At 39.6% G+C, this 72,089-nt stretch overlaps 2 protein-coding genes across 3 annotated transcripts; one reads left to right on the forward strand and one right to left on the reverse strand.

The window, feature by feature from the left end:
- The first annotated feature begins 12,026 nt into the window (after positions 1 to 12,026).
- Positions 12,027 to 52,900, forward strand: slc6a14 (solute carrier family 6 member 14). Of its 2 annotated transcripts, none has more exons than XM_034903263.2 (14): positions 12,027 to 12,172; positions 13,409 to 13,583; positions 15,057 to 15,188; positions 16,336 to 16,497; positions 20,182 to 20,320; positions 20,472 to 20,604; positions 21,269 to 21,409; positions 27,083 to 27,311; positions 33,069 to 33,194; positions 33,373 to 33,488; positions 35,722 to 35,821; positions 36,207 to 36,316; positions 42,629 to 42,796; positions 52,332 to 52,900. In XM_034903263.2, the coding sequence occupies exons 1-14, from the start codon at positions 12,098 to 12,100 to the stop codon at positions 52,485 to 52,487; spliced, it is 1,962 nt and encodes a 653-aa protein (XP_034759154.2). In that variant the 5' UTR covers positions 12,027 to 12,097; the 3' UTR covers positions 52,488 to 52,900. The 2 variants fall into 2 exon arrangements, with proteins under 2 accessions (XP_034759154.2, XP_058844982.1); XM_058988999.1 differs by having other exon boundaries at positions 13,415 to 13,583.
- A 2,706-nt stretch (positions 52,901 to 55,606) lies between these two features.
- On the reverse strand, positions 55,607 to 60,097 carry LOC117412500 (type-2 angiotensin II receptor-like). The gene is made up of 2 exons (XM_034903262.2): positions 60,064 to 60,097; positions 55,607 to 57,165 (listed from the first exon to the last, which is right to left on the reverse strand). Exon 2 carries the CDS (start codon positions 57,112 to 57,114, stop codon positions 56,008 to 56,010), a length of 1,107 nt encoding a protein of 368 aa, XP_034759153.2. The 5' UTR covers positions 57,115 to 57,165; positions 60,064 to 60,097; the 3' UTR covers positions 55,607 to 56,007.
- Positions 60,098 to 72,089: the final 11,992 nt, after the last annotated feature.

Here is a 72,089-nt window from a genome sequence, read left to right on the forward strand (position 1 = left end):
ATGCCAAGGGCAAAACTCTTCTCAGGTTTTGAGAGGTATTTTGTAATTATATAGTTGAGGGCTGTAGATTGTTCACTAATTAACTGAATATCCATATTGCCTTCCCAAGCTAGCAAAATGGCTGGATTATAGTAATTGGTTCTGACCTCTGTACTACTCCGTGGTAGATCATAGAGTCTGTCATGAGGTTTGAGTGCTTTCCGGACAGCAATGGCCTCCGCCACATCTTGGATTACCACCACGGTTTGTTCTTTTCTGGGAAATCCAAATTGACAAACTATCACCACCTTGTTTTTGATTTTCTTGGATCTTAGACAGTACTTGTTGCATTTATGTTGCTCCCATTTCAAGACCCGGTCTCTGAGTACAGGTGCTATCAGGTCATTTGGAATGGTACAGGCGACATGTTGATTAATGTACTGTGCAATTGTGAGGTGGGGGAAACTCCAATAAGTGGTGCATCTTCCACTCAAAGAAGCATGTGGAAGTGCTGCATTCCACAACCCTGGTACTCTCTGTGCCAAAATTTATGTGTAACTTTCCACAGAGGGCCATTTGGGGATGTGATAAAATTCAAGATTGCAAGAAACTTGTTGTGCATGAACCAAGATGCACTGACAGGATCTCATGTGACAAGTTCACTGATGGGCATGTTTGCAAACCCTGGTCCATTCACCTCCTTTATGTATTGTCCCAGGTCAGTCCAGGTCCTCTGTCAATCTGGCAAAGATTGACCTGATGCTGCAGGTGAAAGATATATTACTGATTCAGCCTAAATTGTGTGTGGCATGACTGAAGACAAGCTTTGACAAGCTCTGTTGGATTCAAATGGGGCATCCGTTCAGCATTCATTCCATGAATTCCGTGAGTGTACAAGTCTGGGAAACACAGTAGGTCTAGTTTTTTCTCCCAGTCTTCCAGAGCGTCATGCTGTATGTGAAGCATTTGGTAAAGATCAGTAGCTATACATTTCTTTCTTTCACTGTGTATGGGATGTATTGTGTAATTGTGGTAAATGACAGCCTCTTCATCCGGTTGAACCTTACATAGCAAAGGTTCTTTGGGGTGAGGTTGTTCTTTGGTTGTTTCTCCCACAGTGATTTTATCTTCATCTTCTTCTTCATTGTCAGAATGACATTGAAATGCGTTCAAGTTGTGATTAGTAAGCAAGTTGACAGTTTTATGGTAAGATGATGTCTTTGTAGAAAGGATTGATTATAAGCATTATAAACTTTATTGACATCCACATTGTCTTCTCAAACAGTTTTGGACTTTGTTGGTACACTGCATACCATATGTGGAGTTCCAAGTCATCTGTCAAGGCTTGAGGCAGTTTGCTCAGTGTTTCCTGAAGATCTGTCTGTTTGTGAATAAATGACATGTCATGTTCCTGTTATTGAGTTTGTTTGTGTAGGTGTTGGTCCCAATAATGTTGTTCCTGCTGCTATTGGGCTCTGGCCTGTCACTCATTGCAATGCTGATTCTGCTGGTTTGTGTGACGGTATTCCTCAATGTACTATGTTCGGTCTGGAGATGTTACTTTGACAGTTGTGTGACGGTATTCCTCAATGTGCTGTGTTCGGTCTGGAGATGTTACTTTGACAGTTGTGTGACGGTATTCCTCAATGGGTGGATTTTGTTCTGAATATTTTACATTGACAGTTGCATGATAATAACTCTCAACGGGCTGTGGTTGTCCAGGAGATACTATATGGACAGTTGCATGATAGTAACTCTCAACATGCTGTGATTGGTCTGGAGATTGCTGAAATTGTGGTTGTGTCTGTGTCTCTGGTTTCTGATGTGTTATTGTAGTTGTTGTGAGTGGGCTGAATATTTGTTGATCCTTATCCTGTCCTATCCTGTTCATATAGTATTTATGTTGTTGTTTGTTGTTTTGTGGTGAAAGGCATGATGGTTCCAGTGTTTAAGGCTAGCTATAAGCCCCCTGTATGAAATAAATTGTAATTATTAATATTATTGTATGAGTATCCATAAGCATAATGTGATATAAACAAACATGGGGTCAGATGCATTTATATTTAAATGCAAATGACTGCATGTATTTGAAATTCTGAATTTACTCAATGCAAATGCAATACATTTACTACCAAACTAAATACAAATGCAAATATGTGACAAATGCTAAATGCATTTCAAATACTTTCCCATACAACATATGTTAATTGACTGATTTATTATCATGAATTTGGCAGAGGCCTTTATCCAAGGTGACGTACAAGGAGAACAGTTTATATAATAGCAACATAAACACAGTAATCACGTAGTTAGTAACAGGTATGTACCAATATAGGAAGCAAGTTACATAAAACAGTGCTTCCCAATCTTGGTCCTGAGGACCCAGAGTTTGCTGGTTTTTGTTCAAACTGACCTCTGAATGACTTAATTTAACCCTCAGTTGAACGAATAATTTGTCTAATCAGAGTATTTGAATTATTTTAGCTCTTAAATGGCTGGCTGCACAGGCCTCAATTAGCACTAATCTAGGACTACCTAATGTTAACTTAGGTAAGGTATTCCAAGATTTGTGTTGATCAGGGTTTGTGAAAGCAACCAAAAAAGTTGCATATTTCAAGTTATGTCTAACATTGCATTAAGTAACTAGTTCAATTGGGGGATCAATTTAATAATTGCGAACTCAGTTGGAACACAAACAGCAGACACAGTGAGTCCCCAGGACCAGGTTTGTGAAAAACTGACATAAATGACATCTTACGTTTAATAAAGTTCTGAAGTTCTCAAAAGTGTCATTTATTTTGCAGCTTTCAGGTTGATCAACTTTACCAGCAATACTTGAAAAGACTCTCTACTTTATTATGAGCATTATTATTAAAAAGTATTTAAATGCATTTGAAATTGAAATATATTTGAAGCTTTCCCATGATTTTAAATTCAAATGCAAATTCTTGTATTTAAAAATATACAAATAATACAAATAAATATCAGCGAAATGCAAATAGTTCAGCAGATTAGATTTAAATTATTATTATTTATTTCTTAGCAGACACCCTTATCCATGCCAAATTACAACTGTGATGTTATTTTTTACATACAATTAACAATTTAGACCGTTTTTTTGTTACTAGACCAATCTAGGTAAAGCAGCAGTGTGTCTCCCACCTGGGATTGAACTCAAGAACCTCCAGTCAGGAGCACAGTGCTCTAACCACTACTCCACAGATGCTGCAAGTGAAGAAACACTAGTGTCTCGTTGTATAACATTTTTTTTTTTTTTTTACATGAAACTTGTACTTTTTATATAGGTATACAAATGTCAATTGCTCTGGATAAAAGCATCAGCCAAATCAATTAATATGACACATTTTTCTGGCTTGCTATTTATTAGTTTATTTTTACATTTATAATATAAACATGTATTAATTTCTACATTTATTTATTTATTTATTTAAAAAATATTTATTTCTAAATATATGTATTCCTCTATGCATTTATTTAAATCATTTATTTATGTCTACCTAATCAATCAATTTATCAGAAATCAAAGATTTAGACAAAGAAGCTACATGCCACTCTTGTGTACAATTCCATTCTATGGTATCTACCAAACAAACAGGGAACTTGATATTTTCAAACAGGAAACAGAACATTTCTAGAATCGAGCAGAACCTTCAGGTTTTCAGCGAAAGCTGGTCAGGCGTGGATGTAAGCTTAAAAAATAAATGCATTTCAACAGCAGTGCAGCGGACTAAGGACACATGCTCTTCAAGGACCTCATGTTGCAAGTTCAAACAAGGGTAATTTTATTTTTTTGTGCGATATTTTTAAAACAAATAAATTGTTTAATATAAATTGTGTGGAGATCAAACTGCTTGCGTTCCCTGGTTTATTTTGACGTTGACCAACATGTGGAATCACATGATTGGTAGATGTCCAATTAGTTAGCTTTTCTGTTTGAAAAGTCTGCACACTATTAACAATTAAAAAGTAAGAAATGGAAGAAGAAGAAGAAGAAGAAGAAGAAGAAGAAGAAGAATTTTACCTTAGTTTGACAACTTATATCTCATTGTGTATGAGAGGTATTTATGTTTTTTTCACATTTGATGTAAGAGAGTTTCAGACTTTTGGTAGTGGTACAGATGGTAATTCTAAGTGATTTAGTTTTGCTGCTGCAACATGGTGAAAACAGCAAAACTCTTGGAGCTGTATAGAGAGTCTCGGCAGTTTCTGACAAGTTTTTCTAATCTATCAATTGAGAATCCAAGCGTACAACTTTTATCTTCCAAAATAGATAGCTCTTTTACTTAGCAAACAGAGTGAACAGCAACACTCACCAGCCCGCGGGGCTGATCTTAGCTGACAGTCAGAGCGGACCAGGAGAACGCCCCCCACTGCTCCACGCCTGCCAATGGAGTGCCAGCAGGACATGCCCCCACTCACAGCAGCAGCAGTGACAATGGGGTGTCAGCATGACACGCCCCCAACTCACAGCAGCAGCACCGACAATGGGGCGCCAGCAGGACATGCCCCCGACTCACAGAAGCAGTGACAATGGGACGCCAGCAGGACATGCCCCCGACTCGCAGAAGTAGCAGCAGTGACAATGGGGCGCCGGCAGGACACGTCCCCACTCACAGCAGCAGCAGTGACAATGGCAAGCAGGTGACAAGCAAGGGAAAGGGAGCAGCGGCTCCACCAGCCTCCGTGATAATATATATATATATATATAAAAATGTTTGTTCGGATATTCTGATATTTGTCCCAGCACTAATATATATATATATAAATTTATTTCCAAAAAAAATGAAGTGTCACAATTATTGGCACCCTTGTTTTCTGTACTTTGTGCACCCTCCCCTTGCAAGGATAACGGCACTGAGTCTTTTTCTATAATGTTTAATGAGATTGGAGAACACATTGGGAGGGATCTTAGACCATTCCTCCATATGGAATCTTTCCAGATCCTTGATATCCTTCAGTCTGCACTTATGGACTGCCCTCTTCAATTGAAACCGCAGGTTTTCAATGGGGTTCAAGTCCGGAGACTGAGATGGCCATTGCAAAATGTTGATTTTGTGGTCAATTAACCATTTCTTTGTGGATTTTGATGTGTGCTTGGGGTCATTGTCTTGCTGGAAGATCCACTTGCGGCCAAGTTTCAGCCTCCTGGCAGAGGCAACCAGGTTTTTGGCTAAAATGTCCTGGTACTGGGTAGAGTTCATGATGCCGTTGACCTTAACAAGGGCCCCAGGTCCAGTGGAAGCAAAATAGCCCCATAACATCAAAGATCCACCACCATATTTTACAGTAGGTATGAGGCTCTTTTCTGCACACGCATCCTTCTTTCGACGCCAAACCCACCGCTGGTGTGTGTGGCCAAAGAGCTCTATTTTTGTCTCATCTGACCATAGCACCCGGTTCCAATCGAAGTGCCAATGCCCTTTAGCAAACTCCAGGCGCTTACGTTTGTTGGTTGCTCTCAATAAAGGCTTTTTTTCTGGCAACCTTTCCAAATAGCCTATTGGCATGGAGGTGGCGTCTAATTGTAGATTTGGAGACTTGGTGACCCCAAGATGCAACCAAGTTCTGTAATTCTCCAACTGTGGCCCTTGGATTTCCCATTGCCTACTGAACCATCTGCCTCACTCTGCGTGGGGGCAAGATACACTTGCGTCCTCTACCAGGCAAGTTTACCACCGTTCCAGTGGTTTTGAACTTCTTAATTATAGCCCTAATAGTGGTAAGTGGTATATTTAGCTATTGTTTTGTACCCACTGCCTGATTTATGAAGGTCAACAACCATTTGTCTCTTTTCATTTGTGAGTTCTTTGCCTTTCCCCATGGTGATGGATGACAAATGGATTTCATATGTGTGTTACCAAATTTTATACCCCAGTGAAACAGGAAGCCATGGAAGGCTACAATACAGTTCCTTAAAGAAGTAGAATGTTAGTGCAGATTTAATTTTGTTTTATTTTATTTATATGAATCTTTAGGGGTGCCAATAATTCTGACACTTATCTTTTTGAGAAAAAATGGTATTACTTGTTAACAAAAACATTTTCTCTGATTGTATTAGAATAAAAGAATATGGTTTTCCCATATATTTGAGCATAAAATATAGCTCATTATCTGTGTTGTTTATTTTATACAGCCTTTTTTGCTCATCTTTATCAAGGGTGCCACTAATTTTGGAGGTGACTGTATATCTATCTATCTATCTATATATATATATATATATCTATATATATATCTATATATATCTATATATAGATATATATATATATATATTGTAATAGAGCAGGGAGGGGGTTAATATCCTCCCCACATAAAACATGTGTGTATGCACATTTTGTTTAATAGTTTTATTAGTAATTTAGGTATTTGAAGGAAGCAGCCAGTCTGTTCAGGGCTGCTGGTGTGTATAGAAGCCCGCTTGATAGTGTACTCAGTGTAAAAAGAAAAAGGTAGTGTAAAAACCTTTCTGATCTGTGTTAAACCTGTGTGGTTTGTTTTCTTTGTGCGTTTTGTTTATTTGGCAGGTAAACGGCTTGGCCATCCTGCAAGATAGTTTAGGTTCCTGTGTTGTAGTTATTGCTCGAGTAGAGCTAGGTGTTTGTTTTCATTTTTTTTTTTTTTTTTTTGGTTATTAAAAATAGCTCATCAGCGCTTAAAAAGCTATTTCTGTGTCCTGGGTCATAATTTAAATGGGCAAACGAATGACCGTGAGTGCCGGCCGGCTCACAATATATATAAATATATATATAAAACCTCATAAATGCCACAGCACCAGTGTATTCTCAGCAGGCAGCAGTTCTATATTGCTCTCTATTATTCCAATATCCTGGGGAACAATGTTCTTTTCAGAAAAGGTATCCACTCTCCTTTCTGGCCTGGACCAGGAGCTGGGTAGCGTAGTTGGCGAGGAAGGGTCGGATTCTTCGGATGTTGCTCAGGAAGAATTGGCAAGTGCATGCCAGAGTGGAGATGTGCTGGGAATAAGAGAGGCAGGGGTCCAGGGTGACTCCAAGGTTCTTAGCTGAGGAAGAGGGAGAGAGTGTGGTAGATTCCAGAGGAACAGAGATAGAGAGATCAGAGGAGGGGGAGGAGGAGGGAAAGAAAAGGAGGTCAGATTTAGAGAGGTTGAGTTTGAGGTGATGCGAGTGCATCCAGGAGGAAATAGCAGACAGACCGGTAGAGATACGGGAGGAGATGGTGGAGTCAGAGGTGGGGAAGGAGAGGAAAATCTGAGTATCATCAGCATAGAAATGGTATGAGAAACCATAGGATGCGATGAGGGGGCCCAGGGAGCGGGTGTAGAGAGAGAACAGGAGAGGACCCAAGACTGACCCTTGGGGGACTCCAGTTAAGAGAGGGTGAGGTGTGGAGGTTGCTCCACGCCAGGTTACCTGGTAAGTGCGGTTGGAGAGGTAGGAGGAGAACCAGCCCAGAGCAGTGCCAGTAGAATAGAGAGGATAGTAGAATAGAGTGATCGACAGTGTCAAAGTCAGCAGAGAGGTCGAGGAGAATTAGGACAGAGGAGAGAGAGGCAGCTCAGGCAGAGTTTAGTAAGTTAGTGACAGACAGGAGGGCGGTTTCAGTGGAGTGAGCAGAGCGGAAGCGAGATTGGAGAGGGTCAAGCATATATATATATTATATATATATATATAGATATATATATGGTATATTCACAGTCTACTGTATACTGAGCTGGACATAGGGGATAGGGGAGGATTGAAAGATTAAGGGAGGATTGAAAGATTAGGGGATAGGGTAAGATTGTAGATTAGGGGATATGGGAGGATTGTAGATTAGGGGATATCTGAAGTGGGAAATATTTTCTGGTATAATGGTGTGTGACACACCGCCTTGAGCTTGCCACATGCAGGACCGTCTTCACTTGTCTTCTTGTGTAAAAGGAATAGCACTCCACAAAAACAGGTAGGTTTTAACAGGGCAGGCCTATATGTTTATTTCAAACACAAAACAAAAATAAACAAAACCAAAACCTAACTCCTTCCAGGAGTTCTAATTTAAACTTTTCAAATTTTAGCTATCATCAGACAGCTGAACTGTTTACCGGTCACCAAAACACATACTTATTCAAGTATTACAGTACCTTTCAGGTTTTCAGGTCCTCCCCTCCCAGGCTTCCTTCAGACACAGACCAAACATGTTGCCCTGCTTTAACACACCTGCCTCAATTATTAGCAGATGTCATTAATTAAATTAATAAAACAATTAACCAATTATATATGTGCGAAACAGCCATAAAACCCACATTTTCACATGTTTTTGGCAGGGACAGGAATTAACCCCATCCCTGCCAACCACCACTAAAACACATAACCCCACATTATTTACAAGCAGGGCTCTTGCTCTGCTACAGGTGCTGGTTTGTTATTTACAGATGGGCTCTCTGTTACTGGATGTGCTGTTGTTGTTGCTCCCTTGTCTTTCTTTCTTGCAGAGTTTTGGTCTGGGGTTGACTGACGCAACTTTTGATGGAATGACTTGGGTTTTGTGGCAGAAGAATGTAGTCAGTGTATGAAAACACACTATTTCATTATGTCATGTGACTATAGATTTAAATTTGAACATGACTGCAGTTTAGTTAATCCAAAGGGCTGAGGTAATAATACACCTGCAATTACCACCTATATTACACCTAAGCAACACATCTATGTTATATTCAGGAAAGTACACTCAGTCATCCTGAACCCAGTGTGTTTCCCACCCAGAGTAACAAAAGGAACTGACTAAAAATCACAAACAAACAAACTGACCTGATAAAGTACCATGCAGAAACAGCATGCTCCAGAACTGCAACTGCGAGCTCCAAATGAGAAACACAGATCAGCAAGCTAATAAGCAATACACAGTACTTCAATAAGAACATAAGAAAGTTTACAAACGAGAGGAGGCCATTCAGCCCATCTTGCTTGTTTGGTTGTTAGTAGCTTATTGATCCCAGAATCTCGTCAAGCAGCTTCTTGAAGGATCCCAGGGTGTCAGCTTCAACAAAATTACTGGGGAGTTGGTTCCAGACCCTCACAATTTCTCTGTGTAAAAAAGTGCCACCTATTTTCTGTTCTGAATGCCCCTTTATTTAATCTCCATTTGTGACCCCTGGTCCTTGTTTCTTTTTTCAGGTCAAAAAAGTCCCCTGGGTCGACATTGTCAATACCTTTTAGGATTTTGAATGCTTGAATCAGATCACCACGTAGTCTTCTTTGTTCAAAACTGAATAGATTCAAGTCTTTTAGCCTGTCTGCATACGACATGCCTTTTAAACCCGGGATAATTCTGGTCGCTCTTCTTTGCACTCTTTCTAGAGCAGCAATATGCTTTTTGTAACAAGGTGACCAGAACTGAACACAATATTCTAGGTGAGGTCTTACTAATGCATTGTAAAGTTTTAACATTACTTCCCTTGATTTAAATTCAACACTTCTCACAATATATCTAAGCATCTTGTTGACCTTTTTTATACCTTCCCCACATTGTCTAGATGAAGACATTTCCGAGTCAACATACACTCCTAGGTCTTTTTCATAGATTCTTTCTTCAATTTCAGTATCCCCCATATGATATTTATAATGTACATTTTTATTGCCTGCGTGCAGTACCTTACACTTTTCTCTATTAAATGTAATTTGTCATGTGTCTGCCCAGTTCTGAATGCTGTCTAGATCATTTTGAATGACCTTTGCTGCTGCAACAGTGTTTGCCACTCCTCCTATTTTTGTGTCGTCTGCAAATTTAACAAGTTTGCTTACTATACAAGAATCTAAATCATTAATGTAGATTAGGAATAGCAGATGACCTAATACTGATCCCTGTGGTCCAGCACTGGTTACCTCGCTCCATTTTGAGGTTTCTCCTCTAATCAGTACTTTCTGTTTTCTACATGTTAACCACTCCCTAATCCATGTGCATAATGTGTTTAACAGCGAACGGACATGGTTCACAGAATACAAGATCTGTCACTTCTGTGCATAAAAAACCCATGAATAAACACTATTCAGTATGATGTTGTTGCACACGTAATTCTCAAACTAATCTTAGTTATGTTCATTGGTTTGTACACACTCAGGTTTAGCAATCCCAAGCACACCTGTGGAATTTACTTATTCAGTAATCAGAATATCACCTGACAACTTCAACTATTCATTAATTACAATGATCAAATCCAGGTGCAGAATGTATGACTTATTAGTTTTAGTTAAGGACAGTCAAAGAAACCTAAGATAGCAGAGAACAGGGGGAACCTGTTAGAGATTCTTCAATAAGACGGGCAGTTTCTTTATTTGAGAAGAACCAGAAAAGAGATTCACAGTTGTTAAAGCTGTTAGTTCTGAGTGATTAGCCAATTCACAAAAGTAAGTTTAGGAAAGAAAAGAAAAGAGAAAGTGTTGCAATACCAGAAATGAAAGAAAGAGGAAAGAATGAAAGAGGAAAGCAGATCAGGTAGGGAAGCTCTTTTGATAAAGCAGATATAAAAGAAAGAGGAAAGAATGAAAGAGGAAAGCAGATCAGGTAGGGAAGCTCTTTTGATAAAGCAGATATAAAAGAAAGAGGAAAGAATGAAAGAGGAAAGCAGATCAGGTAGGGAAGCTCTTTTGATAAAGCAGATATAAAAGAAAGAGGAAAGAATGAAAGAGGAAAGCAGATCAGGTAGGGAAGCTCTTTTAATAAAGCAGATATAAAAGAAAGAGGAAAGAATGAAAGAGGAAAGCAGATCAGGTAGGGAAGCTCTTTTGATAAAGCAGATATAAAAGAAAGAGGAAAGAATGAAAGAGGAAAGCAGATCAGGTAGGGAAGCTCTTAGAAAGGTGGAAAGAATGAAAGGAAAGCAGATCAGGTAGGGAAGCTCTTTTAGAAAGGTGGAGAGAATGAAAGGAAAGCAGATCAGGTAGGGAAGCTCTTTTAGAAAGGTGGAGAGAATGAAAGGAAAGCAGATCAGGTAGGGAAGCTCTTTTAGAAAGGTGGAGAGAATGAAAGAGGAAAGCAGATCAGGTAGGGAAGCTCTTTTAGAAAGGTGGAGAGAATGAAAGGAAAGCAGATCAGGTAGGGAAGCTCTTTTAGAAAGGTGGAGAGAATGAAAGGAAAGCAGATCAGGTAGGGAAGCTCTTTTAGAAAGGTGGAGAGAATGAAAGGAAAGCAGATCAGGTAGGGAAGCTCTTTTAGAAAGGTGGAGAGAATGAAAGGAAAGCAGATCAGGTAGGGAAGCTCTTTTAGAAAGGTGGAGAGAATGAAAGAGGAAAGCAGATCAGGTAGGGAAGCTCTTTTAGAAAGGTGGAGAGAATGAAAGGAAAGCAGATCAGGTAGGGAAGCTCTTTTAGAAAGGTGGAGAGAATGAAAGGAAAGCAGATCAGGTAGGGAAGCTCTTTTAGAAAGGTGGAGAGAATGAAAGAGGAAAGCAGATCAGGTATTAAAGTATTAAACCCTTACCTGAAAAACAGTAAATGCTAAATTGTAGAATATTTCATTTTGTATGTCCACCGTTTAAAGGCATTCTATTTCTATCATCAGTGAATTATCAAACAAAATAAAAAACATAAATGTCAAAATAACAAGAGACACATGAAATGTCCCCTTCTTGTACCAGACACAGCGATCTTTAGCAGAAATATTTCTGGTCTGTGATGCAGCTGGTGTCTTTTTTATTGAAGACATAAATAAATCATGCAGCTCTATGCAGTGTGTTCAATCATTTACTGGAAGCAAATTACTGAATGGCAATGTGTACACAGGTATGACATGGTAACTGCCTGTCTAGTCAATGGATTTCATAAAAGTAAATTCAGTTACCAGCCCTTTTACATTCCTTGAGTAAAAAATACACTTAAAATATACTTGTTTTCATTCCAGGTTTTGGGTTAGAAACATCTTTGTCCAATGTGACCTGTTGCATACTTTGAGGCATCTGATAAGTGATGTCATTTTGCACACTTTTCACAGTACAAACAATCTGTTCCATTAAGTAGTCCTGAAGTGGGTGGTTACCTGCATAAAAGGGGAGACAAGTGGCAGACTCACAGGACTGTCTGTGCCGAGCTCAGAAAGCCTCAGTGCACCTGTGTCTGCCACACTTCCACCTGAGCGCTGAAGAAGAATGGAGGAAAATATATGTTCTGCTCTAAAGAATCTGCATTTAGGAAAGCCTGCAGTAAATGGTGAGAATGAAAAGGTAAGCGGTTTTTCTTTGTTTAAAAGGGTTTAAGTATTTTTCTCCAGTTGTAACTTTTCAAAACAGTTTTTTTTAAGTAATCCAAATAGGTTTATAGTATAGTGCATAATTATACAGTAAGTGTAGTGAAGCACAGGTAGTCACAGAACAGTAAACTAAAGCACGAGTGATCACAGTACAGTAAACTAAAGCACAGTACCAATCCAGATTAGCAATTTTAAATGACAAAAGGCTTGGTATAGCATGGACAATATATGGCAAGCTGCACATTTACACTGTGATGTTCACATAATGATGTACAATGAGATCAGTATACATTTAAAACCATTGGTAAGCATTACAGGCAATGGCCTGTTTAATAGAATGCAGGCAGCGATTCCTCTTTGTATAAAAGTGGATCATTCACCAGGCATGGGAACAGAATTCTACAGGTAGATGTATACCGAGAGAGAGAGAATGTATTTCACCAAACAATTATACACACTTTGTTATGAAAGACAAAAATATAAAATGCAACATTTGTGACTAAGCCCAGAATTACATTTTTATTACGGCGCTGCTATTTTTATGAAGACCACGTGGAATTGTTTTTGCTAGTACTGCCAAAAAAACTTTCCGTCATTATCATCAACAAAGTTGTTGTTGTTCTGTTATGCAGTACTTTTGAAAAGATAGAGGTTCCAGAAATGAAACTGAGTGATAGGGTTGGGCCATTGATTGGAGCAGTTACATACCTGTTTAAAAATCACAGTGTTTAAATTAAAAGCACAAAGGAAAAGTCCAAACAAGTCCATTGCTGGTTTTACAATGTGAGGGACCTTGCTCCATCACACTGGTACTGGATCAGGCTGTGAAGGTAAGAGAGAGGCGACTGTACAGACAAGGCCAACAACCATCATAATGCCTGCTATGGTTTGCCATGTTTTTTTTTTAAATATGCTTCACCATACCTCTCTGGGCTTTACAGTTATTACATATGTTTAACCATCTTTTACTATGCTTTGTCACACATTGCTATGATTTTACTATTAATATGGGACTCTTTTATAAGAATTAAACAATGTCTTACTGACATTTTTAAATCTGTAATTTACAGGTTAATTGACCTTTTCATTGTTTTGCTTTTTTATTCTGATTGATCCATGGTCATCTACCTTCTGTGGTAGTACCCTTTAATTCAGCTTGCTGATTGGTGGATGAGAGTTGTGAGGTTTCTAATATATGAATCTGTGTAAGGACCAGGATGAAGCGTCTGAGGCTCCTTGGGACCCCCATATTGGAGTGAACGATGAGAACGCTGACAGAGGGAACTGGGCCAGTAAAACAGACTACTTGCTGTCCATGATTGGCTACGCGGTGGGTCTGGGAAACGTGTGGAGATTCCCATACCTGGCTTACAAGAACGGAGGAGGTATTAACACTGTCCTTAACCTGTGCTTTTCATTTAGAGCAAGTCACTAAACATGTGACATAATGTACCAGTTTATCATTGGCGTCCACGTTCATTTAAGTCTAATGTAACTTAAGTCTTGTAGGAGGAAGTACAGTCTCGGTAAGGTATAAGGTGAAATTAATAGGACTAGGATCTAAGTACTGTTGTTCAAATCCTGAATGAAGGACAGCGTCTCTAATAGTGACTCTGAATCAAATGCATTTTTTTTTTTTGGTAAATAGAAGTAAAATAACAGGTTTGGTCCTGATGGCAAACGTATACTGTATATACATTTATATATAAAATATGTACTGATCTGCCACTGTTTAGACCAATTAGACCACTGTGTCAAGTAGTTAAATGTTCTGACTAGGGCCTTCATCAGTGTAATGATTCAGACTGTATGTGGTAGAATTGTTCTTACAATTAGTAAGCGCTGGTCCACCAATGCTGGGTCATACTTGCACCTACAGTAATTCTCAAAGCATGGGGTTTGTATATTTGACTTGAAAAGTTAACAGACCTTCATCTTTTACAGCATTTTAATGTTTTAAAGTTCAATGATGACTTTTAGCAGCAGGGGCTACATTTTTACTTGGTCTTACTGCTTTCTCAAAAGCAGGTGCGCAGCATTTTCACCGAGGATACATGGATATGTCCTCTAAACTACCTTTACAAATACCTGGCAATCGAAACAAAAACTCTTCTCTTTCAGGATTGTTTTACACAGACCTAGCGGTACGCAAGCCTGTAGGCAGTGACCCAAGGCTGCAAGTACATGCTGCTGCATAATACAGTCTTTGAGAGAACACCTGCAGCTAGGTCACAGTGGCACAGGAACGGGTCATCACTCCTTTAATGCTTTTTAACTTTTTGCAAACACAATGGCCTGTTCATTTGATAAATGTAGTGGAAGGATATCCACTTTCACAGTTCACACTTGCATGTCATATGCAGCTGAAATAAGTAACTAATGTATGCCCCTTACTGTATTTTAAACACAGGATGTGATGATATGTGTTACTCATTAGTATACCACATTAAAAGCATAGCAGAGTGTAACAAGGCATAGCTGCTTGATGAAGCAGGGCAACATGTGGTAAAATGCTGTTTTTCAGTACATTTTGAAGTATTATTCCTGTATATCTATGGTGACTTCCAGAACATTTATTACTAAATAAACTTTGTATACTGTACATACTATGAACACGGATCAGCGCACAGGCATATTTACCTTATATTCATGAACATAGTTGCTATCATTATGAACACATATGAAGGATTAATATGTACATGCATAGTTTACTGATTATGAGGACAGATCTTGAAGTGCCATGGGAATGTCTTTGTTCAGCCAGGGGGTTATAATAGGGTTCTTACAGTTTTCCAGCACCAAAGTGATGGTTTTAATGGTGCAAAGTCTTACTGTGTTCTTTGTTACTTCACCTCCAGGTGCCTTTCTCATTCCCTACATCATCATGCTGACCTTTGCCGGATTGCCTCTGTTTTTCTTGGAGTGCTCCTTTGGGCAGTTTGCCAGCCTGGGACCTGTGTCACTGTGGAAATCTGTCCCCATTCTGCAAGGTCAGCAGCTGCTTAAACGTGTCATTGCTCATTAACCCGAAAGAGCCTTCTCATGGTGCGGTTTAGTGTTGAAGCAGAAACCACTGTATAGTTGTATAATGTATAGTTTGGGGAACCTTGAATCCTTAAACTATACATTAGTAGCTGCTTTCATTATAATCCGCACCTGGCTTTGACAGAAGATAATACACCCCCAGTAAAACGCACAGGGATAAATATTGGTCAACTGCAAGATTTGTGGCCATTCTCAATAATTACATACCTCTAATTCCTTCAGGGGAGTTGGACGCCTACTATCATCCCTACAATCAAAGTCATTCAGATTTGCTGACTTGACCAGGCTGATTGAAACAAGGAGGTGCAACTTGTATATACTGTAAAACAGGACACCTCTGCAGCACCTTCGTTTTGCAGATGTCTCACTCTGGGCATATTCACAGCAACAAATATTTGAAAAGATAAAGAATACATATACTGTATCTAATCTCAGTGTATGAAGTATGCTAATTTTGCAGCCTGTATATTCGGTGGATATTTAAAAAGTGAAACTAACATCCATTCCATGTTTTGCAGTGTTACAGAAACATGGCAGGGATTCTAGCAACTGCTTTCATTTCTGTCTGTATTTAATCCACAGCAAGGCTTTCTTTTGTCACAAGATTAATACCTTTAATAGTATATTCTCTATGGCCAGTCCAATGGTATAAATATATGCCCTTCTACATTCCAAAAAAGCAAAGTAGCCAAGTGACGTATCACTCTCGAAGCTATCGGGTCCAAACAAAGGGGATTTGTGTTTTCAAGTCTGCATTTCTAAACATGAGCACTGAAAGGGACTCTATACTTCAGCAGGGTAAATACTCTCCACAGAAGTTATGGGGTGCACATTGTTTGGTTATACATCATCAAAACACTTGTGCCTCCTCACAAACGTGGCACTAAACACTCATAGGGATGCAGACCATCCCAACAAAAGCCCAGCAATGCCATTACATTGCAGCATAAGAATAATAACACACAGCCAATGCTTACTCACTGATGCACTAGAACTCCAAGTTAACTGTAACTAAAGAATCTGTATTTTATCTGTTTGAATTCATGAAGACCAAGTTGCACTCCTTCTTATCTTTTTCTTCATTGCTTACAGGTGTGGGTATTACAATGGTTCTGGTTTCAGCTATAGTGTCAATCTACTACAACTGTATCATCGGCTACAGTATCTACTACCTGTTTGCATCCTTCCAGAACCCATTGCCATGGACTGACTGCTATGACTGGTCCAATGAGAAGTGCAGCAAGCAGAATAAAGGTACAGGCATCCCTACATAAAGGCATGGGCGGATCCAGGGGGGGAGTCCTGGGGGTCTTTAGTTAAAAATGTCAAATTATTGTTTACTTTAACAGTATGTTTCGTATCAGGTATCCCCTACCCCCCCCCCCCCCCCCCTTCATGGCAGTCTTGAACCCCACCCACCCCTTCATGACAGTCTTGACCCCCACACCCCTTCAAGACAGCCTGGACCCGCCCCTGTAAGGGGGCTTCAATAACACTGCATTTCAACAAAAAAACAATGACTGGTTGTGGCCACCTGTATTAAATAATAATAACAATATATATAACGACTACCACAATGTGATGACCAAACCTGCTTTACCAGCTAGAACTGAACAGCCTTCCTGTCCTCATCAGTTACTTGTATGGAATAATCAATCTGTTAATTCCAGTACTGAACTTAAGAAAGTTTACAAACTAGAGGAGGCCATTCGGCCCATCTTGCTTCTTTGGTTGTTATTAGCTTATTGATCCCAGAATCTCATCAAGCAGCTTCTTGAAGGATCCCAGGGTGTCAGCTTCAACAACATTACTAGGGAGTTGGTTCCATACCCTCACAATTCTCTGTGTAAAAAAGTGCCTCCTATTTTCTGTTCTGAATGCCCCTTTATCTAATCTCCACTTGTGACCCCTGGTCCTTGTTTCTTTTTTCACGTTGAAAAAGTCCCCTGGGTCAACATTGTCAAAACCTTTTAGAATTTTGAATGCTTCCTCGCCGCGTAGTCTTCTTTGTTCAAGACTGAATAGATTCAATTCTTTTAGCCTGTCTGCATACAACATGCCTTTTAAACCCAGGATAATTCTGGTCGCTCTTCTTTGCACTCTTTCTAGAGCAGCAATATCCTTTTTGTAGCGAGGTGACCAGAATTGAACACAGTATTCTAGATGAGGTCTTACTAATGCATTGTAAAGTTTTAACATTACTTCCCATGATTTATTTTTTCACTATATATCTGAGCATCATTTTGGCCTTTTTTATAGCTTCCCCACATTGTCTAGATGAAGACATTTCAACATAAACTCCTAGGTCTTTTTCATAGATTCCTTCTTCAATTTCAGTATCTCCCATATGGTATTTATAATGCACATTTGTATTGCCTGCATGCAGTACCTGACACTTCTCTATTAAATGTCATTTGCCATGTGTCTGCACAGTTCTATGCTGTTTAGATCATTTTGGATGACCTTTGCTGCTGCATCAGTGTTTGCCACTCCTCCTATTTTTGTGTCGTCTGCAAATTTAACAAGTTTGCTTACTATACCAGAATCTAAATCATTGATGTAGATTAGGAATAGCAGAGCACCTAATACTGATCCCTGTGGTACACCACTGGTTACTTCACTCCATTTCTCCTCTAATCAGTACTTTCTGTTTTCTACATGTTAACCACTCCCTAATCCATGTGTATGCATTTCCTTGAATCCCAACTGCATTCAGTTTGAGAATTAATCTTTTTTTTGGGACTTTGTCAAAAGCTTTCTGGAAATCTAAATAAACCATGTCAAATTCTTTGCAATTATCCATTGTCGATGTTGCATCCTCAAAAAAATCAAGCAGGTTAGTTAGACACGATCTCCCAGGATACTGTTACCATATAGGTAATTTTCCATTTTGGATCTTATTATAGTTTCCATAAGTTTACATATAATTGAAGTCAGGCTTATTGGTCTATAGTTACCTGGTTCGGTTTTGTTTCCCTTTTTGTGGATCGGTATTACGTTTGCAATTCTCCAGTCTGTCGGTACAACCCCCAGTGTCAAGAGACTGTTGCATGATCTTGGTTCGATGTTTGTAAATAACTTCTTTCATTTATTTGAGTACTATTGGGAGGATCTGATCCGGCCCAGGGGATTTGTTTATTTTAACAGCTCCTAGTCCCTTTAACACTTCTGCCTCTGTTATGCTAATGTTATTTAAAACAGGATAGGAACAGGTCGACATGTGGGGCATGTTGTCCATGTCCTCCTTTGTAAAAACCTGTGAAAAGTAATCATTTAATATATTTGCTTTTTTTTTTCTTTGTCTATGATTTTGTCATTTGTATCTCTTAGACATTTAACCTCCTCTTTGAATGTTCCCTTGCTGTTATAATATTGGGAAAACTTTTTGGAATTGGTTTGAGCCCCCTTAGCAATGTTCATTTCTATCTCTCTCTTGGCCTTTCTAACTTCCTTTTTGACTTTGACATTTGCAGTTCCAAGTACTCTTTCTGTGTACTTTGTTTTTGGTCCCTTTTAAACGCTCTGTAAAGTGGCGTTAGCAAGGCTGAATACAAACAGCCACATTAGGTTAATGGTTCATTTAAATACCCATTGAGCAGAAGCATTGAAGTGAAAGACATGTTAAACATTGACACTACTTGTGGAACCTGATAAATACCAGCATCCTCTCCTAGCCCTATAGTAATAAAAATCAAATAAAATCAGTCAGTACAGTTACTTCCTTATTAAGGAGTAGGCAGTAATGCATTTTGTTTTACATTCCCCTCCTTCTTATTCAGTAGTGTTTGCAATTTGAGTGGTTCTGGGTTCGGTTTCCCTAATATTGAGTGATCTACCCAGCTTTGAGCTTGTTTAGAAAACCCTAAGTGCTGGGACTGGACAGCCACCCTCATTCCATTCACATCATGTGACCACTCAGCCACCCTCATTCCATTCCCATCATGTGACCACTCAGCCATCCTCACCGACTACATTTATAAGTGGACAGGGCTGGCAGCGTGTTTAAAAAAGCAACTGAAAAAACAAAAGCAGAGAAAAGTGCTCTGAAAGAGACTGGTAAACAAGGTGCTCTGAAAGAGACTGCATACAAGGTGCTCTGAAAGAGACTGTATACAAGGTGCTCTGAAAGAGACTGGTGAACAAGGTGCTCTGAAAAAGACTGGTAAACAAGGTGCTCTGAAAGAGACTGCATACAAGGTGCTCTGAAAGAGACTGTATACAAGGTGCTCTGAAAGAGACTGGTGAACAAGGTGCTCTGAAAGAGACTGTATACAAGGTGCTCTGAAAGAGACTGCATACAAGGTGCTCTGAAAGAGACTGTATACAAGGTGCTCTGAAAGAGACTGGTGAACAAGGTGCTCTGAAAGAGACTGTATACAAGGTGCTCTGAAAGAGACTGGTGAACAAGGTGCTCTGAAAGAGACTGTATACAAGGTAATCTGAAAGAGACTGGTGAACAAGGTGCTCTGAAAGAGACTGTATACAAGGTACTCTGAAAGAGACTGGTGAACAAGGTGCTCTGAAAGAGACTGTATACAAGGTGCTCTGAAAGAGACTGCATACAAGGTGCTCTGAAAGAGACTGTATACAAGGTGCTCTGAAAGAGACTGGTGAACAAGGTGCTCTGAAAGAGACTGGTGAACAAGGTGCTCTGAAAGAGACTGTATACAAGGTACTCTGAAAGAGACTGGTGAACAAGGTGCTCTGAAAGAGACTGTATACAAGGTACTCTGAAAGAGACTGGTGAACAAGGTACTCTGAAAGAGATCAGTAAACAAGGTGCTCTGAAAGAGACTGCATACAAGGTACTCTGAAAGAGACTGGTAAACTATGAAAAGGCTGTCTGTCTACTAAGGGGTCTGTTTTAGTTTTATTCAAACTGATTTCAGGCTCTATTCTTTTGTAACTTCTATCTTTTTTATTTATTTTTTTTACTAGATTTATGCAGAAAGCCGGCTGCGGGTGGTGGTTTTGAAGTAGTGAATGCGACTTGGCTAGAGGAACACAATGAAAGCTGTGCACAAGAGAACATCATCCCATCCGCATCTCTGCAGAGCCCGAGTGAGCAATACTGGGAGTAAGTGAAGCTGTTCTGTGTAATACACCTTCACTGATCCGCAGGGAGAGCCACTGGTACTAATATCGGAAACTTTACCTCCAATAGCACACTCAGCTGTGGCCACGAGTTAAGCTCATTACTGAGAAGTTTGTACTGTTATCTGTTTCAGCATTGTGGCTCTACGTCGTTCAAGTGGATTGGACGAAACTGGTGAGGTCGTCTGGCACCTGGCTCTCTGTCTCCTTCTGGCTTGGATAATAGTTGGAGTTGCAATGTTTAAAGGAATAAAGTCTTCTGGGAAAGTAAGTCTGCTTCTGTTACTGTATAAGGGGGTTTATTATTGTTTCACTAATGAACTCACTAGCAGAAATACAGTTGGACACTATTAATCAATGCAGTTTAGTCCAGGATGCAATCCGCAGGGCACACACTGATGTTGTGACACAGCTTAGTGAATTAACCCACTGTACTCCTAGCACATTATTGTACACCACACATCACAAGCACTGACACCTACAGATCCTCAAGCGTTCAACTCTGAATTCACATTGATCTTGTTTCAGAGGAAAACAACACCCAATACAGAAAAAAATCCCAGTAAAGTATAATTTAAATAACTTTAATCTGATTCTTATTCATTTTAGAATGGTACAGTTATCAGAGCTTGATCTAAGGAAAGATAATCTCCAAATTCAGCTGTTCACATTGAGAACAAACCTACTCTTTTCCATACATTGTACTTGTTATATAAACAGACCTCTCCATGACAGCTTAGGGCGTGCTATGGTTCTCTCACACGAGGAGGGCCATCAGCAACCTGCTTGAGACCTCCAGGGGTTCATGAGTTATTCAGCCATCCTCATGCAGTACTCCATGGGAAGTCCTCCATGCATTGTGAGCCGGTATCCCCTTGCAGTTGAAAGGCTACGGAGATGGGAAGTTGCTTTAACAAGCTCTCTTTCTCAGGTTGTGTACTTCACGGCCACGTTTCCATATGCAGTTCTGCTAATCCTTCTGATAAGAGGAGTTACTCTGGACGGTGCTCGCCAGGGGATTGAATACTACATAGGGACTCAGTCAGACATTTCCAAGCTTCACGACGCTGAGGTGAGTGCGTTGTTATGCTAGATTATCATTGCACGTTTGCAGATTTAAATGATCACAGATTAAGAATGCTAAAGAGCTACTTTAACAACTTTCTTTGATCAATCCGTGTGGGGCTCAGTGAGAGATCCCCAACACTAAACCCATGAGCAAGCTTTGTGTCAATCAGACTCTGAGCTCCCTCATACTGTATATCCACTGCAGAGAGAATGTCATGCTTTACACATGAACTAAGCTGTAGTATTTTGTTGGCTCTCTGTTTTCATGTCATAATATCAGAGAAGTGTATTGGTTTTCAAGATACATTTCCAAGATCCAGTGCATGAGTGAAACTGCCCAGAATGAAGATTAAAAACAATAGCAGCAAGCACACCGGCTCTGATCACTCCAGCCGAGTGTGTTTATGCATCTTGTTGCCAAGGAGACGGTTGAGTGACACTGACACCCACACTGGGGGTGTTGCTCACAACATGCCTTTATGTGGGCCGGCTCAGGGATCGATGCGTTCACAGTAGAGCAAAAAACAAACCAAAGCCATCGCAAAGCCCCCCTCTGGAACAGGCCACTTTTGAGACGACTGTGTTTACACTACAAAAAAAAAAACTGTCCTAAGAGCTAGACTGCTTTAAAACCAGCTTAAAAGTGACTAGTGCTAACGGGATAGAAGTGTTACAACATATTTAAAAACTACAATATTTAGAGTAATTGCAGAATTTCACCTTGTACAAAAATAGAGGCAAACTTTGCACTGATGCAACTAGAAGAAAAAGAAACAGTACATTTCACAATTGTTGAAATCAAAGTGATGGGACTGAATGGCGACCATTTGAAATCAAAACCGCAAACTGTAAATACAAAACTGGCCAGAATAACCTAAATAAGTTTGTACTGAGTGGATAAGAAAATTCAATTAATGTGTATAAAAAATGCTATATATTCATGTGAGCCCAAGTGGCTTGCTGCACACTGTTTACTCCCTGATTGCAATCAACTTCATGCAGAATTTTAGACAGATCTTCTGTGTATAAGAATGGAGTCCTGGTTCAGCTGCTCTACATTCCTACAGACATTTTCAAGAATCTGTCTTTGGTCTTCAGAAATAAATCTATGGCTAAGGGATCATTTAGACATATCTCTAATTGTATTTCAAGGTATCTTTAAATATTGCAAGATATCTCTAAACCATTTATAGATGTCTTAATTAGTTGCATATAGGAGCACCCGACAAGGTTATTAGGGGGGCGCCAATACCTGACTGTAGTCATGTCTTTTATGCGCACATACAATGTGCCTATTTGGCCACTATGGGTCATTCATTACAACTGCTAACCGTTTAAAAATGATACAGTAGTGTTTTTAAACCTGATGGTCAAACTGAAATTCAAATTGTTTCAAAACTGACTTGTCATTGCTGTTGCATTTTCTAATATGTGTATTTAATGTGTGTAGAGCGGTGCTATGTTAATAACCATTGTGTTAGAATGTAATCTCGTATTCATAATTACTGTTAGAGCCGCTGCTCTATTATTACCGTCATTTTTTTAATTTCGTGTGTCAGTTAATTTATTAACGTTAGTTTGTCAGTTAGTTTACTATTAGTTTATCAACATTCGCTTGCCTGTTGCTTTTCTCTTACTTATTCTGTTCATTTCATATGTTGATGTATGTGCGTCATGAGATAAGCAGCAAATACATTTGTATACATTTGTATTTATTGATTCATATCGTGATTGGCCTTGACATATTGTGTCCAGTGATCAACTCTGTTATAGAGAACACTTCGGCTAAGAGAACACTTCGCTTGCTTCCCAAGGGGTGTTCTCTTAGCCAGACGACTATCTTTAAATCATTTGCAGCTATCTAATCCTTTTGAAGATATCTTAAAATAGATTGAGACATATGTGCAAATCAATTAAATATTTTTAAAATTAATATACATTATCTTAAAATGATTTTTAGATAGCTCTACTTGTGAATTAATAATAAATGGTTTCACTTAGTTTTGAAATATTTAGAGACATCTGACAATGACATCCTGTTCATTTAAAATATTTGATAATGACATATAATGATATATAGATGGATGGAAAAAGTCTTTATAATATAGTTAAATATATTATATCTAATACATAACGATTTAAGTAAATCTAACTGGGATTTTGAAACAATTTTTGGCTAAGGGGGAACTTGAAAGCCATTCTAAGCAAAAGGACCTTTTTTATTTAGTAAAAAGCCAATTATTTTATTATTTTCTCCCAATTTGGCGTATCCAATTATTTTTAGGCTCAGCTCACCGCTACCACCCCTGCGCTGACTCGGGAGGGCAAAGACAAACACACGCTGTCCTCCGAAGCGTGTGCCGTCAGCCAACTGCCTTTTTTGTCACACTGCAGACTCACTGTGCAGCCTCTTCAGAGTTACAGCATCAGAGGACAACACAGCTCTGGGCAGCTTACAGGCAAGCCCGCAGACACCCGGCCAGACTACAGGGGTCGCTGGTGCCGAGGACACCCTGGCCGACCTAGCCCAACCGCTGACACATTCTTTCCCTTGTCCAGCGCTCCTTTAACCTGTTCTGCATACCAGTCTGTCAGAGGGTGTGATCGCTCCAACGAGCACTGTATGTAACCCTCTGATTGGTGGAAGTATTACTGGCGATCCAATCAAAACCGCCAAAATAAATTCCCAGCCAAAATTTCACAGTGCCCTCTTGTGGACAATGGAGAGTGTTGCTTGAGACACTTACAATGTAATTTCAATGGACTACAATGGAGGATTTTAAACGTATCGAAATTAAGGATATTCCTGGGAACTCTTAAATTTACAAAATCTGACTAATAGATTAGTTAAAACTTAAAAAAATGAACTAAAAATGTATAAAAATGAAACATACAGAAAAATCTTTGTCAGTGTGTGCAATGACTCCAAGAGAACGAAACAAAACTTGCCATGGAAATATAAATAACTAAAGAGTTATGAAGATTTAAAATGTTAGGTCTGAAAAAGCGTTGTTTTCAGGAAATGGGAGGAGCTATGTGATTGGAGAATTTGGGAATGGCCTTCCTCTTTTTCCAAGGACATGAAAACTGAAACACACATACAATACAATAGGCACTCCAGAAAAAATAACGTCTTCGAGATACACTCCGAAAATATCATCATTGACTGACCCGTGTGTCATCCAACATCATCTAAAACACAACGCAGCCTACACACAATAGACTCCTGCCTGTACCCTGCTCGACACGACCACAAGCTAACGAGACGAATTCGTTTCTTTGAGGGAATCACAAGGCAAAGTAAACCATTCTGTGTATTAAACAAGGAAACGAACAGTAGTTTGAATTCAGGGTCCAATTAATATATTGATGCATTTCTGAATGTTTTGAATATATTTAGAATTCTAATTCTGATAAAATATATGGTTGAAGCGTTTGTGAACATCCTCTTAACTAGTTTGAACACTAGCTCTTTAGAAATCCTTAGGAAAGGGAGATCGTGCCTAACTAACCTGCTTGATTTTTTTGAGGATGCAACATCGACAATGGATAATTGTAAAGCATATGACATGGTTTATTTAGATTTACAGAAAGCTTTTGACAAAGTCCTGCATAAAAGATTAATTCTCAAACTGAATGCAGTAGGGATTCAAGGAAATGCATGCACATGGATTAGGGAGTGGTTAACATGTAGAAAACAGAAAGTACTGATTAGAGGAGAAACCTCAAAATGGAGCGAGGTAATCAGTGGTGTACCACAGGGATCAGTATTAGGTCATCTGCTATTCCTAATCTACATTAATGATTTAGATTCTGGTATAGTAAGCAAACTTGTTAAATTTGCAGATGACACAAAAATAGGAGGAGTGGCAAACACTGTTGCAGCAGCAAAGGTCATTCAAAATGATCTAGACAGCATTCAGAACTGGGCAGACACATGGCAAATGACATTTAATAGAGAAAAGTGTAACCTACTGCATGCAGGCAATAAAAATGCGCATTATTATTATTATTATTATTATTTATTTCTTAGCAGACGCCCTTATCCAGGGCGACTTACAATTGTTACAAGATATCACATTATTTTTACATACAATTACCCATTTATACAGTTGCGTTTTTACTGGAGCAATCTAGGTAAAGTACCTTGCTCAAGGGTACAGCAGCAGTGTCCCCCACAAGGGATTGAACCCACGACCCTCCGGTCAGAAGTCCAGAGCCCTAACCACTACTCCACACTGCTGCCCTCATCTAGACAATGTGGGGAAGCTATAAAAAAGGCCAATAAGATGCTCGGATATATTGTGAAAAGTGTCGAATTTAAATCAAGGGAAGTAATGTTAAAACTTTACAATGCATTAGTGAGACCTCATCTAGAATATTGTGTTCAGTTCTGGTCACCTTGTTACAAAAAGGATATAGCTGCTGTAGAAAGCGTGTAAAGAAGAGCGACCAGAATTATCCCGGGTTTAAAAGGCATGTCGTATGCAGACAGGCTAAAATAATTGAATCTATTCAGTCTTGAACAAAGAAGACTACGCAGTGATCTGATTCAAGCATTCAAAATTCTAAAAGGTATTGACAATGTCGACCCAGGCGACTTTTTCGACCTGAAAAAAGAAACAAGGACCAGGGGTCACAAATGGAGATTAGATAAAGGGGCATTCAGAACAGAGAATTGTGAGGGTCTGGAACCAGCTTCCCAGTAATGTTGTTGAAGCTGACACCCTGGGATCCTTCAAGAAGCTGTTTGATGAGATTCTGGGATCACTAACAACCAAATGAGTAACATGGGCCAAATGGCCTCCTCTCGTTTGAAAACTTTCTTATGTTATGTTCTTATGTTTAAATAAGCAAAAGTAGTTGTACTTTTAAACCGATTGTCTTATTTTAATGTTGAATGTTAATTAAACACAATGTTAAATTATTAAGTAAATCTTGATATTTTAACTGGATATATTTACATTAACTTGTAAATGTGTAAAAGTTAGTTGTGTTTAAGATACTATAATTAATTTACATATTAATATCTGTGTTTTAATTTCACCTACCCTAGTTGAATCATAAATATATCTGACATAGAGATATCTCCAATTAATTTTGCGTTGTCTCTAAATTACTTCCTGTTGATTTAAGATATCTGTAATTAATCTGAGATATCTCTATATGAGTTCCTGTTCAACTTGGGATATCTAATTAATTTTGAGTTATTGCCTAAATGATTGTGTTTATATAGTTCTATAATTAATTTGGAGTTATCTCTAAATGACTTCCTGTTCATCTCTCCATTTCTTTTCTTGCTGTTCATTTAAAGATACCTCCTGGTTTGCTGCTGTCAGATTCATCTCTTCTCTTCTTTTCTTTTCTTTTCTTTTCTTGCTGTTCATTTAAAGATACCTCCTGGTTTGCTGCTGTCAGATTCAGCTCTTCTTTTCTTTTCTTTTCTTTTCTTGCTGTTCATTTAAAGATACCTCCTGGTTTGCTGCTGTCAGATTCATCTCTTCTTTTCTTTTCTTTTCTTGCTGTTCATTTAAAGATACCTCCTGGTTTGCTGCTGTCAGATTCATCTCTTCTTTTCTTTTCTTTTCTTTTCTTGCTGTTCATTTAAAGATACCTCCTGGTTTGCTGCTGTCAGATTCAGCTCTCCATTTCTTTTCTTTGTGTTTCTTATTCGAAGGTTTGGAAGGATGCCGCCACTCAGATTTTCTTTTCTCTTTCCACGGCATGGGGAGGCCTCATGGCTCTGTCGTCATACAACAAATTTCACAACAACTGCTACTGGGACGCAATAATTGTCTGTACAACCAACTGTGCGACGAGCATCTTCGCTGGGTTTGCCATCTTCTCTATCCTCGGCCACATTGCTTATGTATCGAATAAGCCAGTTTCAGAGGTAGCGCAGTCAGGTAGGTGTATTATAATGCAGTACTAGCTCATTGCTAATGTATGACTGTTCAGCTAAAACCAAAATCAGTCTGGTTTAGAATGGAATAAAGCAAAATACAGTATAGTGAAATGTCACCATATGAAAATAATATCAGTATTATTCCCAAACTTCTTAAACAATGCTTTACAAAGCTGTTTTTATTACTGTATATATTAAATATTTGAAGCCCACCAATATACAGGTAGGTCTTAATAAACATATGTATGTAGGGTTGAAGCTGTGGGGAGGGATGTGTGGTACAGTTATTGAACTGTAATTACAGTTACCTGTCCATTAGAGGGCACTGTTTGGTTAAATCATGTGGGTTTAACAAGGTAACTGTCTTTAACTGTATGATTGCTCAGTTGGAATTACCTCGTTAACCCTTTCAGGACCAAGCATTTTTCAGTAGGCTGTATTTGACTCTCTTGCTATAAAAATTCATTAAAAATCTATTTTTTACTGTAGCATCTTGGAAATGATGTCCTTTTTTCAGAACACTCTGGGGAACATTATTAAAAAAAACTTCAGAAACTATACAAAACACGATATTTAGGGTTTGGTTTGTTTTTTTTTAGTATTTTTTAGTATGTTTCTGCTTAGAGATGCATGTATAAAAACATGTTACTCTATGTCCCGAGGGACCTTACAATATGAAAGCTTTGTTGAAAAATATAGATTTGGGCAAATTAGAAGACATTGTTTCACCTGATTGCAATGACATAATGCACGTTTATTACGGGAGTGGTTTGCTATAGGACCGGATTTTATACTCAACTTCGAAGTTGTCGAAACTATCGGGTATTAAGCAAATAAAATAAAATAAAATAAAAACACTAAACAACCTGGTATTTTCAAGAAAAAAAAGTACATGCCTCAAGACGCTCCACTTACCTCATCTCGAACACTTGAACACAACACTGAATAACTTAATTAATAATTTACAGTATCAAATATTATTATATGTATTATGCCTATGATCATAATATGTTGTGTTTGTTGCACCCAAACGTTATGTTTAATAAAGCAATACGTATTATTTCTTTTATAGGTACAAACAATAAACTATTTTCTACTCACGGATAGCTTTGCGTGGAGCAATGTCTCTTTCAGTGATGGTAAAGCGTTTCAGATATATTTTCTTTTACTTCTTATCTGTGGTGTCCATGACAAACTTTTTATTTTGAAGTCCGCGGCATGTAGGCTAGTACGGCTCATAAGCTGTGACGTCACCTACTTTCGTTCCAATGTTTCATTTCTTAAAGGCACAGTGCTCCATTACAATGAAACTCATCAAACTCGAGCAAAGCAGATCTAAACAAACTGGAATACTAATAAAGAATGTATGAATCTTTTAATCACAAAAGGGCATTCAAGCCGTGGCTCAACTCACTCTGCCTCTGCTGCATATTGTCATTAACACATTTACACGTAAACACACACAGGCATCCCGGTAATTAATTAATGTAACGGTTAAACACCTACACCAATTCATTTTTGTTTATCAGCAGAATTATACAAATGCTACACACCAACCTTCTTCTCTAACAATGGCTGACATCAAGGCAATTGTGATACTTTTAGAAAGAAGACGACGACGACGCCATCAGTGCTGACGTCCCATTCCCTACACATTCAGACCCCATCAGGACCTAACGCAACTTCCTGATCACCTCCTGGTTGATCGTTTTCGGTTAGATCGTAACACTATAGAATACTTGTGTGATATGATTCGACCTCATCTAATGTCTAGGTATGCACGCAACCTATCTGTGAAGACAAAGGTTTGTGCCGCTTTGGCATTCTATGCAACCGGCTCCTTTCAAACCACAACAGGCGATACAGTGGGAGCGTGCCAGAGCACCATCAACAACGTCATAACATCTGTGACAGATGTGCTGGTGGTGCTTCTGACCAATTCATTAAGTTTCCACCTGTTTAAAGCCATCACCAAGTAAAACAACAATTCTATAGTGTAGCAGGGTTCCCTAGTATAATAGGGGCACTTGATTGCACTCATATAGCAATCAAGTCCCCTGGGGAACATGCATATGCATATCTGAACTGAAAGCGTTTCCACTCCCTCAACGTGCAAATGAAACATCAGATTGCAAAATCACCAGCGTCGTGTCACGTTTCCTGGGCTTACGCCATGACTCCTCTGCGGCAAAGTCCCCTCGAAGCATTTGGCAGAGAGGGACGCCTGGGCACAGGTCACCTCATTGGTAAGTGCATGTGTGTTAAATACTTTATACATCATGCTATATCAGTACTGTACTGTTATGTAATACGTGCAGTAACTGCAAAAACTCAAGTGTTCTGGAATCAGACTAACACTGTCTAAGTGTGTACCAAGTTTCAAGCACTAGGCTTTTTAGGTTCACATGCAGCACCTATGCAGACATGCACTACACATGGTTTTGTCATGAGTAAGATGTCATCTAGAATATTGTGTTCTGTTTTGGTCACCTCGTTACAAAAAGGATATTGCTGCTTTAGAAAGAGTGCAAAGAAGAGCGACCAGAATTATCCCGGCTTTAAAAGGTATGTCGTATGCAAACAGGCTAAAATAATTGAATCTATTCAGTCTTGAACAAAGAAGACTGCGTGGTGATCTGATTCAAGCATTCAAAACTCCAAAAGGTATTGACAGTGTCGACCCAGGGGACTTTTTCAACCTGAAAAAAGAAACAAGGACCAGGGGTCACAAATGGAGATTAGATAAAGGGGCATTCAGAACAGAAAATAGGAGGCACTTTTTTACACATAGAATTGTGAGGGTCTGGAACCAACTCCCCAGTAATATTGTTGAAGCTGACCCTGGGATTCTTCAAGAAGCTGCTTGATGAGATTCTGGGATCAATAAGCTACTAACAACCAAACAAGCAAGATGGGCCGAATGGCCTCCTCTTGTTTGTAAACTTTCTTATGTTCTTCTGTTCTTAAACACGTGTGCAGTTCTGCGAGTGTCAAACATAGGCTCTTTGTACAGATAAGACCCTTCCACCAAGTCTGACAGGGCTACTGGGTCTATAAGAGCCCGACACCGCTCCCATTCAACTCTATAGCAAAGTGAAACCATGTATACAATGCCCTCAGGATCTGAATGTTCCAGGAGACACATTCGGCACAGAGTATCAGGGTGACGTGTACAGTGCCGTGAAAAGTATTTGCCCCCTGTCTGATTTTCTGCATTTTTGCAAATTTTTGACACTGAATGTTATCAGATCTTCAACCAAAACCTAATATTAAATAAACGGGACCCGGAGTGAACAAATAACACAAAAATGTGATACATTTTTCATTTATTTTTTAAAGAAAGTTATGCAACACCCAATGCCCCCGTGTGAAAAAGTAATCACCCCCTTAGACTCAATAACTGGTTACGGCAGCAATAACTACAACCAAACGCTTCCTGTAGTTATTGATTAGTCTCTCACAGCGCCGTGGAGGAATTTTGGCCCACTCCTCCATGCAGAACTGCTTCAACTCAGTGACATTTGTCGGTTTTCGAGCATGAACTGCTCGTTTCAGGTCTTGCAACAACATCTCAACGGGAATTAGGTCTGGACTTTCCAAAATTTTAAATTTCTTGTTCTTCAACCATTCTGATGTAGACTTGCTTGTGTGTTTCGGATCATTGTCTTGCTGCATGACCCAGCTGCGCTTCAGCTTCAGCTCACGGACGGATGGCCTGACATTCTCCTGTAGAATTCTCTGATACAGAGCAGAATTCATGGTTCCTTCAATGATGGCAAGGCGTTCAGGTCCTGATGCAGCAAAGCATCCCCAAACCATGACACTACCACCACCATGCTTGACCACTGGTATGAGGTTCTTACTGTGGAATGCAGTGTTTGGTTTTCGCCAGACATAACAGGGTCCATGTCGGCCAAAAAGTTCCACTTTTGACTCATCTGTCCATAAAACATTGTTCCAGAACTCTTGAGGATCATCCAGGTGCTTTTTGGCAAACTACTCTGCCATGAATCCCATTTTTGCTCAGTGTCTTTCTGATGGTGGAGTCATGAACACTGACCTTAGCCGAGACGAGAGAGGCCTGCAGATCCCTGGATGTTGCTCTAGGGTTCTTTGTGACTTTCTAGACGATTTTACACCTTGCTCTTGGTGAGATTTTGGCAGGACGGCCACTCCTGGGAAGATTCACTACTGTCCCAAACTTTCTCCATTTGGACAATATGGCTCTGACTATGGCTCGGTGGAGCCCCAGAGCCTTAGAAATGGCTTTGTAACCCTTTCCAGACTGATAGGCATCAACAATTTTTTCTGGAGGTCTTCAGGAATTTCTTTTGTTCGTGGCATGATGTGCCTCTATAACCTGTGTGCTGACAACTTCACTCTGATGGTAAGGGCCAAAGTTAGTCAGATTTATATTGGGCAGGGTTGGCCCAAATAAGGCATGGTTGTTAACCAAAGTACTCAAACAGCTGATCCTAATTATCCCTTTAATTGGGCTGAGTTAACTAGGGGGGGCAATAACTTTTTTCACACCTGAAGATTGCATGTTTGATTACCTTGCACACCAAACAAATGAAAGAAGCACCAAACTTTGGTGTCATTTTTTCTCTCAGACTCCCTCTATATACTAGTACAACCCACAAAAAAATCTGACCAAATACAATGTGAAAAATGTGCAAAAATGCAGAAAATCAGACAGAGGGCAAATACTTTTTCACGGCACTGTATATAATAAATCTAAAAGCTCAAGTGCCAGACTCTCTTGGTTGCCATGCAGGAGGTATGCTTAGACAGCTGTCAATTAAATGTAGGCTTTTTTTCTATGCAATCTATGCAATTTTCAGATCTATGCAATCCTAGGGTGTAGAGCCACTATTCCAGACGTGAAGGTTCTCAATCTCGATTTTCAGAAGGATCCGTTCACGGGAACGTACATTACATCCCAAAACGTTGACCTAGGAAGTGCGTAAAATTAGCACTTTCAGCTGGTTAGCACCCATTGGTTTTTTCAACATTTCTCAGGCTAGGAATATCGTAGGAAGCTCAAACACTTCTGAACTAGGCACAACCTTCTCGACAAGTCCGGTCCAAAAAGTCTTAACTTTTGGTTTGACCCTTCGCCAAAAAATGCATCCAACTTCCTAAAAGTTTTCATACCAGTGTGTGTTTTGGGGCTGAAAAGGTAATTTTTTGAAGCGGGTGGCGCAGCCAAAAAACAAGATGCCACATTGTCCCCCAATGTCGAAATACAAAATTTGGTGTTCCTACAACTTACCCTTCATAACTAAAAGCTGTAAATATTCCGCCATCTTGTATGACAAGTTACATGACAAGCTACGTCACTTAAACCTGCTTCACCATTGGTTGACACCCTCATGACTAATCGGTCTCAGTCAGTCTTGGTTGACAACCGCCGCACACAGACTGGTCATATCTGAACGAAACTGAGTCTGAAAAAGATTAAATATGTTCAGTCTTCAAATCTGAAGACATCCCGACTGAAATCTGCATAATCTTGGTTTTAAGGGCAAGCACACTGATACGATTCATCCAGACTCGTACGGCCAGATGGGATGGCTTGAGTTGGGCTGTGTGTGGGTTTAAAAGTACAAAAGCTAAAATTCTGAAATTCAGATGCTGTTCCCAACAACCCCAGGATGCACTATGTTAATTTCAGAATTACGACATGATGTTTGTTTTTTTTTAAACTGTCATCAATTAGGTCATAGCAAGGTGCTGTATTTGTTTTTTTGTGCAGGTTTCGGTTTGGCCTTCATTGCATACCCAGAAGCCCTTTCCCAGCTGCCGGTGTCCCCCTTGTGGGCTGTGCTCTTCTTCTTCATGCAGATAACGCTGGGTCTCGACTCCATGTTTGCCTTTATAGGTGAGCTATCAGACTTTCATTGAAGAAGAAATAATCCTTCTTGACTTACCATTGGTAACTCTTTAGTTGATGTAGTTAATGTACCTGTATTGTAGTGTATCCAGATTGTTTTAACACTGGCTTAATGTTATAGAAGTAGATGTAGGTAATACTAATAATAGTTGTATTTTGTTCACAGAAACTATCAAAACAACCCTGCAAGATGAGTTCCCCCAGTTAAGATCTAAGGGAATTCACGTGACAATTGCTCTCTGTACCATGTGCTTTCTTCTTGGACTCCCCTGTGTCACTAGGGTAGGTACTGTATAGAAACCTATGTGCCTGATTTATTAACCCTGCAGTCTCAATGCTCTGGAGCAGGTGTGGGCTTGTTTGGATCTCTGTGGTCTGGACTTGAATGATCTGCTGTCAAACCCAATGCTTCTCAACCAGAGGAACGTGTCAAGCTTTCTAGGGGGGTGCGGTGAGCATTCTTATAATACAGTAATTATAGTTATAATACAAAAATAAAAATACAAATTGTGTGCATAAGTCTAACAGTGAATTTTGTTTTTATTTTTCCTATGATACCAGTTCTTATTCTGAAAAACCACACTTTAAAAAGCAGAGACCGAATCATTGATGATTTTGTGTTTAAGAATTAGTGACAGTTCATTTCCCACCGCATTGTACTCTTCAGTACATAATGAATGGTTTGTGATGCTTTAAAAACAAAACGATTCTACAGGTGCTGCTTCTTCATCCTAATAAAGAAAATAAATTGGATTTCCCTTTGATGGCACTGCAGATGAACTTCGTCCTCAGTGTGTTGTCTGTGGTGATGTGCTGGCTAATGACTATTAAAAACAAAAGTGAAACATGTGTTTTTAAAAGTTTGTAGCGATTTTGGTAATATTTTCTTTGGAGAAATTAATGTCATGTTCATCAAAATGTATTTATTTATTGCATATATGTAGCGCTTTTTATACAAAAGTATCGCAAAACAGTGTACAGTACATAGCAGAAAAAAAGAACAAACCACAATATATTTGTATAGCATGTCACACACACAACTGCCACAATCAGACCATTTAAATAACAGATTTAATTAACAGTATACACATAATAATACAAAAGCAGCAATTTTAAAGTTACATTAAAACCCACTAAGATGAGAAAGCTGTTTTATAAAAGTGTGTTTTCAGTCTTGACTTGAAAACTGTAACGGTCCCAGCTTCCCTGACAAACGAAGCTAGAGCATTCCACAATTTCGGAGCTCTACAAAAAAAAGCCCTACCTCCCGTGTTGCTTTTGTTGACCCTAGGAATAACTAGAATAACAGTAACTCCTGCAAATAACTGGGTGCTAACAAGCTGCAAGCGGGATACCACACGTTCTGGGACACCAGAAAAAAGTGCATTACAATAATCAATTCTAGATGAAACAATGGCATGCATTAGTTTCTTGGCATCACTTACGGAAATAATTGGTCTAAATAATTGGTCTCAAATGGTAAAAAGATACTTTAGTAACTTCCCTAATATGATTCTCAATTGATAGATCAGGATCAATGATGACCCCCATACTTAATTTCTAGGTCAAGTTTGGATGAGAGACTGCAAGTTATGTGACAGCCAATGCTTGATGTCTGTAAGGTAAATAGCTAATAACACCCAGGCAGAAGAAATTCCTGGCTTTAGGGAGAAATATAGCTGAGTATCATCAGCATAGCAAAGTTCACTCTGTGTCTGCGGATAATGTCACCTAATGGAAGCATATATAATGAAAACAGCAAGGGACCTAGAATGGAGCCCTGAGGAACACCACAGATAATGCCGATTTTACCTCCCCAATACAGACACACTGAAACCTATCAGAATGATAAGATTTGAACCAGGATAGGACAAGGCCAGACAGTCCTACTGTGCTTTCAAGTTGATTCAGTAGATCAAGAAGAATTAAAACTGATGGAAAGCCCGAGTCAGAGCTTATCAGCAGATCATTTGCAACTCAGACAAGGGCCGTCTCAGTGCAGCACGAGAACCAGACTGAAACTTCTCAAATATACCATTAAGAGTTAGACATTTTTGTAACTGAATTGCAACAACTCTGTCTAGAACCTTATCTAAGAATGAACCTCGGTTTTATGTCTCATCCAAAGGACAGAGCACAAGGAGGTAAAGTAACTTGCTCAGGGTCACACACAGAGTCAGTGGCTGAGTCGGGATTTGAACCGGGAACCTCTTATTGTCAAGCCTTTTTCTTTAACCACTGGACCACCAAGCCTCCTTTATTGTGGTTCCATATGCGGAAGCATGGCATGGGTAAATTAGGGCTGACCATAAAAAGGAAAATGGTGTAAAGTGGTTGATTTGTGGTACAAATATATCTGGCTACTCTTTCCGATTGTGTTCCTTGATTTACCCGATTTACTGTTACTCACGTTTTTTTTCCAGTGTGAAATGCTGCACTATAAGAGGGGGAAGCAGCTTGTGTGTTTGGATGAAAGGTAAAGACTAAAGTAACACTCATCTCTTTTCTGTTTCAGGCTGGAATTTATTGGGTGAATTTTATTGATCATTTCTGTGCAGGGTGGGCCGTTCTCATTGCTGCAGTACTGGAACTCATAGGAATCAGCTACCTCTATGGTAAGTGTCAGTCTCTTACTGTATACTGCAGCTTCATAGGAATATACCCAAGCCGCTTAGAAAGAGGCGTATCACATTTATACCTCTTCCATCCAGTACAAAGTTATTCTCTGATTCTTTTGGTCTGTTTTGATCCTGCAGTTGGCGGTTTGATTAGTTCAAATGGCTGCCATACAGTTTCATGTCTTTGCTGAAGTCTGGCATGAATGAGCTCCAGGTGCCACTGCATTAGGGCTCCCTTCCTGTTGCTCTGTCATATCTGCTGAAGAAACAGGAAAGGCCCATTTATAGAGCTGCACCAGAGTAAACCACTGAGGGGCTGCCTCTCAGTACTACCAGTCCATTGATATTCTGTGCTGTTTTTTTTCACTGGTGATTTCTTCAGGTGGGAACCGATTCATTAAAGACATTGAAATGATGATTGGAAAGAAACAGCGCCCCTTCTGGTGGTTTTGGAAGGCCTGTTGGTTTGTGTTATCGCCGGGTTTGCTTTTGGTGAGTACTGGGGTCAAGTTATTTTATACAGTTGTCTATTTATCTTACTTTTAAATGTTAAGTTAATATTATCTTTTGGAATTCACATTTACATGAAACATTCCTTCAGGGTTTATTCAGGTTAAACCGTCACAATACTGCAAAGGGGAATTATTAACCAAAGAGGGCAAAGGCAGAACAGGGAAGGATTTATTTTTCTTTAAGCCTCTGGTCTGTTACCGTGGAAACCATTCCATAACTGGAGACTTGCCCTAATTCTAGGTTACAAGGCCCAGTCCCCTTCACTATATCCATATGGTATAAACAACGGCAAGTGTTAAATAGGTAAAATAAAATAACTGTTTCGAGTGCCATTCGGTACAAGAAGCTGTGGATTATTTTCTTAGCAATTCAACACTATGAGTTGTTAATGCCACTTAAAATTTTTCATCCAAATTGATACGTGTTCAATAATGAGGTTCAATTGTTAATTTGGTCATTGGATTTTGCTTTTGCTCTTTTTTGTTACGCGTAGTTCAAACAGTTGTGGGAATGTTGTCATGAGTTCCTGAGAGTTTGAGTTTGAAATCCTACTTACACAGACAAAAGTGTCTGTTGTAAATAAAGATAGTAGCAAGGACTATGTTTTAGATGTAGATCATGAAAGTGGCATTACAACATTAAAAATGCAAAAAACAAAGTAATGTGAACCAGGAACAGAGAGAGTTATTGATGAAGCCCTAAATATCATTGCCAGCGGTTTTTGAGAAATACTCGAAAGTGGGCTGTATCCTTGTTTAAATAACGGTTAAACTAAAGTAAATGCAAAACCTATATGAAATGCTAAACTGAAATGCAAGCCCTTTTCTAAGTGTTAGGTTTGAAATGTGTAATACTGTAATTAACGAATTGTTGAAATGATTGTTGCGTAATATAATGATATTGCTTTGCTTACCTCGTCTGATGAACTCCACACAGTGTGAACTGGTCTCCATGTTGCTTGGTCAGGAGGAATAAACTAATCTCTTACCCAGAGATCATTGATGTAATTTTTTTGCGGTGCCAAAGCCCATGTCACTTCCTCAATAAAAGCCCACGTCACCGCCAATCATTGTCCAAATTACTCCTGCATTCGCTTGGGTACGGAGGTAATAGGCGCTTGCGTTTTTGTTCATTGTCTTATTTTATCAAAGTGTATATATATATATATATATATATATATATATATATATATATATATATATAGCCCTTGTAGCTTTCAGTTAAGTTATGTAACAGCCCCTTCCACTCCAGTGGTTAGTGTCTTAGGGTTCTAGCATGGCCAGACAAAGACGGTCATCCTCTTTAAACACAAGATCAACTGCAGCACTAGATGGCAAATAGTTTTACCAGCTATTTCAATGCTCTGACAAGGGCGCAGTCATCTTTCCCTGGGCTAGTGGTTCAGTAAGCTTCACTGCACAGCGGGAGGAGGAAAAAAAGGATTTTCTGCCGACACTGATCAGCGGCCACGTCCAGTGGATTAAGGTATGAAGGTTTTTCTATTCACAGGTACGGTAGCCGTTAACTTGATGACAGTGGTACCACAACAAACACAGTAACAGGTGATCAGCTGTACTCTCGGCATGCAGTGAACGTCCTGGATGACGACACTGACTCCTGTCCAGATGAGGTTGCGCTCAAATACAGCATTGGTACATACACAACGTATGTAACAATGCTGATGCTGTGGGAGGGTTTCACCGTCTTCTGAATGTCAAGGGGTCCTGAGGGGACAATTCCTGTAGCATCTAATGATGCAGAGGATAAGGAAACCTCTAAAGGGTTCCCCTTCTATGAGGTGGTCTGGAGACCCAACGGGCTGTGTGGAGAAATCACCTGCATATAGGGTGATGCTGGGATGAGAAGGTTTCACCTCTTGCAACTTAAAGACCCAGACTTAAACAGGTACCAGACCCAAATAGGTGAGTATGGGTCTCGTACCAGTAAATAAATAACAACATTATAGGAGGGAGTCTGGAGACCTAATGGGCTAGAGATCTGCCTGTCCTCTGGTAAGTCACCTTATGAGAGTGTCTGCCAAATGAAATATAAAATAATAAAACAGTGTGGCAGGGCAACACACTGCCCCTCAAAAGTGTTGGAGTTGTGTGTTTTGGTGGTGGTTGGCAGGGATGGGGTTAATTCCTATCCCTGCCAAATACATGTGAGAATGTGACTGTTCCCAAATGAGATAATTAGTGTTAATTGGGAACAGCCACAGAGAATAAAATGAGAGCTTGAAGCTCGATTTAGAGAGACCACCAGGGAGCTGGAACAAACGAAAAGGCTGTGAAAAAGGAAAAAAGGCTGTGTGTGAATCCTGAGTAAAGGTACTGTGTGAACCTTTTTGATGTAAATGTGTGTGACTGGTAAACAGCTTAGCTGTCCGGTGGTGTTCAAGGCTGGGTAAACAGCTTAGCTGTCCGGTGGTGTTCAAGGCTGGGTAAACAGCTTAGCTGTCCGGTGGTGTTCAAGGCTGGGTAAACAGCTTAGCTGTCCGGTGGTGTTCAAGGCTGGGTAAACAGCTTAGCTGTCTGGTGGTGTTCAAGGTTAAAAGAGTGTTTTTGTTGGGTAAACAGCTTAGCCGTCCCAACCCTTTAGTTAAGAAAAGCTGTGTTTAGTCTAGGTCTACAAGCGGAGATAGGCTTTTGTTTTTGTTTTGTTTGTTTCAAGTTCTGTATATAATAAAAAGCACACGAAAGCGCTTTAAAAAGTACTGTTCTGTGTCTGCTTTAAAAGGGCGCAAATGAGCCTTGAACAAGGAAGATCATTCACAATAGTTAAATAATTTCATACAGATATGCTGATGCTGTTAAGAAAGGATTGTCATCCCCTTAACTTTAATGGCCAAACATATACAGTGCTCCCCCTTTATAACGCTGTAGTTAAGAGGCTGTGCTATTTGTGTTCCGCCCCTCTCAAGTGAATCCCTAGTAGCAACAGTAGAAAGGATCCCCTGTTCCATAGGAGGGAGGTGTGACAACTGATCTATACTGCTCTGCAGCTGTGAGAGGTGCTTTCCCCAGTGTGGGATCCTTAACCCAACAATTGCCTTTTAGGCATTAGCGATTCTACTTCCCTTTGGAAGGCAAGCCACTTCCAGCAGGGCCAGGGATGTGGATATTTCTATTGCCATAATAATGAAATAAGTAGGTTTACTTCCTGATATTCGTACCTCTACCCCACTTTCTACAAAGCGGGCAAAATATACATTCACCCCAACGGCCTGACTCGGCTACCCCACAAGATAACACTGAAAACAGTTTACACCAGGTCTGCACACTGAGAACTGGTTACACACAAAGTTTTACAAGAGATTCAATCCATGCTCTCATCCTTCCAAGGAATCCATTCCAAGTATTAAAAAAAAAATGAGGAGAGGAGTACAGTAATACCTTTGTTCTCCATCAGGACCTGCCAAGACCAGCTCAAGGGCTCTTTGCTCTTTGCTCTATAGTTGAAGTATTCACCAAGTATAAGAACATAAGAAAGTTTACAAACGAGAGGAGGCCATTCAGCCCATCTTGCTCGTTTGGTTGTTAATAGCTTATTAATCCCAGAATCTCATCAAGCAGCTTCTTGAAGGATCCCAGGGTGTCAGCTTCAACAACATTACTGGGGAGTTGGTTCCAGACCCTCACAATTCTCTGTGTAAAAAAGTGCCTCCTATTTTCTGTTCTGAATGCCCCTTTATCTAATCTCCATTTGTGACCCCTGGTCCTTATTTCTTTTTTCAGGTCAAAGAAGTCCCCTGGGTCGACATTGTCTATACCTTTTAGAATTTTGAATGCTTGAATCAGATCACAGTGTAGTCTTCTTTGTTCAAGACTGAATAGATTCAATTCTTTGAGCCTGTCTGCATACGACATGCCTTTTAAACCCGGGATAATTCTGGTATAGATGAAGTACATTCACAAGGCATAGACATATATCAGATTCACCAAGTATAGATGAAGTACATTCACAAGGCATAGACATACATCAGATTGACCAAGTATAGATGAAGTACATTCACAAGGCATAGACATACATCAGACATCTTTTGAGGACAAGCTTGTCTCTATCGAAAAAAAAATGTAGAGCCCATCAATAAGACTCGTTAATTTTGTCTTCCAGGACAGAGGCTTTTTGGTCTAATGGGAAATATTGCTTCTCCACAGCCTATTCTCGGCATTTCCATGAATCCAGTTCTATAAACTTGCTGTAAGAGTGTATCTTAGAGTGTATTTCAAATAGGACATCAGCTGTCAAGCCTTCTAGATAGGGGCCAGGCCAACAGCACATTGTTGCAGCAGTCTCTGGACTGGCAGCAGTAAGCTCCTTGGTTAGAAGCAACACCACAGGTGACACACATAGGGGTGTCCCTTTTTTCTTTTAAATAAATCTTCACAGTTTCACTCAACATCAGGCTTTCTTTGGGAGCAACAACAGGAACCACAAGGTGACAACTTTCAAGGAGCAGATTAATCAGAGAAATAGTCATTACAGCTAACACCTTCACTAAGATCATCCTGATTTCCAGCAATCTGCCGGGCACTGAAAACCATTTGCCCAATTAAAACAAGGGCATACTTCAATCAATAAGCACCACAATCCAGACAACCTGCTTGCTGGACTCAAGAATAGCATCCCGGATATACTCGGCACGGAGGGTACCCCACGAGTAACAGATCTGTCACATGTGCTACAGGGCGTATTCAACTACTAGTTTACAAGAGGATTTTTTTCTCACTACACAGGAACACCATCTAACACTTTAATCGCTCCAGTTTTCAGCGTGGATCAGCAGTGGCACACAATTCAATCCATTTTTTTGTCGGCTGGCATATGTAGGCATCCTCATCCCTGAGAATAGGCCAACTATATTTGGATAGTAAATTGTGAGGGAGTCAGTCTTGTTCTTAGCTCCTCACTGGGTCTAAAGGTTTTGGATTTCTGAGATCCTGGAAATAGCTCTGCATCTACAGTGAAGCAGTGATCTGCTGTCCAGAACAACAGAACGATGTTTCCACAATACTTTGCAGTTGATGACAGCTGCCTGAAGATTGAATAGTAACTACTAAAGAGCTATAGTTATCTGAACAAGTACAACCTCTACTTGGTGAAAATCAATAAATAAACACATTTTAAATTAAAAGCAGATGAATGGAAAGAAGTCATCCTCGGGTGCACCACTTGGAGTCTTTCAATCTACATTTATTATCATGCCTCAGCTACCTGTTTCACATGGGTTCTACCTACCCTCCATTAATGTTCATATTGCTGCAATCTCCAACATGCTACCTGGCTGGGAATGTCACGCTGTAGGTCCCATCCTAGGGTGTCTAGAGTGTTTGATGGGGCTACCACCTGAGACCCAAAGGAAACACATCGAGCCTCAGGCCATATTTAACTATTTAGGTTACCACAATTCAGACCCTGGCCACAGGAAATAAAAATGTCACTGCATTTCTAGTGACTGCGATGTCAGTAGAGGGATCTCAAAACCAGGGCAGAACTGTCTCCAAACAGACACATTTGATCTGCATCTCATTCTGCATCAAGTTCTGTTACAGCCTTGGAAGGAAACTATCTTCAGTATCCATTAAAATCCACAGGGTAAGGTCAGTTGACATAGGGGCAAAACTAAAATATGCCCAATACAGGACATCTGCCACTGCTACCTGGGCCTCCTCTGAATGTGTTAGCGTTACAACTTTAATAAGTCTTGTTTTCAGCCTGCTTTACTCTATGTTTTCTGTGTCTTCCTCTAGTAACTTCTACAAACCACCCTATTGCTCAATGCTTTGGTATAGGTTCACTCTGTGTGGAGTTCATCAGAAGAGGTAAGAAGATGAAGATTACCTGTAATATGGTTTCTTCGTAGGATGATGAACTCCACACACCTATATCACACCCTCCTTTCCCCTCTTTACTGTTCTTATTTTCAAAATTTGGACAATGATTGGTGGTGACGTGGGCTTTTATGGAGGAAGTGACATGGGCTTTGGTGCAGAGAAAGATTATATCAATGATCTCTGGGTAAGAGATCAGTTTATTCCTCCTGACCAAGCAACATGGAGACCAGGTGTTCGCACTGTGTGGAGTTCATCATCCTATATGGAAGAAATCGTATTCCAGGTTATCTTTGTCTTCTGTTGAATTGTTCTGACTGTGGTTTTGTTGACGACGCAACAGTTTTCTGTAGATTCTACATGACGAAGGACGTTAGTCATCAGTGTTATTAGTTATTAGCAGGTGGAGGTTGAATTTATGAAGGCTGTTTTCTTGACGTGGTATCTCTGTAAACAGGCAGTCCTGATCTGGTCCCTGGTGACCTTCACCTCGCCCTCATATGGGACAGTGCAGTACCCGACCTGGGGGGTGGCCATGGGCTGGTGCATGATTGCCTTCATACTGGTCTGGATTCCCATCGTTGCTGTTGTTAAGATTGTCAAAGCTGAAGGCAACTTGTGCCAGGTAAGTTCTTTAACATGTTTCAGTTTTGGGGATGTATGTTTACTGGCATATTTCAATTATGGTTTATGTAGTCATACAGAAAGAAAAAAAAACATGCCTAATGTCTTTCTCAATGTCTTCAAGCTTCGTATTAGCACCAGCTATATTATCACTTCTTTTGTTCATATTTTATACTTCATTGTGGACTATGCTGTAGATCTCAGAAGTTGACAGCCACTCAAATGCCCCCAAACAGACCATGTGGCCTACAACAAAGGTACCAGGATGCAGCAGCTGATGTGTAGGACATTATTTGAAATATTTGCATAATCAAAAAAAAAAAAAGTAGTGAAAAATAAAAACAGTTGGTATTAAAATTGCAGTATTCAATTTATGTAAATGCTACATAATAGCCGGGTTTGTGTGCTACAAATAAGTATTTCATTGGTATGCAATTACCCATCTATAGAATTTCAGTTCCCAGCAATAGATACTGTATGCAACAATGAAATGTAATCATATGAAAATGACAAGATATCAGTATTATTCCTGCCCTAGCCCAGTGTTGGGCACGTCACTGAAAAAAAAAGTCACGTTACTTAACGTAATATACACAAATGAATTTTTCAGATACATGTGTGTGTATGTATGCATATATATATATATATATATATATATATATATATATATATATATATATATATATATATATATATATATATATATATATGTATTGTAGCCGATACCTCTGTACAAAAGAGCCGGCTCCATTGCAAGGAGCGTATATCGGGCTTATGTCTTTGTGTGTGATTACCTCACCTACCAGCCCTGCTGATGCCTTCCCCTATATATACATACATCAAATACACTTTAGTGTTTTTTCGTATCCATGCAATTTGAGTTCTTCAAAGCATAAATTGTCCAACTGTTTCAAACATTTTGTTTATAAATCTAAATAGTCCTTGTTGTATTGCATCAAAAGGAGCTTAGGTTACTGAAGAAGCTGTTTATTTACCTGTCGGGACCTCTGATATGACTTCATTAAGCTCCCAATGAAAGCTGTTGTGTTCAGGATATCTATATGTTAAAGGAATACAGCAGTTATGTCTTTAAGGACTGCTGTAAGACGAGTTGCTATTGTTTCCAGTTTGATGGCATGTCATGCTGACTGAAAATACAATAAAGACCACACATTTACAGTTACAACTGAACTGAAACTAACCCTGCCCTAACCCTAAAAAAAAAATAAAAGACCAACAATGTAGGTGTACAACAGTGACAAGGTAACGAGACAAGCTCTTATTTTTTGCAACTAATTGTCCTGGATGGCTTGAGTGGTGCGTGTGGGTGGTGATGTCAGGTCCAGGAAGCAGTACAAAAAACAAAGGTAGCTGCGGGAAAAACTGCGCTGCTGCGCATGTATTTATTAAAGAAGTTAAACACAACACAAACACTGACACTAAAGCAAAGGGCACATTGGCCAAAGAAAAAAAACACGAACAATAACAATTATTTCTCCCATGAATACCTTGTTCTCTGGCTGGTAGCATTCGCTCTTACTCCTTAATTCTCTCCTAAACTCTGGGTGGGTCTTTTATACTGTGGCTGGAGCCTTAATTACCCATGAAATAATTACCTTATTAAGGCTTCAGCCACATTCCCACAAGCTATTTAGATTCATCCCCATCCATGCCAGCTACACTTTACGAGACCGGCTTTTCACTGGTCTCAAACAATAAATAACAAAGTCGGACGGCTTTCATCCGTCCACACACAAACACTATATATATATATATATATATATATATATATATATATATATATATAATATAATATAAAAGGGGCAGGCACCTTGCCACACTCCCAGCTCCCAGCTCCCATTAAAATTTGTACGCGTTACATTACCTTGTTATTGACTAAAGTAATATTACAGTAATGCATTACTTAATTAACGTGTTACCCCAACTCTGCTGAATCCACAATGCTTTACAGTTGTCTTTTTGTCAAGTATTTGTTAGATCAGGAAACTACAAATATATGTTCAACATACCTATAGCATATTATGGCATGGCAGCTTGGTGGTCCAGGGGTTAAAGACAGGGTCTTGTTAGCAGGAAGCTCCAGGTTCAATCCCAGCTCAGCCTCTGACTCGCTGTGTGCGACCCTGAGCAAGTCACTTAACCTCCTTGTGCTCAGTTCTTCAGGTGAGACATAAAACATCCTATTGTGATGCATAGTTCACCCCCAAGTCACTTATATATAAGGATTTTTATATGGCAAATCTAATGCATTATGCTTGTCAGGCTTAAAACAACAGACTTTTGGTGTGCACCAAAGACATTTCTATTCCAAACATATGGCTTAGGACCCCACTGGTGTTTTGAGCTTCAAACAGCATTCTTCACACTTGAAACAATACAAAGATTGATTACGATCAACAGATGGTCATTTAAATCTACACGTCAGACTGGTTGTCTCCAAGAAAATATCCTTTTTTGAAATTGACTCCAATGTGGAGTAGCTATGCCCTCTTGTGGAAAATGGAAATAGAGCCAATGTGTATTAAATGTAATACAAGCCGTTGGCTTAAATGAGTGGACATGAGAGAGTTTGCTAAAGGGTGTAGAGGATTGCCATTGGCATTTGGAATACTTTAAGCATAGAAAGGTCATTTTCTAAAAGCAGCTTGATGCACAAGCATTCAAAAAGGTCTTGCAATGACATATCACGACAGATTGTAAATATAAATACATTTTAAATAAGATAAAATGAGAAATAAATTATATACAAACTTAAACAAGATCTAACACAATTTACATAGATGTGAGTAATTACTTCAATAAAATGAATCTGAAATTTATAAGAGACTATGAGATGACGGAAAAAGACATTTTATCCAAAATTCGATATGAAGCATTGTAAAACAATGAAGGGTGTCATTGCACTATGACAAGATAGTTAGCCCTCTTTCTGGGAGGAATCTCCCTGTGATATCAATTGATTGGTAGTTACCTGGAATACACATCTATTTTGAACCTCTATAAACACTCAAGCACAAGGTTGGGAGTAGACTCTCTGATCAAATCATCAACTCAACACCAAACCTGCTTCCTGTTCCATCTCAACTTTTCTTCAATTTTCTTTTCTGCAACGCTGACTTTTTAAATACACTCATAACGAGTTCATAAATATATAATTCATAGATCTTTGATAAGTGCCTAACTGGTAATAATATTTGCAATGTATTAAACTATTAAAATGAATAGAATGTTATGGATTTATTTGAAGACTACTGATACTTTGAAAATTATTTTGAACTCTTAATTTTATTTGGAACTATTAATTTTTGTAAACATTTTTAGAACCTTTTATATTTCTTAATACCAGATTCTGCCAAGTAAATGCACAGGGGGTGTAAAGTTGTCGTTAATGCAGGGGGGGGGGGGTTGACTCAGAGAGGGGCAAAATTACAGGCATTAGGAAGATAGATTATGTTTACAATTGGACATGCTTAAAATTCAAAGGTAGAGTACAGCACACAGTCACGCTAAAGAATCAAGAAGTGCAGTCAACATATTTATTGACTGGCGAAGTCAAATTAAAAGTTGATGCAGTATGTCCATTGTTTTGTCATTTCAAATATTTTCACAAAGTAAACATTAAACTTTAAAGCTATAGTGTGCAGTGCAAAACCACATCATGAAGAACATTAGGTTATTATCATATCCCTGTTTCCCTGAAATAGAAATATGACTATTACAGTATGGGTATTTACCTCCTAAAGACCCGAAACCTGAATAAGATATACCAAAGCTGCTCTCTGAGCCAGTGACGCAGTCATGGCTCTGCCCCCGAGGGAACAAGAGGACTGCGCTCACAGATCTCATCATCATTTTAACTTCTAGACTTTTGTCATCATGGACCCAGCGACCTTGAAGGTTATTGGATACATTTCTATTGCAGGGAACCAGGGTTATGATAATAACAAGGGATCCTAGTTTTCCGCAATAAAATGAAATTCTCCAATAAAAAAAAATAAGTCTGCTTTATTCCGTGAGTAAAGTAAAAGGCTAAAAATTAATTTGCCCTGCCACATAAGACACACAAACAGTACTACTGTTAACACAGGGAGTATTTATTGTTGTTCTTGTTACACTTTATTCTTGAACTGTAACCTTGTATTACAGTGTAACACGTGTAAGTCGCTTTGGATAAATGCGTCTGCTTAATAAGTAAATAAAATTAAAATTGTTACACTTTCAAATTATAATCAAGTTACAAGCTTACCAGTGCCATTAATCAATAAAACAAACAAACATCCTTTTTTTTTACTTCAAATATTACAAATAGTTCCCTGTTGTGTATGTGTATATATATATATATATATATATATATACAGACGTGCTCAAATTTGTTGGTACCCCTCCACAAAAAACGAAGAATGCACAATTTTCTCTGAAATAACTTGAAACTGACAAAAGTAATTGGCATCCACCATTGTTTATTCCATATTTAATAGAAATCAGACTTTGCTTTTGATTTTTTATTCAACATAATATTGTAAATAAGAAAACAAATGAAAATGGCATGGACAAAAATGATGGGACCGCTAACCTAATATTTTGTTGCACAACCTTTAGAGGCAATCACTGCAATCAAACATTTTCTGTAACTCTCAATGAGACTTGTTAACAGGTAGTTTGGCCCACTCTTCCTGAGCAAACTGCTCCAGCTGTCTCAGGTTTGATGGGTGCCTTCTCCAGACTGCAAGTTTTCAGCTCTTTCCATAGATGTTCGATAGGATTCAGATCAGGACTCATAGAAGGCCACTTCAGAATAGTCCAATGTTTTGTTCTTATCCATTCTTGGGTGCTTTTAGCTGTGTCATTATCCTGTTTGGAGGACCTATGACCTGCGACTGAGACAGAGCTTTCTGACACTGGGCAGTACGTTTCGCTCCAGAATGCCTTGATAGTCTTGAGATTTCATTGTGCGGGGCACAGATTCAAGGCACCCTGTGCCAAGCGCAGCAAAGCAGCCCCAAAACATAACCAAGCCTCCTCCATGTTTCACTGTAGGTATGGTGTTCTTTTCTTTGAAAGCTTCATTTTTTCGTCTGTGAACATAGAGCTGATGTGACTTGCCAAAAAGCTCCAGTTTTGAGCACATTCTCCCAGAAGGATTGTGGCTTGTCAATATGCATTTTAGCAAATTCCAGTCTGGCTTTTTTTTATGTTTTTCTGTCAAAAGTGGAGTCCTCCTGGGTCTTCTTCCATGGAGCCCACTTTCGCTCAAAAAGCGACGGATGGTGCGATCAGAAACTGACGTATCTTCACCTTGGAGTTCAGCTTGTATCTCTTTGGCAGTTATCCTTGGTTCTTTTTCTACCATTCGCACTATCCTTCTGTTCAATCTGGGGTCGATTTTCCTCTTGCGGCCACGCCCAGGGAGGTTGGCTACAGTTCCATGGACCTTAAACTTCTCCTCAGACAACTTTCTCCTTTGCTTTCTCTGGTCCATGTTCAGTGTGGTGCACACAATGATACCAAACAGCACAGTGACTACTTTTCTCCATTTAAATAGGCTGAATGACTGATTACAAGATTGGAGACATGTGTCATACTAATTAAAGAAACTAATTAGTTTGAAATATCACTATAATCCAATTATTTATTATCTTTTCTAAGGGGTACCAACAAATGTGTCCAGGTCATTTTAGAATATCTTTGTAGAATAAGCAATAATTCATCTCTTTTCACCGCTTCTTTGCTTTATTCTGTGACATACCAAATGCATGCAAGTATACATGATAAAATAGCTTTTAATTTCATCACTTTTCAGGAGGAATGAAGCATTATTTCAATGAGCTGTAAGGGTACCAACAAATTTGAGCACGTCTGTATATATATATATATATATATATATATATATATTATATTCATGTTAGTTCAACTCAGAGTTAGTATTCGTCATCCAGATGGCTATTGTTAAAATAGAGCTACAGCCAGCTACAATTGGTCTGACTTTGGAATGGCACCACCTCCCTTACCGTGCTTGCTCATCTCATACTCTTGGACGATCCACTTTGTGTAGAGGAACGATGGCTTTTACACACATTTTGACAAAACAGTTTCACGCTGTTCTTTGGCAGTGTAAGACTCTGAAATGATCCAAACACAGCGGTCTGTTTCAGTGTTTTCGATGCCCCTGCTGTTTCGGCCTCGTCTTGTTTATGTGCCCTTTCATTCAATGTATGTTTGGCGCTTCCCATGTGTTCTACAATGGTCTGCCTACGAGTGTAATCTACAGCCTTGCTGCATGAAGTACAAAACAGCAGTTTACCATCAACATGAAATTCATCCTTCCTAAACTCGTTGACCCGATCTTTAGGGGTGATTTTTATTGTTTTAGGCATCTTTGAACAGCTCTGGATACTGAGTGAAGTAAACTGAAGCCTCATTCAACACTGAACTTGAATACCAGAAGCAGTTTTATCAGACAGTTATGTTTTACGTACATTTAAAGCAAAGTTGCCTGTGTTAATGTTTATATATGATTCATGTATTGATTTGGTTATTATCAAACAAACAAAAAAACCTTGCATGTTTTTTGCCCCTCCCCAAGTGTAAAACCAAAAAATCACCGATAACATAGAAAATCTGTGTTTTTCCATGTTATTCCACAACAAACAGATTCCTTGGATCCCTGATAATAACCTAACTTTCCCTTTCAAGTATGAAATGTAACCATTACTGTATGGGTGAGTGTACCAAAGCCATCGCAGGGGACAATATTGCAGAACGACTGGAATGCTACAAGGCTAAGCCATTAGGAACCCAAATAACAAATTGAGAGAGAAACTCACCTCTGTCTGTGTTGAAAGGGTTTACTGGGATGCAGCCCTTATCACTCTTGTTCCAAAAGCAAGGTTTTGAGGATCCACGACATTAAGTCTGCAGAAGTAGTAAAGGTATGGGGAGTAGCCCACACCGCTGCACTACAAATGTCCTTGACAGATGCACCCTGGAATAAAGCCCATGAAGTTGCCATGCCCTTGGTGGAGTGGGCAGTGAGCTTTTCTGGATGGTGCGAGTTGGCCAGCTCATAGGCAGTCCTGAACGTGTCTGCTATCCACTTGGACAGCTGCTGCTTAGACAGGGCTTGACCATGGGACTTCGCTCCATAACAGACAAAAAATTGTTTGGACTCTCTCCAACATTTCGTCCTGTCAATGTAGTACGTCAGGTCCCGCACTGGGCAGTGTGTCTGGAGCTGTCACTCTCTGTCAGACTGGAAAGGACACCTTGACCTAGTCCTGCCTGATTTTCTACAGACACAGCGGGAGCAGGACGTGCGGTGGGAAGACATATAACAGTTGCCTCGGCCACTGGTGTGCCAAGGCATCTATGCCAGCAGGTCCCTGTCTCCTATTATGGAGAATCAGAGGTGACAGTAGGTTGATTCCTGGGAGGCAAAGAGATCTATCTATGGAAGGGTCTAGGAAGCTGCTGCCATCAAGCCCAGAAGTTTCTGGAATATCACTACAGTGAGCGCTCTGTTGAACTGAAAGAGCTCCATACAGGTGGCTATTCTCTGCACTTGCCGTCTGACAGAGTGGACAGCATGGCCCTGGAGTCCAAGCACACTCCTAGATAGGAGGCTGTCTGAGAAGACGTGAGTTGGCTCTTCGCATGATTCACCGTAAGGCCCAACCGTTGAAGCTGTGCTCGAGACTGGGCACAAATGAGCAGCTCATCCAACTGTTGTGGTTCTCAGAAAGGGATCTCAGCAAATGGCACTGGTACGTTACCAGGATGCTATTCTAATTGCCAAGCCATGCAACGAACACACTAGATGAATAGGCGTGCTTGAGGATCCCCTCAGAGAACCGCCACTAGTTGTTGAGGCAGGTAGCGTCCTTGGACAGTAGAGCTAAATTAGGTTTCTGGACCAAGGCGGCAATAGAAGCCTCCAACAGCGGAAATTGGGCCAGGCCCAGCTTCTCCGCATCATGTACCCTATATAAGGCGTCCATCGACTGGGAAACAACAGGAGCTGTAGCCGGGTGATCCCAGGAAGAAAATCTCAAATAGAAAATGTGGGTGCACTGGGGGGAGGGGTGGAAGATGGTAGGCACATTATCAAAGATGGACTGCCTTGTTTAGTCTTCTGTAGGCTAGAGCCCTCTTGATCAGTGGCAGAAGCTCTGACTGTTCGCCCATCTCAGATAGAGGTGGCGATGGACAGTATGACCTCCTGTGGCTAATCTGTGCTCGTAGCCCCCTGGGGCCCCAAGGCAGCGCTGAACGTTACCGCAGTAATTCTGTGAGTACAGTTCCTTGGTGGGAAAGAGCTGCCCAGAGCCCTGGGGTGGGGATGCAGCCACAGAGGGTGATGGGGAAGAGCGCTGAGCAGGAGTAATGGACACAGTGCACTCCGTAGAGCTGCGGGATAGCCGCTTCTCAAGTGTGCGCTTGGAGAAAGGTGCAATAAACTCGCAGAAGCTGCAATTTAGCCAGTGCCTTCTTAGTGTGCTCTGGCCCCAGACAAGAAGAACATCTGCCATGCTTGTCCTCAATAGGCAGACTGGCCTTGTATGTGTCACAGGGATAAAACCCTGGCATGATGCAAATAGTGCAGTATACAGATACAGTTGTACAGTTGATGCCTCAATCTGCTTATACAGTAGATATCGACCCGAGTGGGACCGGTTTGGTGTTTTTAGCACCGTGTAGGGCGGTCGGTACTGTTTTGGTGACTGTAGCACCAGGTCTGTAGCACGTCGGAACTGGGACAAGTCAGTGACTTTAGCACCGAGTTGGTACCGAGTCGGTTTGGTACGGTACCTTGTCAGAACTAGGACGGCACCAGGTTGGTTCATTGCCGGTTTGTTGACTTTAGCGCCGGGTCGGTACGATTACGGCACCGGGTCGGTCCGGGACAGCACCGAGACCGGTACGGTTTACTTTCAGTTAAAACTTGGGGGGGATTGTTCAAAACAGGGCGTTGACTCGGCACAATCCTTTATATAAAAAAGCTGTCTGTTTACGCACTTGTGAAGTACTTTTGAATAAACCTGGAATTATAAGTACAAATATATTTTTTGTGTTTGTATTAAGAACTTTAACTAGATCCAGAGAGTATAATTAAGATATCGTTTTAGCATTTATGTTAAGAACTTCTGAATTCAGCTAATGTATTAATTATATATATATATATATATATATATATATATATATATATATATATATATATATATATATATACATAATTTGAGATATTAATGTGGTCTTCCTAAACTCATTTAAAATTATTACCACAGTCTAACGGTGGACACACACAGGCAGTCCTATTGCATATCTATTGACTATATATTAACATGGAACTGAACTTTAAATAAAAAAAAAAAATGGAATAATTATATATTTGTTAAATACTAAGCAAAATAAATTGTTACCAGTGTTTCTTATTAAATGCAAACTTTTTAGAAGAAAATCTTTGTATATGTGAATGCAGCTGTTTTTGTAACTGTGTCCCTCTTCTCCGGTCCGAGCAGCGCATCAGGAAGGTGTGCTCCCCAACCCCTGACTGGGGTCCCTACCTGGAGTGCCACAGGGGCGACCGATACAGCCAGCAGCAGAGTACTCCCCCCGGGAACAAACAAACCCATTTATCTTTGGTGTACGTTACTGATTTTGATACTGGGCTATGAGTACAATACCCAAATCCAACAGATCATTAAAGTCAGATATTCCACGCCATCAGTGCAAGTGTATGTGAAGTCCCATTTTAAACCAAGGCATTTGAGGATTCTGTCAGGCTGTGAGTTAAAAGACAGTTCTCAGGTTCCTGCTCTGACAATTGGATTGATAACTTTCCTTATGGAATGAACATATATTTAAATGTATTGAGAAATATAATGCAGTATATTACAACATGAAATAGACAATCTATTTAAATATATTGAGAAATATAATGCAGTATATTACAACATGTATTAGACAATCTATGCCAATATATTTCAATATATTTTCGTTCCATAAGGATTGACATGTGAAACTGATAAAAAAAAAATGATATAGTTATATAATAGTAAAACTGCTGAAATAAAGTTGTTTTAAATAAGTGTTTCTGTTTTCTTTAGAGCCATATTAACATAGGTTTTTTTGTTTTGTTTGTTTGTTTTTTACATTTATAACAAAATACAGTAAATCTCCTGGAGCCTGATTAAATGCACTTTTTAGCTGTAAAAAAGTTAATGGGATAAATAAATCTATTAAAAATTGCAATGTTTACAGGAGACTATGCCCACAGAGAGAGTAGAAGACCTAGAACAGAGCACTGTGAGCATCAAAACCAAAATCTGCTCATTCCACTTTGACCCCTATAAAAGAGTTTACTGTGGTGTGGTAAAACTACACTGTAAAGCACAAAGAGTTTGAAACAGTACAGTACAGAGGAGCATGGTACTAAATGCACAGAGAAAAGGATGGTAAACTGCAGATGTATTGAGCACACTAACCATGTGTGACACGATGGCTCGTGTGGTGACGTCAGGCCAGGTAGAAACACACAGTACTATCATTGTAAATAATAAATTAACCAAATAAAAGATTTTAACAAACGGGAAACAAAAACACTAAACACAAACAAAACGGCACGGTGGTCAAAACAAACAGACTAACACACAGACACGGAACACAACAAGTATTGTGCTAGCCTAAACTAGCATGCGTAGCAATTGTTATCGCTTAGATTTAGTTTTACTTCTCCTCGCGACTCACGTCGCACCAACACACTGAACACACCAACCCTGTATCACCTGTGATCACCGTATTTATACATCTGTGGCTGGAGCCTTAATTAATCATTTAATCACTTATTCAGTTCCTGGCTCCAGCCATATTCCCAAATGTGATTTTAACTTCCTCCCTGTCACCCATTATTCCACACACACAGACATCCCTGTGCTCACATACCAATATACCTTTTTAATCTGCACGTGAAGTGATTGTGCAATCCTTGTACAACTCTTAATTTAAAATCATCCGTGCTACATACACACCACATAAAACAACACAAAATACGCACAAGGCGGGGTCACCCCGCCACACCATGGGAAACTTCAAAGCATATTTTCAAATGGTAATGCATTATTCTGTTATAACTTTTGTTTTAATATTAGAAAACTGTAGTGATTTCAGGAGCCAGCACTGACTGTGAATAAAACTAAATAATTATTATTACTTATATTACAGTGTGTAAAAACACGGGTTTACTCCTAAGTTTTGTTATTATTATATTATTATTTATTTCTTAGCAGACGCTGTTATCCAGGGCAATTTGCAATTGTTACAAAATATCACTGTATAAAGTATCACATTACAAAATATCACATTACAGATAAGAGCAGTTATAAAATACAGTAAAATCAGTAGAAAATCAGAACAAATTCAAATAAGAGCAAAATAAAGAATACAGTAAATAATTTCCTTTAAGAGCGAGTTCGACTAAGAGCAGTTAACTTATAGTAAAAATGTTTGCTCATACAAGTAATGTCCATTAAGAGCATGTAATAAGTGGATGAGAATTATTTCAAATAACAGCAATTACAAAACAACGTGGATACGGATACCTCTAAGAGTAAAATCAAGTACCAGATGTTTTTAGTTTTAGTGATGGAACTGGAGCCATACCGTTTTCTCAACAGGTTATTGTTTTACGGAATACGCCTTGCCATGGGGTATCGCTTCCAGCTGTCGTTTTTCAGGATGCAATAAAATGGGTGATTCAGCACATTCCTAATGCTAGTAATACAAGTGATGATATGCTTTGAAGGGACCGAGTGAGGCTCTGCTCAGGCACGTGAAGGTCTCTCAGCTGGTGCATGAAGTTTTGGGACTCGAAGCCCATCATTATTAGAAGGAAGTAATAAAACCTCTGTTTGCCATCTGCATACTGCAGCACCAGACTGCTGAGCCCAATAACAGCATACAGAGACTGGAGCAGGAGACCTTGGATACAAACGGATACTACTGGGTGAAGAAAACTTAAACCATGCAAGGATTGCCAGACTCAAAGTCTCAGGGACTGGTGGTTATTCAACAAGGATGAGGAGACTAAGCGAGACTCGAAGGCAGTCTTTACAGACCCTTAACAGAGCAGTCTGGCAAGGAGATTCAGTGCAGGAGAGAAACGACAATTTCAACACTAAATCATAAAATGTGTAAAAATAAATAGTAGGCAAATGTTTCAACAAGTGCCCTTTTCAGTGTGTTATGTATAAGGTATGCAGTATAAGTTCCCTTTTCAGTGTGTTATGTATAGGGTATGCAGTATAAGTGCCCTTTTCAGTGTGTTATGTATAGGGTATGCAGTATAAGTGCCCTTATCAGTGTGTGATGTATAGGGTATGCAGTATATGCTACTGCACTGGTACTCATATGGATAAGCAGTGTGTTACCACCATGGTACTGTGCTCTCAATGGCCCATGCCTTGTGCTACAGCACTCTAACTGCATTACTGCAGCAGTACCCATATACTGTCATTGCACTGCAATTCAAGACGTAGTTGGTAAAGATATTGACAAACATGAACTGCAGAAGTTTGTTTTTTACAAAATAATACAGCTTTAATGTGACAAGAAAAAATAAATAAATATCTTGTTGTACAGTATGTTCTCAGATGCCAAATGTCTATTTGTTATTTGAATACAAATACACAAATGAAAGTTGTTTATTTTTTATATATATATTTTGAATTATATATAAAAAATATAATTCTTTAAAAGCAGCACAATAATATATATATTTTGTATAATTCTTTAGAGTTTATATTGTGTTACTTTTAAAAATATTGTATGCAATCAAAAATATCCTTACAAATATTATATTGTACATATTCTGTATTATTCCAAGTGAGTTATAAAAAGCTATGTATAAGTCCTTTGGGTATAATATCTCATCAGTTATTAATAAATAAAAACTGGGACCCATCTGTTGTATAGGGACTGCTGAACAACATCAGCCTCCTTACTGTACTTACTAAGACATTCATCAGTATAACCCAGTATTAAATGTTACTTAAAAGGTGTAGTAACAATTAGTAAGGGATTGTTACTAGTGCTAGCTGCACATTAAGACCAGTCGATTCTGACTGGGATGCATAACACAGTACAGAGATCCATTCTCCATTCACTGGCAGCATGGCTGAAGACTGGAGGACCCTTCCATTAGGGTCCCTTTGTCCCCTCCTTGACGTCACTGAGCTTCCTGGAGAAGGAGCTGAGCCTCGTGCTGGTCGAGCCCCTCTTACTGAAGATGTGAGGGAGCCTTCTCTCTGACAGGCGGCTAAACTGTTCCCTGAAATGAATGCCCACAAAGCAGTACAGGAAAGGGTTAATGGTGCTGTTGGCAAAAGCAATGCAGAGCGTAAAAGGCACTGCAGTGTCTATCATTGCTTTCACCCCACAGCTCTGGATCAAGTTCAGTCTGGTCAGGACATCCAGGAAGGTGATAATGTGGAAGGGACACCAACAGAAGAAAAATGCCAGCATCACGGCCACAACCATCCTCAAGGCTCGGTCTCGATTTGGGGTGTTTTTGTCCAGTCCTGTTGCCCCCAGTAAGTGCTTCCCAATACCGATGCAACAGCTGGCAATCACTGTGAACGGGACCAGGAAGCCCAGTATGTTCTTCATTAGGGCCATGGCCACAAACCAACTTTCACGGGGGTTTGGGAAATCCATAACGCATGCCATGACCCCGAGCTCTGGGATGTTGTACGTGTTTCTGAAACACATGGTGGGCAGAGTGGAGAGGCAAGCCAACGTCCACACCAGGAAGGTAACTGACTGAGCCTGGCAAAGACTCCTGCGCCTCTGAGACCGGAAAGGGTAGACGATGGCCAGGTACCTGTCCACGCTCATGCAGGTGATGAAAAATATGCTGGCGTATAAATTGATGCACAGCAAGGAGCCGCAAATCTTGCACATTACAGCCCCAAAAATCCAGTTATAGCCAAAGGCATAGTAGACGGCCCAAAGCGGGAGGCTGGTCAAGAAGAGGAGGTCAGAGATGGCTAAGTTCAGGATATAAGTGCTGGCCACTGTTTTACATCCCATTTGTAGACACAGCACTGCCACAACCACACTGTTTCCAATGAACCCCAAAATAAATATGATGCTGTATATCGCTGGGATGAGCTCAGACTGGTAATCTGAGAGTGAGACAGAGGGGCATGATGGCACTGGCAGCGTCCAGTTCAGGGATCCGTTGGCAGATGAGAAGTTGGTCCCCTCTGTTGTGAAGGGGAGGGAGTTGTTAAGCATAGCGGTCATTTCCAGTGATTAAATCCACACAGGGTTGCATCTCTTTGTAAACTGGCATTCCTGTAAAACAGAAAATGATATCAGAATTATAGTGCGAGAAACAATTCAAACTACACTTCCAATACTGTAGGGGTTCAGTGCCTAAATTAAAAATAGTCTCATTGTATCACTTTTAATACAGGACATTATTAACAACTGTTTAAGGAAAGCTGTTTTAATAAAACATATAGGTTTAATAAAACATGTGTTTGTATCGTTCACATGGAAAAACAATCAAAACATACTAAGAGAAAATGTTTTTCCTCTGCCAGAGTTTGCAGCTGTTTCAAATATTTGCATTCAAACTAGTTTTACTTTCTGTATCTGTCATATAAGACGAAATAAATAGTTTTTGTTATGGACAAAAACTCAATCTGAACAAGCTGCTTACTTGTAGTAGTGCAATCGGCACCCAATTTCGTATTGAATTATCGTATAGGCATTTATCAACGTTAATCCATGCATTGATGTTTTATTTTTCAAAATAAAGAACACAAATTCATTTTTTTAAACAGAAGATACAATAAATAAGACAGTGTTGTGCATAACAGTTAAACAAAAAGACACAAATTACATTGTGGTTACTGTTACACTGTGAGAGACAGGGCTCTGAGGAGACCCCCTGGTTACTGTTACACTGTGAGAGACGGGACTCTGAGCAGACCCCCTGGTTACTGTTACACTGTGAGAGATGGGGCTCTGAGCAGACCTCCTGGTTACTGTTACACTGTGAGAGACGGGGCTCTGAGGAGACCCCCTGGTTACTGTTACACTGTGAGAGACGGGACTCTGAGCAGACCCCCTGGTTACTGTTACACTGTGAGAGACAGGGCTCTGAGGAGACCCCCTGGTTACTGTTACACTGTGAGAGATGGGGCTCTGAGGAGACCCCCTGGTTACTATTACACTGTGAGAGACAGGGCTCTGAGGAGACCCCCTGGTTACTGTTACACTGCGAGAGACGGGGCTCTGAGCAGACCCCCTGGTTACTGTTACACTGTGAGAGATGGGACTCTGAGGAGACCCCCTAGTTACTGCTACACTGTGAGAGATGGGGCTGCACGCAGCATTTGCACTCAATTCAAGATAAAAACTAATTAGAAGTTGACTCTTGTTTCTGAATGTCTCCAAGACCCAAACATGCCAGGGAAAGCTGGATATTGAGTGAGATCCCAGCGTTCCTATTAATGCGCATTGTGAGTGCACACCGGTGTAAAACAGTGACACAGATACATCCGACTTCTTTTTTAAATTTGTAATTCTTCTTTTTATTGTTTACATTTTTCAAAATCTAAGACACGTGTAGCAGAACTACAAAAGAAATGTAGTTATAGTGGTAAAACATCTGGACAAGAAGTCATTGTCAATGTCTTTTCAGTTTTAATATAAACTGTGTGTGAAAAGAAACATGTATAGCTTCGGTTAAAAAAGTTTACACAACATATATTAATATAATGCTATCATGGTACTATTAAAATCATCGCTATCTTGTAAAAACCGATAAAGCATGATAAAGCACATGAAGTAGGAAAGCATGTTAATCTGCTAAAGTACTATGCAAGTTTATTATGCTAAACACACACACACACACACACACACACACACACACACACACACACACACACACACACACACACACACACACACACACTAGAGGTCGGCACGGGTAGAAAATCCAGAACCGGGTACCCGCCATGAAAAATGCCAGGATACCCAGTTCTTTTTCAGGTAATGATTACAAAAAAACAATCACATATATTAATGTTTTCAGTGCATGATACATATTTAAATACTATATAGTACAGATACATTTTGTACCTTTATATCTGTAGACTTGCGTAACCTTTATCAGTACTGGAAACATTGAAATAACAATAATAATAATAATAATAATAATAATAATAATAATAATAATAATAATAATAATAATAATAATAATAATAATCATCTCAGTTTGAATACAGTTATTTATGTTAAATGCGCTTCATGCTGCAGGATGCTTTGTACATCTGTTGTTAACACGGCATCCAAGCAAAGCAGCATTATGTGGAATTTCTTTACCAAAGCAGAAGAAAAAGGAATTTGCAAACTCTGCCAAGGAAATATTTCATTCAGGAGGAAGCACTAGCACACTTACATAACATGCTCCACAAATATTTTTTATTTAACCCAAAACAAAATAGGTGAGCGTTTCTTAAGTGTGTGAGTAATGTTTTTCTCATGCTGATTTCATTTTGTACTTTGCACCTTACGCATTTTGGAGTGCGTCTGCTTTTTCTTAGTTAAACTACTTCATTAAAATAAAAAATAGAAATTTCAGTCTGTTTTCTGGGGTACGCTGCTCACAATACTTTATTTATTTGTTTATTTATTTTTAAATAAAGGCTACTTATTTTATCTTTTTGGTAAGAAACTATATCTGCGCAATAACTGTAGATAAAGCATTCCATATTGAAATTATTATTATTAATGGATATCACTGACATAAACCCAACAGGATGTTGTTTTGTTTCCGATTTAGTTCCTGAGAAAAATAGTCACTGCAGTTATTATTATTGAGTGTGCTTGCCACTCGCTGTGTGTTATTGTTTTCTGTAAAACCTTGATATCCTGTCAGTTAAGAAAAGGCTGAATGCAAAGCTAGTTTAACACTGTCTTTATTATGCCGGCCAGAGACCAGCTCTTACAACTGCATGGTCATGTTTTCTACCTTTTCTTTAAATTCTCAAATTAATAAAATCGATACCCAGTTAGTAAAAAGAGACCCGTATGGGGACATAAACAATTAAAGTCATTAGCTGAGTCAATTTAAGATTAAGATTGTGCTAAATGCAATCGGTGAACACTTTTCTTCAAGAGTAAAAGCCATGCCAGTTGTCTGAGTCCCAGCTGGATTGGATTGATAGGTAACAGGCTTACCTTCTAGTTAAGTCCGCTGAGATGTGCTTTCTTGCTTGTTGTTCAAGGCTAAATGAAGTCCAGGACTGGATGTCTGTCTTATATTTACTCCCATATCCACAGGGACACAGCATTGAACAGAAACTCCACGCTGGCCTCTTGAACATTTGCCAAAGTTTTGTGCAAGAGATCCATCGTTTTGACTCCTCCTTGTGGCTCTTAATTGACTGGAGTTCAGATGTCAAAAATAGCAAAGAGAGTCTGAGTGGAATTAATTTAAGATTTTGTAAATCACTTTGGTTTCCTAAGGCTTGTTTAAAATTAACTTTTTGGGGGGAAACGGAACTCTGTATTGCTAATACATTTCAAATGACGACTGGCTTAACAATATTACATTATTCCTTTAAAGGTTTACCATAGTAAAAGCATAGCAAAGTGAAATAAAGCACAGTGTAAGCATGGTAAAGCATATGTAAGCCTTATAAAGACCAGAGGGGGGTGGTAAAGAATAATAATAAACATGGCAAACCAAGGTAAACTATGGTAAATGCATGGCATAGCCATGGTAAAACTGCAAACATATCATGCAAAACAATGGGGTAAACTTTTACAAAGGATTCTCTAATATTTTATTTTTTTTTTTTTAAAGCAAGCACCTGTTTTAAACAAAAGGCACAGCTCATGTGGAGCACTGCCACTTAACTCTAATCCCTATTCAAAGCTCTAACCCTAACCCTAAACCTAATCCCTATTCAAAGCTCTAACCCTAACCCTAAATCTAATCACTATTCAAAGCTCTAACCCTAACCCTAAATCTAATCACTATTCAAAACTCTAACCCTAACCCTAATCCCTATTCAAAGCTCTAACCCTAACTCTAATCCCTATTCAAAGCTCTAACCCTAACCCTAAATCTAATCACCATTCAAAGCTCTAACCCTAACCCTAATCCCTATTCAAAACTCTAACCCTAACTCTAATCCCTATTCAAAGCTCTAACCCTAACCCTAATCCCTATTCAAAACTCTAACCCTAACCCTAATCCCTATTCAAAACTCTAACCCTAACTCTAGTCCCTATTCAAAGCTCTAACCCTAATCCCTATTCAAAACTCTAACCCTAACCCTAACCCTATTCGTTTCGAGTGGTACAGTCTGGCTGTATGGATCTCTATGTTGTTTTAATGATCCAGAATGATGTCAGCGCACATTCCCTCCACGATGATGTCAGTGCACAGACTGCGATTCCCTCCACAATTATGTCAGCACAGCGTGCCATTCCCTCCATGATGATGTCAGCGCACAGACTGCCATTCCCTCCACGATGATGTCAGCGCACAGAGTGCCATTCCCTCTACGATGATGCCAGTGCACAGAGTGCCATTCCCTCCACGATGATGTCAGCACACAGTGCCATCCCCTCCACGATGGCCAGGCATATCCACAATGGCACGCTGTCCCATGATGTTTCGGCCCCATCTGTGCCTTCTTGAGAAGTTCAAACCAGCCTCATCGATACAGATGTGTTGGTGGAGTGAAGCGGGCATCAAGCTCCAGAATGAACTGTGTACAATACAGAAAGATAATCAGATTTGTTGTGAAATAAAATTGCAAAGTGCTGCTCCCGAATCTACTAGGCGTATTACAGTGTTCTTATGGGCAGCTCTTCTTTCAATCAATTTATTTTTAAAAATAATAATTGAATATTGATATGTTAATGTAAGCTGCAAACTCTATAAATCCATGTAATATGTAACATAAAGTACTGCTATTCACACTTACCTATTCTCAGCTCGAAATGTACGAATTATAGTCAGTCTGTGCTGGTAAAAGACCTGGTCTGAGAGGTCTCCACTGAGCTGCTCTGACCATCAGTCCTTTCTTTCACACTACTGCTATGCCTTTACTGTGATACACGTTTATAAAGGCTACTCCATCAGAACTGTTGACATCTATGTTTTGTTTACATTCGCCACAGCTCCCCCTCCCCCTTCCTTCCTTGTTTGAAAACCATTTAGCAAGACTCCCCAAAAGAGCACCCAGCATGCCCTGTCACCGGTGAATTAAATTAGATTAAAATCAGACAATATCAAGAAATCAGTGTGTTTACAGAGCACCCAGCATGCCCTGTCACCATTGAATTAAATTAGATTAAAATCAGACAATATAAAAAAATCAGCGTGTTTAAAGGCTTGACTCGGATCAAGTTACATTATCATTCTGTAAGTCATTACTGAAGCATCTACCAAATACATTCATAATAATTAATGGCTAAACACGCCATTTTGAGTGGCTGTTACTGTCCCCCTGATTCTCAAAACATTTTCCGTTTATGAATATCAGTGAATGTCAGCGACTAGAAAGAACCCTGATTTGAGCCGTCACTGCCTGGGCTTTGACCGTGCTAGGAAGGTCAAAGAGACGCTACCGTAAAGGTCAGGCACCAAATCAATGCCTGAGGGTCAGGGTTTTATTGCGATCAGAAACTGGTAATCAGTATCTTTATTGTTATTATAAACATTTGAAATCACTAATTTACAGATGCACTCTTATGTTTTGCTTTCATTCCGTTTCACTTTTTGAAAGCTCTGGTAGAGGATGTGGATTGTGGATTGAGAAATGCAGAAATAGCTTTGGTGACTAAAACCGGAAAGAGTGAAAACTAAATAAGCTGATTGGCTAGGTGTGTTCTGAGGATTCATAATAGCTCTCATGTGATGGTATATTAGTGAGACTGAAGGTGCATTTGTTAGTTGTTTATGGTTATTGAAATATTGTGAGAAAAAGGTGGAAGACAATCTGGTATTATTTGACAATGAATTGTGTCATGAAAAATCACATAAAAGCAACACTGGCATTAAGAAAGTGAGCAATTGTGAAAAAAGAGGATCCGGTGTCTGTCCAGGTGGTGGGGGGTCGGGGTAGGTTCATCCTATGGAAAGTTTAGTTTTATAAAAATTGGAAATGAAAAGAAAGCAGCATGTCCTGGAAGACAGGAAACCTGGTAAAGGAAATGGTGTGCAATCCAGATGTTGAAGCTATTTCTGCATTTCTAAATCCACTGTCATTGGAATCATGGGAAAGTCAAGCTCCAGGGCCATTTGGTGCATATTTATAGATTCTGTGCAGTTTTCTCGAAAGCAGGGAGGGCATGTTTACTTTCGATTTATCATGCATGTTTTGTTTGTCTTTTGATAAACAAATAAATACTTTGAAATTAACTCGGGAGTCTTTGATGAGTTTGCTGGTTCTGATCTAAGTGCAGTTAAGTGCATTCTTTAATGTTTGTATAGTTCTTATGGCATTCCAGTACACTTTTTATAGATAACTGACGTGACAGGAGTAAAAAGGCTGACTATTTTTCTTTCTACTAAAACATAACAGATATCAGTCATTTCCGTATGAAATACAGTTGGGAATTGCTGGTTGCTTTAAATAAACAAACAGTAACATCCCTTTGGTGTTATTCTTTGCTTTATTATTTTAACCACTGGATCATTGTATAAAGAATGTGGAACATGGCAATAATCATATGTAATAAACTGTCAAGTATATCTGTTATACTATATTAGTACCAACTACACTTAGAAGTTTGTGTCTCCCCCAGAATGTTGTTTTTCAAAAAAAAGTGGCTGGTTTCACAGACTTGGATTAGCTTTAATCCAGGACTACCTAATGTTACCTTCAGTAAATTAGTCCAAGACTAGTGTCAATTGGAGGCTGTGAAACCAGCTGTTAATGTTAAACACACTGAACACTCTGTAGCAGCTACTTGTCAAAATTCAAAGTGAAAAGTGAACTTGTAGCATCCTTTCACAAGGAATTAAATCCAGTAGTTTAGTTTTTCTTGTGGGTGTGTTTGAAGTAATGAAGTACTGTAGCTCTGTACTTGTAACGTTGTCTTCGCTGGCGAGTCTGACACAACAAAGAGATACTCCTGACATTATTAGAGGTAGCCATGGAACACGTATACTGCAGCTGCTTCATGTCAAATGTAATCCGTGTGGCAAGCGCACAACAAACAGAAAACCCTTGTTGATTTCTGAACAACAACAGTGCATAAAGATTTGATTTTTACATGTATAACCTCCCTCTGCTGAAGGTAGTCTTTGGCTCAAAGGGTGAAGTGGTTCTGAAATATTAAGGAAACAGTAGGCCTTGTTTTCTTCCATATCTTTGGGGATGATGTAAGCAGATGTGTGTGTCCACAATATCATTTGTAAGTGTTGTATGATGCACTGCCATTATGGGTTCTGACCCCTATCTCTAAGATGAGGTTCAAATATCTATAACATTAGGTTATTATCATAACCCTGGTTCCCTGAAATAGAAATGTAATCATTACCGTATGAGTATTTACCTCCAAACAGACAGCTATTCTTTGCACTCTGCTGTCCGACAGAGTGGACAGCATGGCCCTGGAGTCCAAGCACACTCCTAGATAGGAGGCTGTCTGAGAAGGCGTGAGCTGGCTCTTCGCATGATTCCCCATAAGGCCCAACCGTTGAAGGTGGCCGGTGACAAGTTCCGTGTGGGCCTCTGCTTGTGCTGCAGACTGGGCTCAAATGAGCCAGTTATCCAGGTAATTGAGCACTTTGATGCCTTTGAGTTTCAGTGGGGCCAGGACAGCTTCCATGCACTTCGAGAAGGCACAGGGAGCTAGGGAGAGGCCGAATGGCAAGACACGGAACTTGTATGCTGTTCCCTGAAAGGCGAACCGCTGCTATTTCCTGTGCACCGGTTTTGTGGAAATAGGCGTCTTTGAGGTCCACCATGGTGAACCAGTTGCCTGGCCTGATTGATTGCAATAGCTGTTGCATCGTCAACATTTTGAACCTCCTTCGGCTCAGATACAGGTTGACCTATCTGAGGTCGAGGATCTGTCTGAGGCCACTATCCCACTTGGGCACTAGGAAGTACCTGGAGTAGAACCCTTCCTCCAACTGGAGGGGGTCTATCATGTGAATGTCACTGTAATTCTGCGAGAACTGTTCCTTGGTGGGAAACAGCTGCCCAGAGGTTTTCCATTTACTCTGATGTCTGTAGAAGCTACCTCGGGGGAGAAGGAGAAGCAGAGGAGGATGAGGAAGATCCTCAATTTCCTGGGTGCGTCATCTGCTCTACCTTGCACAGAGCGGGATAGTCACTTCTTAAGCGTGCACTTGGAGAAAGGTGCACAAAAATCGCAGAAGCTGCGATTAGCTAGTGCCTCCTTGGGGTGCTCTGGTCCCAGGCAGGAAGAGAAGAGCATCTGTAAAAACCCAACACACTGAAATATAGAGCAGATAGAAGCAACAAGTACTTATCTGGGAATACGTAAGTTACCATGGTCCAAAGATGGCAGCAGGGAAATTTATGTTTTGTTTGAATTATTTCCTTTATCAGATTGATGTTGCAGATAACCCCACTTTTTTCTTCGTCTTCCGTGTAATCACACACGGATCTAAATGTGTTTGTAAAGTATCATACAGATTGTATTTACCAAGTTTCTGTTTAAAACTATTACTAAAAATGTTTGGTAAACTGCATCATGAGTTTATGAATTCAGGCGGTTACAGCTACTGTACTGTCCTTGAGAATACACTTGCAAATAGCTTAAATTTGAGGGTGGCCTCAGGGTTCATAACTGCTGATCTAAAGAAAACAACTTTGTTACAATCCTCCTGTAACAGGGGAGATCTGTGCTGACTCTTCTGGCGTGTTCATAGTGCTGCAGGGAGAGGGCAGCAGCTCGTCAATATCCGCCTGTCAGGCATGGCGGTGACACGGAGAGGGGGGAGAGTGGGTGTGCGAACTTTCCTTCTCTCCGAGTGGCTGGGAGGCGGGTCTTGGGAGAATTGCTGACCCTATAAGTTTCATTCTGCTGTTCCCTCAGGTCTGCCCACGGAGATGTAACCGGCGTGCGGAAGCGCTGGAGGACAATTAGCCGGGAGGAAAAATCCCAGCAAGATAAAGAAATAATAAAAGAAAGAAACCAAAGAACTAGCGGTAGCGGGGAGAACTCTTGGGCAGGCCCCGATAAAGTGTATAGCAGGCTGAGGGAGCTGCTAGAGTAGGACGGAGACCCGGACCGTGCGGGTAGCAACGGTCGGGGTGAAGCTGCCGAGCGCAGCACTCTTTATTTTGTAGTTTTGTTTACTGTGTTTTGTTTTCCCTGTTCCTTTCGCCTTTTGATTAGTGTTTTGTTTTGTTTTAACCTCTGTACCCTGTACCGCTCTGGTATAGTTGTGGCTCTGTCTCTACCTTAGCTGGTACGGCAAGCCACAGACAACAGCGCCCTCTGCGGGCTGAACCAAAAATCAGCTTCTAATAAAACTGGGCACCTGTGCGGTGTTTTCAGACTCATCTCTCTGTGTCCTGTGTCAGTGAATTACCCACCACCCTTCCACACCTCCACTAGATTACAAAGGAATGCAACAGGAGCGTCTAAACACAGACTGGGATAGATAATGAAGCTGAAAACAATTGGATTGCATTTAGGGATATAATGTTAGAAATACAGGATAAATTTATCCCAAAAATGAGAAAAAGCAAACTTAAGAAACAGAAACCACGATGGGTAAATCGATCTATTAAGTTGAGTATTAAACTGATACACCTAACTAGAACTGGAGTCTGCAAGATGCTTAACTGTTCACTTTATAAATGTATCTTTGGGGTTGATCTTCTCTCAATGGACGCTTATTAGACACAAGCCAGACAAGCAATCGTCACTCATTATGGAGCGTAACCATGTCTTTACCCTGCACAGGGTGCTGAAGGACTATTATTAATGCACAATGTCTTATAGTTTTTGTAAATGAACTTTAGCTAGAGCAATCGGATTTTCATGAAAAATACGACCAGTATTCACAAAAATCATAATTAATTTCTTGTTTTATAATTTTTTTTTTTTCAAAAATCATATACCATCTACTGTCAAATTTAAAAGATTAATTTAATTATTTCACAACAAGAATAAAATCAGTGCTTTAAAAACTAGGAAATGTAAGACATTTCTACACCAAACTTCCTAAAAAAGCTGTGTGCTGTGAACTCTGAGAGCTTACATTGTTTAAGACTCCTGCAGAACTACAGATCTGAGAGTAGCCTGACTTTTCACCATTTTACATTTGCAAAAATTTCCTATAAATGCAGTGTTTTTTAATCACCAAATATTAATATTTGTGTATTACCAGTAAAAGCACCATCTTTGGGCCATCCCCTTTCTACCCTAAAATAATTCATACTAAAACTCCAATCTGATGAAAACCAATACTGTAAATGTGCCTCCATATTGACTCTGATTATTAAATTCAGACTAACAAACGTCAACAAATAGCGAGTAAAATGTATTTATCTAATAAGATACCTTACTGGTCCGGGTTTAATTTATCTAATAAGATACCTTACTGGTCCGGGTTTAATTTATCTAATAAGATACCTTACTGGTCCGGGTTTAATTTATCTAATAAGATACCTTACTGGTCCAGGTTTAATTTATCTAATAAGATACCTTACTGGTCCGGGTTTAATTTATCTAATAAGATACCTTACTGGTCCAGGTTTAATTTATCTAATAAGATACCTTACTGGTCCGGGTTTAATTTATCTAATAAGATACCTTACTGGTCCAGGTTTAATTTATCTAATAAGATACCTTACTGGTCCGGGTTTAATTTATCTAATAAGATACCTTACTGGTCCGGGTTTAATTTATCTAATAAGATACCTTACTGGTCCGGGTTTAATTTATCTAATAAGATACCTTACTGGTCCAGGTTTAATTTATCTAATAAGATACCTTACTGGTCCGGGTTTAATTTATCTAATAAGATACCTTACTGGTCCAGGTTTAATTTATCTAATAAGATACCTTACTGGTCCAGGTTTAATTTATCTAATAAGATACCTTACTGGTCCAGGTTTATTTGCACTCCTGGTTGTTTGAAGGCCTTTTTCCATCCTCGTTAGAGGTGGTTTTATTTTTTACTCGCATGACATTTTATTCGACACTTGCATGTAAACCGTAGCGAGTGTATTTCTGGTCCTAGCGCCCTTCTTCACCATTACAGTGACATCAGATTGTTTAATGCTCATGCTCTGAAGATAAAAACAAGCTGGCAGACGTGGAGCAAATAAGAAACACAATTACTGAACGAATATGATGTTGTCTCTGCACTTGATTTGTTTATGTTTTAATTTTAAAGTTTCTAACCATTCATTTAAATAAAAAAAAAATTACCAAAAAAAAACGGTCTCTTAAAATGTTATTTTGTTTAAGAAAATACTGGCAAAAAAAAACAACCTAACAACATAGAGGAAGAAACGTTTTAGCACAAATATTAGCAATTGCATACATATATACAGACGTGCTCCAATTTGTTGGTACCCCTCCACAAAAAACGAAGAATGCACAATTTTCTCTGAAATAACTTGAAACTGACAAAAGTAATTGGCATCCACCATTGTTTATTCCATATTTAATAGAAATCAGACTTTGCTTTTGATTTTTTATTCAACATAATATTGTAAATAAGAAAACAAATGAAAATGGCATGGACAAAAATGATGGGACCGCTAACCTAATATTTTGTTGCACAACCTTTAGAGGCAATCACTGCAATCAAACGTTTTCTGTAGCTCTCAATGAAACTTCTGCACCTGTTAACAGGTAGTTTGGCCCACTCTTCCTGAGCAAACTGCTCCAGCTGTCTCAGGTTTGATGGGTGCCTTCTCCAGACTGCAAGTTTCAGCTCTCTCCATAGATGTTGATAGGATTCAGATCAGGACTCATAGAAGGCCACTTCAGAATAGTCCAATGTTTTGTTCTTATCCATTCTTGGGTGCTTTTAGCTGTGTGTTTTGGGTCATTATCTTGTTGGAGGACCCATGACCTGCGACTGAGACAGAGCTTTCTGACACTGGGCAGTACTTTTCGCTCCAGAATGCCTTGATAGTCTTGAGATTTCATTGTGCCCTGCACAGATTCAAGGCACCCTGTGTCAGGCGCAGCAAAGCAGCCCCAAAACATAACCGAGCCTCCTCCATGTTTCACTGTAGGTATGGTGTTCTTTTCTTTGAAAGCTTCATTTTTTCGTCTGTGAACATAGAGCTGATGTGACTTGTCAAAAAGCTCCAGTTTTGACTCATCTGTCCAAAGGACATTCTCCCAGAAGGAATGTGGCTTGTCAATATGCATTTTAGCAAATTCCAGTCTGGCTTTTGTATGTTTTTCTGTCAAAAGTGGAGTCCTCCTGGGTCTTTTTCCATGGAGCCCACTTTCGCTCAAAAAGCGACGGATGGTGCGATCAGAAACTGACGTACCTTCACCTTGGAGTTCAGCTTGTATCTCTTTGGCAGTTATCCTTGGTTCTTTTTCTACCATTCGCACTATCCTTCTGTTCAATCTGGGGTCGATTTTCCTCTTGCGGCCGCGCCCAGGGAGGTTGGCTACAGTTCCATGGACCTTAAACTTCTTAATAATATTTGCAACTGTTGTCACAGGAACATCAAGCTGCTTGGAGATGGTCTTGTAGCCTTTACCTTTACCATGCTTGTCTATTATTTTCTTTCTGATCTCCTCAGACAACTCTCTCCTTTGCTTTCTCTGGTCCATGTTCAGTGTGGTGCACACAATGATACCAAACAGCACAGTGACTACTTTTCTCCATTTAAATAGGCTGAATGACTGATTACAAGATTGGAGACATGTGTGATACTAATTAAAGAAACTAATTAGTTTGAAATATAACTATAATCCAATTATTTATTATCTTTTCTAAGGGGTACCAACAAATGTGTCCAGGCCATTTTAGAATATCTTTGTAGAATAAACAATAATTCATCTCTTTTCACAGCTTCTTTGCTTTATTCTATGACATACCAAAGGCATGCAAGTATACATGATAAAATAGCTTTTAATTTCATCACTTTTCAGAAGGAATGAAGCATTATTTCAATGAGCTGTAAGGGTACCAACAAATTTGAGCACGTTTGAGCACGTTTGAGCAAGTCATTCCCCCCCCTGCTGGGAATGACTCATTTACTATGAATGCTTACTGAGTATCTTCTCTGTAAATCTAAGTACAGCAAACTGTGTCCACACTGAGTCCACAAATAAAACATATAAACATATTGGGCCCAACTGACACGCACAGTCCAAACTCAAGAGCACTTGCAGCTTTCCCATGGTGTGATTTTGAGCACAGTAAGTGCTGGTCAATACATGAGAGGTTAGCAAATCAGGAGCAACTGACTTTCCAATCAATAGACTGTGAAGGCACTTTTCTGTGATTTACAATAGAAATCCTAGATATATATATATAAGGATATATAGAAAGAAAAAAGTATATATTATAGGGGGTTTCATTGATTAATGTTAATCGATTAATCACACCTGTGGGCTTTCAATCAAAAAATGACTGATCAATTAACGCGTTCTACCTGAGTGCGGTATCAAAAAACGGCCAGGGAAAAATACATCTTAACAAATGCCGGGTACTTCTAAAGACCTTCGCAATCACCAGTATCTCAGAATAAAGAATAAAAGACTGCAGGTTGCAGCATTTGTTCTTCAGTGCTTTCCTTTCACAGCAGTACTACAAGTTTATCTTATCATCTTACGATTTCCTAACACAGCAGATTTAAAATCATATACAGCCTACACACTGTTGAGTGAGAAAGTCGAATTCAGGCACAAAATCTTTCTCGCTACCAGTTTCTGAATAATGTTGAAATATGATCTGGCATTATGTACAAACATGAGAATTTGCACAATATAGATCATTGTGGCCATTCCAGAATGTATGTCTTCAAAGTGTAAGTCGGCTTGGGCCCTGGTCATTGCTGCATGCAGCTATATTTATTATTTGTTTTGTTTTGTTCTTTTTTTTTTAATTTAGAGTGACCAATTATTATTTTTATTTATTTTCCCCCAATTTGGAATGTCGAATTATGTTTTTTCTCCTCACCGCAGCGAGTCCCCACACAGCACAGACGTTCTGAGGGTGTGTGAGCATCCTCCGATCTCACAAGCCTAAAGCCAGAATCACTTTTACGCCAAGCAATCCAGAGCAGAGGTGGGCAGGCTACCGATCCCGGAGAACTAGGACCAGCCTTGCCTCTTATCCACTTTGAATGTACTCTGTGTCGGGCCAGTAGGGTTCGCTGTTGCACGATGAGGAGAAGCAATCCCTGCTGGTTTCCCATGCCCCACCCCGGGAGCGTCAGAGCCAGTGTGACGCCCCCTTCAGAGTCCCCAACAAAGTTCTGCCTCTTTGCACAGCCCGGATTCGAACCGCCACTGTCCGAGCTGTGTGACTCATCCTGCACTCCCAGCGGCAGCGCTTTAACTGGAGGAGCCACTCGGGGACCCTTGTTTTGTTCTTTGAATATAATATAATGTAAAAAAAGGTTTAGTTTAGTTTAGTTTATTCACTTTGTGCCCACAGGTACATCTCAATAGCGCAGTACAAATACAAAGAGAGACATTTACTAAGATAAAGATAATAATGCAGATGATTTAAAAAAATGTGCATGGGTGAATCTACTATTGATCTACCAGTTAATCAACTGTCCATAAATTAACTGATCAACAATTTGAATGGAGTGACAGCCCTAATTTCAATATGGTGGTTCACTTTGGTGTGTATGTGTTTTTTTTTTTTTTTAAAGTCTTTACGATGTTAAAACGTTATTTGCTTATTTAGGGGTTCTTTGCTTGGGAAATACTAACCAGGGCTGTCAGTATCAGAATGTAATATAAAGAGAGTGTGTCTATGTAGATATGGTTTAAATGCTGACACTTCAATATATACGTCAAATATACAGATGCCCTGAAGGGCCTTATTGCATTTATAATCCAGATCAAACAGTGGATTTGAAGAAAAAAAAAAGCATAAATCATGTTTAGGACAAACAACTATTAGATATCATTAAGCCAATAAAGTAGTCCCTGTACATGGATTTTGTTTATTTTTAGAATGGGGTTTCCCACTCTGCCCCTGTGCAGTTTATTTTGTATTTGTGGTTTATTATTATTATGATTATTGTTATGATGTATTTATA

The sequence above is a fragment of the Acipenser ruthenus genome, chromosome 16, assembly GCF_902713425.1.
Source record: "Acipenser ruthenus chromosome 16, fAciRut3.2 maternal haplotype, whole genome shotgun sequence".
Taxonomy (NCBI): Eukaryota; Metazoa; Chordata; class Actinopteri; order Acipenseriformes; family Acipenseridae; genus Acipenser; species Acipenser ruthenus.

Coding starts and splice junctions, on each gene's coding strand:
- LOC117412500 (XM_034903262.2), bottom strand. CDS start 57,114: ATGACCGCTATGCTTAACAACTCCCTCCCCTTCACAACAGAGGGGACC.
- slc6a14 (XM_034903263.2), top strand. CDS start 12,098: ATGGAGGAAAATATATGTTCTGCTCTAAAGAATCTGCATTTAGGAAAG. Junction 13,584..15,056: donor GGCTTACAAGAACGGAGGAG/GTATTAACACTG, acceptor CTTCACCTCCAG/GTGCCTTTCTCATTCCCTAC. Junction 35,822..36,206: donor AGGAATCAGCTACCTCTATG/GTAAGTGTCAGT, acceptor TGATTTCTTCAG/GTGGGAACCGATTCATTAAA.